This window comes from Symphalangus syndactylus, chromosome 12 (assembly GCF_028878055.3).
Source record: "Symphalangus syndactylus isolate Jambi chromosome 12, NHGRI_mSymSyn1-v2.1_pri, whole genome shotgun sequence".
Lineage (NCBI taxonomy): Eukaryota > Metazoa > Chordata > Mammalia > Primates > Hylobatidae > Symphalangus > Symphalangus syndactylus.
Window position 1 is genome coordinate 68,298,432 of NC_072441.2, and position 60,948 is coordinate 68,359,379.

Sequence of the window (60,948 nt, forward strand, 5' to 3'; positions counted from 1 at the left end):
CCATTTATTAAATAGGGAGTCCTTTCCCCATTGCTTGTTTTTGTCAGGTTTGTCAAAGATCAGAGGGTTGTACATGTGTGGTGTTATTTCTGAGGCCTCTATTCTGTTCCATTGGTCTATCTCTCTGTTTTGGTACTAGCACCATGCTGTTTTGGTTACTGTAGGTAGCCTTGTAGTATAGTTTGAAGTCAGGTAGCATGATGCCTCCAGCTTTTTGCTTAGGATTGTCTTGGCTATATGGGCTCTTTTTTTGGTTCCATATGAAATTTAAAGTAGCTCTTTCTAATTCTGTGAAGAAAGTCAATGGTAGCTTGATGGGGACAGCATTAAATTTACAAATTACTTTGGGCAGTATGGCCATTTTCACAATATTGATTCTTCCTATCCATGAGCATGAATGTTTTTACATTTGTTTGTGTTCTCTCTTATTTCCTTGAGCAGTGGTTTATACTTCTCCTTGAAAAGGTTCTTCACATCCCTTGTAAGTTGTATTCCTAGGTATTTTATTCTCTTTGTAGTAACTGTGAATGGGAGTTCACTCATGGTTTGGCTCTCAGTTTGTCTGTTTTTGGTGTATAGGAATGCTTGTGATTTTTGCACATTGATTTTGTATCTTAAGACTTTGCTGAAGTTGCTTGTCAGCTTAAGGAGATTTTGGGCTGAGACAATGGGGTTTTCTAAATATACAATCATGTCATCTGCAAACAGAGACAATTTGACTTCCTCTCTTCCTATTTGAATACCCTTTATTTCTTTCTCTTGCCTAATTGCCCTGGCCAGAACTTCCAATACCATGTTGAATAGGAGTAGTGAGAGAGGACATCCTTGTCTTGTGCCAGTTTTCAAAGGGAATGCTTCCAGCTTTTCCCATTCAGTATGATATTGGCTGTGGGTTTGTTATAAATAGCTCTTATTATTTTGAGATATGTTCCATCAATACCTAGTTTGTTGAGAGTTTTTAGCATAAAGGGGTGTTGAATTTTATCAAAGGCCTTTCCTGCATCTACTGAGATAATCATGTGTTTTTTGTCATTGGTTCTGTTTATGTGATGGATTATGTTTATTGATTTGCATATGTTGAACCAGCCTTGCATTCCAGGGATAAAGCCAACTTGATCATGGTGGATACACTTTTTGATGTGCTGCTGGATTTGGTTTGCCAGTAATTTATTGAGGATTTTCGCATTGCTGTTCATCAGGGATATTGGCCTGAAATTTTCTTTTTTTGTTGTGTTTCTGCCACGTTTTGGTATCAGGATGATGCCGACCTCATAAAATGAGTTAGGGAGGAGTCCCTCTTTTTCTATTGTTTGGAATAGTTTCAGAAGGAATGGTACCAGCTCCTCTTTGTACCTCTGGAAGAATTTGGCTGTGAGTACGTCTAGTCCCAGGCTTTTTTTGGTTGGTAGGCTATTAATTACTGCCTAAATTTCAGAACTTGTTATTGACCTATTCGGGGATTCAAATTCTTCCTCGTTTAGTCTTGGGAGGGTGTATGTGTCAAGGAATTTGCCCATTTCTTCTAGATTTTCTAGTTTATTTGTGTAGAGGTGTTTATAGTATTCTCTGATGGTAGTTTGTATTTCTGTGGGATCAGCGATGATATCCTCTATCATTTATTATTGTGTCCAGTTGATTCTTCTCTAATTTCTTCCTTATTAGTCTGGCTAGTGGTCTATTTTGTTAATCTTTTCAAAAAAAACAGCTCTTGGTTTAATTGGTTTTTGAAGGGTTTTTCATGTCTCTATCTCCTTCAGTTCTGCTCTGATCATAGTTATTTCTTGCCTTCTGCTAGCTTTTGAATTTCTTTGCTTGCTTCTCTAGTTCCTTCAACTGTGATGTTAGGGTATCAATTTTAGATCTTTCCTGCTTTCTCCTGTGGGCATTTAGTGCTATAAATTTTCCTCTAAACACTGCTTTAGCTGTGTCCCAGAGATTCTGGTATCTTTTGTCTTTGTTCTCATCGGTTTCAAATAACTTATTTATTTCTGCCTTAATTTCATTATTTACCCAGTAGTCATTCAGGAGCAGGTTGTTCAGTTTTTAGTGAGTTTCTTAATCCATTCTAATTTGATTGTACTGTGGTCTGAGAAACTGTTATGATTTCCATTCTTTTGCATTTGCTGAGGAGTGTTTTACTTCCAATTATGTGGTCAATTTTAGAGTAAGTGTGATGTGGTGCTGAGAAGAATGTATATTCTGTTGATTTGGGGTGGAGAGTTCTAGAGATATCTATTAGGTCTGCTTGGTCCAGAGCTGAGTTCAAGTCCTGAATATCCTTGTTAATTTTCTGTCTCATTGATTTGTCTAATATTGACAGTAGGGTGTTAAAGTCTCCCACTATTATTGTGTGGGAGTCTAAGTCTCTTTGTAGGTCTCTAAGAACTTGCTTTATGAATCTGGGTGCCCCTGTATTGGGTGCATATATATTTACGATAGTTAGCTCTTCTTGTTGCATTGATCCCTTTATCATTATGTAATACCCTTCTTTGTCTTTTTTGATCTTTGTTGGTTTAAAGTCTGTTTTATCAGAGACTAGGATTGCAATCCTGCTTTTTTTTGCTTTGCATTTGCTTGGTAAATATTCCTCCATCCCTTTATTTTGAGCCTATGTGTGTCTTTGCACATGAGATTGGTCTCCTGAATACAGCACACCAAAGGGTCTTGACTCTATCCAATTTGCCAGTCTGTGTCTTTTAATTGGAGCATTTAGCCCATTTACATTTAAGGTTAATATTGCTATGTGTGAATTTGATCCTGTTATTATGATGCTAGCTGGCTATTTTGCCCATTAGTTGATGCACTTTCTTCATAGTGTCAATGGTCTTTACAATTTGGTATGTTTTTGCAGTGGCTGGGTACTGGTTTTTCCTTTCCATATTTAGTGGTTCCTTCAGAAACTCTTGTAAGGTAGGCCTGTTGGTGACAAAATATCTCAGCATTTGCTTATCTGTAGAGGATTTTATTTCTCCTTAGCTTACGAAGCTTAGTTTGGCTGGATATGAAATTCTGGTTTGAAAATTCTTTTCTTTGTGTTGAATATTGGCCCCCACTCTCTTCTGGCTTGTAGCGGTTCTGCAGAGAGATCCACTGTTAATCTGATGGGCTTTCCTTTGTGGGTAACCCAACCTTTCTCTCTGGCTGCCCTTAACATTTTTTTCCTTCATTCCAACCTTGGTGAATCTGATGATTATGTGTCTTGGGATTGCTCTTCTTGAGGAGTATCTTTGTGGTGTTCCCTGTGTTTCCTGAATTTGAATGCTGGCCTGTCTTGCTAAGTTGGGGAAGTTCTCCTGGCTAATATCCTGAAAAGTGTTTTCCAACTTGGTTCCATTCTCCCCATCACTTTCAGGTACACCAATCAAACATAGGTTTGGTCTTTTCATATAGTCCCATATTTCTTGGAGGCTTTGTTCATTCCCTTTCATTCTTTTTCTCCAATCTTGTTTTCACACTTTATTTCATTAAGTGGATCTTCAATCTCTGATATCCTTTCTTCTGCTTGACTGATTTGGCTATTGATACTTATGTATGCTTCACGAACTTCTCATGCTGTGTTTTTCAGCTCCATCAGGTCATTTATGTTCTTCTCTAAACTGATTATTCTAGTTAGCAATTCCTCTAACCTTTTTTCAAGGTTCTTAGCTTCCTCTTATTGGGTTCCTTCAACATGCTCTTTTAGCTTGGAAGAGTTTGTTATTACCCACCTTCTGAAGCCTACTTCTGTCAATTTGTCAGACTCATTCTCCATTCCAGTTTTGTTCCCTTGATGGTGAGGAATTGTGATTCTTTGAAGAAGAGGTGCTCTGGTTTTTGGAATTTTCAGCCTTTTTTTGCTGGTTTTTCCTCATCTTTGTGGATTTATCTACCTTTGGTCTTTGATGTTGGTGACCTTGGGATAAGGTTTTTGTGTGGACATCTTTTTTGTTGATATTGATGCTATTCCTTTCTGTTTGTTAGTTTTCCTTTTAATAGTCAGGCCCCTCTGCTGCAGGTCTGCTGGAGTTTGCTGGGGGTCCACTCCAGACTGTGTTTGCTTGCGTATCACCAGCAGAGGCTGCACAACAACACAAACTGCTGCCTGTTCCTTCCTCTGGAAGCTTTGTCCCAGAGGGGCACCCGCCAGATGCCAGTCAGAGCTCTCCTGTATGAAGTGTCTGTCGACCACTGCTGGGGGGTGTATCCCAGTCAGGAGGCACAGGGGTCAGGGACCCACTTCAGGAGCCAGTCTGTCCCTTAGCAGAGCTCGAGTGCTGTGCTGGGAGATCTGCTGCTCTCTTCAGAGCTGGCAGGCAAGAACATTGAAGTCTGCTGAAGCTGCACCCACAGCCGCCCCTTTCCCCAGGTGCTCTATCCCAGGGAGATGGGAGTTTTATCTATAAGCCCCTGACTGGATCTGCTGCCTTTCTTTGAGACATGCCCTGCCCAGAGTGGAGGAATCTAGAGAGAAAGTCTGGCTACAGCAGTTTTGTGGAGCTGCAGTGGGCTCTGCTTGGTTCAAACTTCCCAGTGGTTTTCTTTACACTGTCAGGGGAAAATCATCTACTCAAGCCTCAGTAATAGCGGATGCCCCTCCCCTCAACAAGCTCCAGCATCCCAGGTCGACTTCAGACTGCTGTGCTGGCAGTGAGAATTTCAAGCCAGTGGATCTTAGCTTGTTGGGCTCCATGGGGGTGGAATCCCCTGAGCTAGACCACTGGGCTTCCTGGCTTCAGCCCCCATTCCAGGGGAGTGAACAGTTCCATCTCAGTGGCATTCCAGGAGCCACTGAGGTATGAAAAAAACCTTCTGCAGCATCTCGGTGTCTGCCCAAATGGCCGCCCAGTTTTGTGCTTGAAACCCAGGGCTCTGGTGGCATACGCACCCGAGGGACTTTCCTGGTCTGTGGGTTGTGAAGACCATGGGAAAAGCATAGTATCTGGGCTGGAATGTACTGCTCCTCACAGCACAGTCCCTCATGGTTTCCCTTGGCTAGGGGAGGGAGTTCCCCGATCCCTTGCGCTTCCCAGGTGAGGTGACGCCCCACCCTACTTCAGCTCGCCCTCTGTGGGCTGCACCCACCGTCTAACCAGTCCCAATGAGATAAGCTGGGTACCTCAGTTGGAAATGCAGAGATCACCTGCCTTCTGCGTTGATCTTGCTGGGAGCTGCATACCGGAGCTGTTCCTATTCAGCCATCTTGCCCAGGTCCCCTGCATGTTTTTTTTTTTTTTTTTTAATTGAGATGGAGTCTCGTTTTGCCCAGGCTGGAGTGCAGTGGCATGATATTGGCTCACTGCAATGTCTGCCTCCTAGGTTCAAGCAATTCTCCTGCCTCAGCCTCCTGAGTAGGTGGGATTACAGGTGCCCACCACCACACCTGGCTAATTTTTTTATTTTTAGTAGAGACGGGATTTCGCCATGTTGGCCAGGCTGGTCTTGAACTCATGACCCCAAGTGATCTGCCCATCTCAGCCTCCCAAAGTGTTGGGATTACAAGCGTGAGCCACCAAGCCCGGCCTCTAAATGGCATTTAAAGGTGAATTTATTATTTTAAAATAGGCTTTTTGCAACTACTCCTCTTTCCCACAAAACATCATCTGGTAAAGTGGCTAGAAATAAGAACCTAAGTGAATTAGAATTACTTTCTGAAAACTCATTGAAGATCTCTGTGTTAATTGGAGCTATTCAGGTACATGACTAGAATTAGAAATCCCTGGCCTGTTTGAACTTTGAAAGTTCTACATTTTAGAGATGAGAGAGAGATGTTTTTATAATGTTCTACATTTCTGCACCTGGGTGCTGATTTGGGTGAATAGACCATTGGCTTTACCTATAGGAATCTGGCTGCCTGAGTCAGCAACATCTGCTCTCTGGAGCCTACTGGGAGGCTGGGGGTTGGGGGGCAGATGGTCTAGGCCACTGAGTGGGGCAGTAGAGCCCGGGGGCTGGGAGTGGTGAAAATCAGCCACATTGAACATATGGGTGTCTTCTCAAGGAAGTGTGACATATGCAAGAGAAAATGGAGGCTAGAAGGGATGAGGAAGAGGTGATCAGGGGAGTGAGGGGTTCTTGGGGCCAAGGTTCCCTGATTAAGGCTAGTCAGGATGGGCCTGCATTTCCCCACCCCAAATGCCTGCAATACTCCTGTAGACAACTCAGGAAATTCAGCACTTCATTATACACTGCTTCCACTGGAAAATCCTGCCACGTAAGCAGCTTTGGGTCCTAGCTAGATTGGAGATGATCAGTAAGGAACCCTAATGCTACCAACACAAGACAACTAAGAAAAGTGCAAATATTCATGAAAATCCTTGCCAACTGTTTTGTAATCCTCACCACAACCCTGCAAGGTGGACAGCAGCATCCTCACCACTTTTCAGACAGGCAAACAAAGGCTCAGAAAGGAAACAGTACCTGGTTGGAATCAGCACTGAAGCTTCAGCTACCTGCCTGAAGAGATGTGCTCATCTAGCAGTTTCTAGGAGACTAGGCTAGCGGCGGTGCCTGCTCTAATAAGGGAGGAGGCGGGGAGAGGCTTGCTGTGGTGGCTTGTAGGGTGTGTGTGTGTGTGTGTGTGTGTGTCTATTTGTGGGGTCATTTCCAGGGCTACATGTGAGTTTAAGGGTGTGTATATGGGTTGACATACGGTGTATACGCATATTTGTCAGTCAGTTCTTGGAAAGTGTGCATATGAGTATGTGTTGAGTGGGGTTGGGGGATTAGTCCCTGTGCCGTGTGAATATGGATGGGGGCGCTCAGGAGGGCAAATGGGCTCGGATTTTGTGCATGATTTTGTATGTGTGTGTGTGTGTGTGTGTGTGTGAGCTTGAGATTCCAAGTATGTGGGGGAGGGAGGGGGCGGTGTCGGAGATCAATCGCTGGGCCATGTGTTTTTAGTGTGTCTGCCCAGAAGAGAGTGGGTTACCGGGCTGTGCACGTCTGTGTAGTGTGAGTGTGTGTGTGTGGGAGATGTCATTCCCTGGTCCGTGTGCAAGAGTGTGACCGCGCACGCCTTCGTGTGTGTCCCGGGTGTGTGGGGTCGGGGTGGTGACGAGGTGAGGGGGACGCCGGCCAGGCCCCGCCCTCCGCTGCAGGTGGGCCGGGCCCGCGGCGGGGCCGGCAGCGCTCGCTGCTCTTGGCTCGCGGCCGCGCCGGGCTCGCAGGGCTGGGCTCGGGCTGCGGGGCGGCGCCGGGACAGGAAGCGGAAAGCAGCAGTGCAGCGGCGGCGGCGGCGGGGCTCTGCCTCTCCAGGAGCCCGGGCGCAGGCCGCAGAGCCGGGGCCGCTGTGAGCCGAGACCGCGGGCCGCGGAGCCCGGGCGGCCGGCGCGGAGGTGAGTCCCGCGAGAGGCCGAGCGCTGCGCGGCGGCGGCTCCCGGGGCAGACCTTTGGCTGGGAGACGCCACCACCTCGGACCCCGCGTGCCCCTGCGCCCTCCTCCCGCACTCGCCCAGCCGGACTTTGACCCCGGGTCGCCGGCTCCCGCCTCGGGCCGGGAGCTCCCACCCCTCCGCCGGAGCGCTCCGGGTCGTGCTTCCTCTGACTCCACTCTTCTTCCCATGCGTTGCGCCCCTCCTGGCCCTGCCGTGCGATCTCCGCCGCACCCCACTCCTTGGGGTCCCGGGGTTCCCTGCTCACACCTCGGACGCCCCTTTCTGCCCGGGCTGGCCTTTGGAGTGCGCCCCTTCGGTGCGCGTGCCGGGGCGGCGGGCAGGCTGGCAGGGAGTGGCCGAGCGTTGGAGGCACAGTGCGGCTGCAGCAGCCGTGCAGGGCGGGAGCCGGGCGCGCACCGGGGTTCCCACCCCTGGCGGGACTCGACCCGGGCACCGCCTGGCCTTTCGCCAGGAACCGGGACAGAGCTGGTCTGTGTGCACACCTCGCTCACAAAAAATTGAGCCCGCCCTGGAGGCCTGGGGGGCGAGTCCGGTTGCGCCTCGGAGAGCGCAACAGGCAGGTAGGAGTTTACTTTCAAAAACGCCGAGGTGGAGCAGAGGCGCCCGGCGGGTCTCTGCCTAAGGTGTCCCTGCTGGAGGAAATCTCACCGCGCCGGGGCAGCCTTCGCCACCGGCAGGACCTCATTTCCTTCTGCAGTCTTTGAACTGCCCCAAGCATCGCGCCTAGAGAAGTGTGAAGCTTTATAAAAATTTAAACGCGTCCGTGGTGGCGGCAGGAGTGGGACGGAGCCGCGGCCTGGCTGCTGGGTGATGAGCAGATGAGACTTGGAGCCGAGAAATCTGTTGCTCAGTTTTCACTTCTCCAAACCAGGTCTAATGCCCACGCTGCGAAGGTGTTGTGAGCTCCCTTAGATTCTCGTTAGGAAGTGTTAGAGCGCCTTATGATGATGATTGTGTAGATGGCCCGTGCATTTTGTTAAAACTCTTGACCTGGCTTTGGTTAAAAATGAATGTATTCTTAGACACTTAGTCCAAAAGCTAACAGACTGTAAAAGAATCTGGCATTTTCACTGACATGTTTATAAATTTTACGGAGTTGCTGAAAAATATTATAACTTGTATCACCAGTCAACAATGCTAATTAGCATTCTCCCTTCAGTGGGTGGGTTGAGTACACAGCTCCCAGGCTCTGCAAGTGAGATGGCAGAAATTGAATACAGGGAGAGGTAATTAGCCATTTTCTGTAACCACTAATTATAGAGTTTTTAGGGTTGAATTAAATCAATGTGATATAGTTGGGGCTTTGATTTGTGGGAGGAAGCTGTTTCTTTTTCCAGTTCAAAGAAATAACACGCTTCACCTATCCATGAACATTAAACATTCCCAAACGTTGATGTCTCAATATAATTAGTGAAAACACTCAGTGTGGAATTTCACTATTAACAATGTTGGCACTGAGGCTTGCTTGCAACTTAATTTGTAAGTAAAATGGGAGAAGAATTTTGAGAGTGATATATTTGTAAGGACTGCTTGCCAAGCAGTACATTTTTATTGTCTTATGTATTAAGCAACAGGACAAAACCATAAAGGAAATTTAAAGTTTCTTTACTAAGCAACAATTCCATGTCACCTTTTGTTTGAAGGATAAATGTGTTGAATGAAGAAGGCATCCTCCCCTTCATCATCCCCTTAACACACATATATACACACACCATGCTTGCTACCCTAGGCCTTATCAGCTATTTTGGTGGGAGGGGCCCTTGTCACATTGTGTTTTAATTGGAGGTCTCCACACTGGGGCTGTGAGCTCATTAGGAATTAGAACTATTTTAGATCCGTTTCTTTTCTCCTGAATGCCCCACGATGCTTGGGACACTGAACCTGTGAGTAGAAGTTGAAATTGCAAAATTCTTAGTGGGGTTATATGTGGTTTGGGACAATTTATGATTGTTGCTTATACTCCTCTATATAAACAAACAATTCTAGTAATTGCTACAGTGCTGTCAATTTTCTGTAGCTAAGAGCACAGGTTCTGGAGTTAGACTCTCAACGTTCACGCCCTGGCTCATGTGTCAGTCTGGTTTCCCTAACTAACATGATATTAATGTCTTATTCTTCTTAAACGCTTGTTATGAGGATTAAGTGAGATATTACATGTAAGTGACTTAAAACAGCATCTAACACATAGTAAACACATGACAACTAGAAACTGTTAGACTATTACCATCATCTCTGTAAAATCAGCTAGCTGGTTAGGGTCTCGCTGTATAGGGCATGTGATTTGGGCATCATGCTATTCTATTTTCCTTAAGATGGAAAAGATTAGGTGGGCTCGTGATTGGACCATGTTTCTGTTAGCAGTATTGGTTTGATGTTAGCAGTATTGAAGTTTGATGCAAGGATACATGTGTGTTCTGTTGCCTCTAGCAGTGTCCTTCTGAATCCCACTTACCGGACAACAGTGATTAGACTCTGTACCATCAGATTTACAGAGGAGGTAGTACTCATGAGATCTATTTTTCTGTAGTTTAAATATCTGGCAGGGGACAAGGGAGTCACTTGGAAACAAATATACATCACATAACTCCAGACATGTTAACAATTCACACCTCTTCAGAAATCTGTACCCAGCTGCTGGAGGTGTTTCAGGGGTAATTAATGACTGGAGCTGAGAGAAGTTATTCTGGCAAGGTGAGTTGAAATCATTGGCGAAACAAGTAAAACGAAGTTGACATTTTCTTTCCTTGTAAATAATGACCCAGAATCATTCATTTATAAGCTGTTGTAATAAAAGAATCATTGGGTTTGTCACAAATGCCATAAGCCCAGCAGATCCTCACATCAGTGACCTGCATGATGTTTGATGGTTTATAGACCACAAGTTCAAAATGTTTTATAGATCTGCCCTGCATCTCTGCCCGCTCCTTTCCAGCCCCATGCCCCTTCAAATAAACCCACTAAAACACACACGGTTTTCTCTGGTCTCTCTGACATTTGCTTCCAACCTGGGGATGGTAAATAGAGGCCTGTAAGAAACAGAATAGAAATCACTTGTTACCTAGCTATAGTTAATAGTAGTAGTTAAAGGTGGTAGCAGAGACCAGAAAAATGTGTATAAGTTAAGTGAAAATGATACAGAAGTTATATGCCATACAACCCCTTCAGTTCTTCCTAACTGAAGGAATTTTACTCTAGTGAATGCTAGTAGTAGTTGACAGCTGTGAGTGCCTGCCATGTGCTAGGCACTGTTCTAATAATTTTTATGAATTATCTCATTTAATACCCACCACAGATCTATAATATAAGTAAAATAAAATCTGTTGTTACAGTTAGGGAAACTGAGGCAGAGAGCAGTTAAGTAACTTGCTCTGAGGTCACACAGCTAAGTACTAGAGCCAGGATTTGAATGCTCTTAACCCACAATCTGGGCTCATTGCTACTCTCTAGAAGAATAGTTGACTCTAAACAAAATTATTTCAATTGTCACTTTCCCCTTGAGTGCCATTTAATTAAAAATGGGTACCCCTAAGAAGAATGTTAGCTTCAAGACATAATATAAATAATAATTAATAGCATAATCTCTGCAGAATTCTATGTAAAAATCAAATATTCAAAATAATGTACACAGCACGTATAAGCATGGTTGTACCAGACACCACTTTTCCTTGGAAATGGATCTACTTACTGCATAGGAAGCAAAATCTCTGTTTAAATTCAGTGCATGTCTCTGTACCCCTTACATAGTAACTTTCCAAACCAGAGCTCCCTTAATTACTTAATAGCTCTAGGCAGAGCTGTTGATGTTTTTATAATTTCCTTTTTGCGAAGGTTAGCTTATGTTTACCACTGTCATTATCATAACATTATTTCCTTCATACGATTTGCTAAACACTGTTTTCATTTTAAGTAGTAGGATTTTTATATGAGTGAACATGACTTTAGGAGAGAATTCTGTTTGAGGCTGCTTATCTTCATTTTGCTTTTGATAAAGGGTGGTAAAGGAGGTTCTTTCTGACGTTTTTGCCTAGGAAGTCCAGAATTTAAGACACTGCCACTTAGAAGCACCCTGTGCACCTATCTCCCAGTGTTGACCTTGCCTGCATGCGATGTGGTTCAATGAGCCTGGCCCTGTCCTAATATTTGCCTCCAGCCCCTACCCAAGCAGTGCCAAGCAGTGCACTCTTAAGGAGTGGGTGACCAGTGAGGCAAGATGCTCTTGGGCAGTGGCTGAAAGAGGCTGCTGCTGATTTTTACTCAGTGTGTCTGGCATATGAACTCTGCCCCTGAGTGGGACTGCCATTCGAGCCAGTAGTATAGCTTTTTTTTTTTTTTTTGATAGTTCTGGTATCACGCCTCTGTCTAATATCTGCATCTTTTTTTTTCCACCTCTAAAACTAAGGATTTAAAATAGATAATTTCTAAAGTTGCTTCCACAATGAATCTATGGCCTCATGTCCTAAGATCTGCCACAAAACCCTTCATTCAGCAGACATTTATAGGGTACTCATAATGTCCTAGGAGCTGGGAAGACAGACAGTCATGAAAGTGCCTCTGCCCTCATGGAGCTTACAGCCTGTAAAGGAACTAGACAATAAGTGATCACACAAACAAATGTATCACTGGAAGTTGGATAGAAAGGAAGAGTACAGGGTACTAGAGAAGAGCCTGATTGAGACTGAAGGATCAGGAAAGGCCTTTTGAAAGGAGCAGTATTTAAATTAAGGAGTGATGAGTAGGAATTTGGCAAAACAGGGCATGTAAAGGGTGAGTACCAACAGATATACTGGGCTCTGCCAAAGCCCTAGGACTCTTCCTTAAAGGAGCTGGGGCTAGAGAAGGAGGAGGGAGCTAGAGCGCTGGGCAGGACATTGCATACCAAATGAAAGATTTTTGTATTTTATTTAAAGTGCAGTGGGACACCACGGAAAGGTTTTAAACAAGGAAGTGACGTCTGCATTGTAATTTAAAAGGTCACTCTGGCTGCTGCCCAGCCTGGGCCAAACACAGTATGAGTCATGTCATGTATGACAGACAGTTCCAGGTTCTAGGAGCCATATTCCCACCTTTATATGACAGTCTCATTCATGCTGGTGTGACAGCCTATCAGTTTATTAGCCTGGGAACCTGATTCCTTTTCATTGCTTTATTATCTTTTCTGATAAGGGATCCCTTCTGACCTTATCATGAGTTTTGTTAATTTCTTGTGTATGCAAGGGAACTATCTCAGAGATATATCATTGCAGTGATAAGCTTCAGGATATCCTTTTCTATTAAGTTTGTTGAAGTTCTTACCTTGGCTCAGACTCTTTTAAAATGAGTTCACTTTGGATTTTATTAGTTTGCCTCTTACTGCATCCTCTTAGTCCTCACTCAGATCTTGGATAGGATAAGAATTGGTAACTATTAGAAACGGTATGACTTAGAAGGTCATACCTGTGTGTAGGCTGGTGAGGACACCTGGAGGCTTTGTAGTGGTCTAGCCCTGTGTAGGTGGAGCCTGGAGGAAGTGGGTGGCTGTGAATCAGTAGAGTGAGGGGAGGATCAGAGAGGGTGTTGAAGGTGGCATAGGGTTGGATCCATAGGATGAGGGTATTGCTTTAGCTGAGGAATTGGGAAGAACAGGACAGGATACTGGAGAGCACCTAAGAGAGGGATGATGGTATTCCCAAGGGGAGCAAGAGGAATCTCAGTAGGAAATGTGCACTTGGGATTTAGTCTTTCACTAAGTATTTGTTGGGTACCTGTTATGTTCAAAATATCCTGGGTGGAGGTAAGACGTAGTTGCTGTGTTCAAGGAGCTTCTGCCGTAGGAAATCTGTGGATGGAGAAGAATGTGAAGAGTTTTGAATGTCAAGGGATAACGTGATGAGGGGAGAGGAGAGGGAGTGTTAGAGGAGAAGTAGTAACATAAGCGGCATCAAATTGGAGGCTAGCCAGCTGCAGAGAAACTCTGCTAGGGCAGGCAGCGTGCCTTTGTCATTGCTGTGCCCTAGCATTGCTTAACATGGTCCTGTAGGTGCCACTTAATATGGAGGTGGATGGACTAATAAATGAAATAAAAAGCACTAGGCGGGGAGGACAAGGATGTTACTTGGCTCACAGCAATCCTTGGCCTTGTTTCAGTGGAGTGTTGTGGATGGAGATTTGGACTGAAAGTGGAGAAGGAGGGAGTGACAGCATGTATAGACCACTCCTTTGGTAAGTACAGGAAGGAACCGTGGGAGGGAAACCGGACTAGGGTGGTTGGTAGAGTTAGATAAAGCCTTTCCCTGGAGGGCGGTTGGGACCCATGGTTTCCTTTGAGGGACAGGCCTGGAGTTGTCTTAATTAATGGCCACAAGTTTTCATTGAGGACAAGGAATGAAGTCCTCTGGCAGAGGGGGAAGGGAATAAAACTTGGGTTACCATGTGCCAGAGACTTTACCTTTGCAGTTTTGTTTAATCCTCGCAAGAACCCTGGGAAGAGAGAATATTACATGACCTCATTTTATGGGGCGGGGTTGGACAAGCTCAGGGAGGCAAACATCTGCCCCCTGATGTCACAGCTAGGAAGCACCAAGCTGGATCTGCCCAGATCTGTGGGGCCTGGGCCACCTGCCTCTGAGACACTCCAGCAGCATTTAGCAAAAAGTAGCTGGAAGTTGGGATGGAATGGGGAATCCAGAGTTATGGGTTGCAAGGCAGAAAGAGTGTAGGAGTTGTGAAGGGTTAATTATGAATCTAGAAGAGAGAGGGAAATCGGTGTTCTGGGCCAGGGAACTGGACAGTAGAATCTGCAGATCAGCAGAGGCTGGGTGAGGGGCTTTCAGGGACGATCTCAGTTCACTCAGGGCTGGAGATCTTCGAAGCACATCCTAATGTTGACGTCTGCCTGTTATGAAGCAGGTGAGAAAACAGCAATGCCCAGGGCAGAAAGGAAGTGAGACTGAGGTGCTGAAAGCTGATTGGAATTGCTAGTGAAAATGGTGGAGACAGTAGGCAGAAAAAAAGATGACTCAGCCCTTGAAGTCTTCTAGGAAAGTAGGGTAAGTCTAGGAGCAAAACTTAGCATTTAAAAAAGGCCTGCTGTGTTTTCACATTTAATCTTTACAGCTACCTCCCCCGACAAACCCCCACCATAATAGGCTGCCTTGCTTCCTTTTTATGGATTGGGAAGTTTCTGAGGCTCCGAGGAGAAACTGCTTTGCCCAGGTGTACAGCTAGTTAGTAGGCAGCGGACTGAGATGCGAGCTCCATTCTGTCTGATTGCAGGTGAGCCTTGTGGCAGGAAGGCCAGCACAGAGACTCTGTCTGCTCTGCTTCTTTCCAAGCATTTCTCTCGTTAGAAAGACAGAGGAACAAGCATTTCGGAACCCGCAGAGGGAGTACTGATAGACACTGACTTTCGTTTACCTAGCACATCTGGAGCTCGCCCTGGGTGCCTTCATAGTTGTTAGCTCATTTGGTCTTCACAGCAACCCTGATATTTGCATTTTACAGTTACATGTTGAAAGAGGCTTACTAATTTTGACTGGGGCCTGATAGCTAATAAGTGAGTAAAACCCGAGATTGGAACCCACCTCTGGAAACTGTATCTGCTTATATTTTCAGATCTACCTGTGAGGTCAGTGGCTGGTTGGTTTACCCTGTTTAACAGATGAGGAAACTGAGGCATAAGAAGGCAAGTGGCTTATCCCAGGTTGTACTAAACAGTGGCTGGGCTCAGACTAGAACTCAGGTTTCCCCAGGGCTAGCCTTGGGCTCTTGATGGCAGAGGAGAAATGAAATGGTAAGTCAGGACATCAGGGACAAAGGAGGCTGGCCCTGGGTGGCAGACCTTGGAAGTCAACGTACCTGACTCCCAGGAAGAATGAATGGTAAGGATAAATACACCCTAATTGGGATTAGAGGCTGTGGGGGCTGTGTTGGTGGTGTATGGCGATTTGTGCTGACCTGATTCCCTCCAGACTTATGTGTTGTTGCTGGGGTCAGGGAAACTTGGCCTCCTCCCAGGAGGGTTAGGGTATGGCATTTACAGCTCTTTTGTTTTTTCTTCACACTTATCTCACTGGCTGTGTTTGCAGTTTCAGCTTCCAGCGGCTGGAAGAAGGAACCCTGTTGAGCTGAGACTAGCTCTGGGGTGAGGGGTGCAGAAAGAGACAGAACTTGTGGATCTCGGTTTTCTAGAAGTAAAAACTTTAGCATGTGGGAGCTCAGGAATGTACTTGGAAATGTTTCCAATTTATTTTTATTGCAAAGCAATGTCTAATGAAAATGTGGGAAAAGACCCAGGAGCCTGCAAATAATAAATTGCCTGCTTTCATTTTCTGTGTCTCCTTTTAAAAATCTTTGTCCTTACATAAGCAATTTTATACAATTGTAATTGTAATGGTGGTTCACTGTGTATCAACAATACTGTATCTTGCTTTTAAAATTTATCATTATAAGAGTTTCTGTTCTTCATAATGATCATTTTAAACATATGTGATACTTTTTTGGTGGATGAACCATGTTTTCCTTACCTATTCCTATATTCTGGGGGCATTCAGATTGTTTCTAGCATTTTATTATTTATAGACAATGAGACAACAATAATTTTTCTTTAAAAAAGAAATCAGTTCCCTAAGATAAATTCCCCGAAATTTGGATCCTAGATCGAAAAGATTGAAGATCTTTTTTTTTTTTAATTGACCAAATCCCTTAAAAGCAACTTCGCTGGGTATTGTTTTTTTAACCAGCAAACTGGCAGTGGGGGGCTGGGCATTGTGTGGAGGATCGTAGATGTGGAAAGCCACCTCCTAAAGCCAGTGAGCAGGGGTCAGGTCGTCCTGAGGACGTGGACAAGTGCCTCCCATTTTCCTGCTGCTGTGATAGGGGTTCAGCTTGCTCAGCGCCTATCCTGTCTCCCTCCCAGACACCTGGGAAAGCTGGTTGCTGCATGGGTGGAGCATTTAGAGTTCAGTTGCTTTACCCTTGCTCCCTTGTTCCATGATAGAGACCCCAGAGAGGAGGTGTGGCTTTGTCATTTATCTTTCAGCCCTATTAAGGTTGGCTCTGAAGATTAATGTCTTGTTTTTTTCCCTCTTTCCCAGAATTTGTTCCTGTTGAAGAGTGGCTCCTCTTCTAATTTCCAGACTCCTTGAGGTTTTAGGAGTCTGGTAGGTGAAATTCTCTACCTCTAAGGAGAAACAGTACCTGCTCCTTCCTCAAGGGCAAGCCCTCCATTGCTATGGATACCGAATCCACTTATTCTGGGTATTCTTACTATTCAAGTCATTCGAAAAAATCTCACAGACAAGGGTATGTAAGTTGTTCATTATTCCACTTTTCCTTTTGGGGAAACCTACAGGTTGGTGGGGTTCTGTACACTCAACTTTTCAGGGACTGGGCGCTGGACGTTTGGTCCGTTGGTGCATGAGAAGCTGAGCTTTAAGAGCATTTAACATTCTTGGGAGTAACTACGCCACCAGTTTACATTTTATAGCCACCATTAGAGTTGATGACTTTAATTGCTCACAATTGGTTTTAAATTAAAGTTTCTTCCTGCAGTGAAAATGTTTTTCATTTCTAGGTATTTCTTTTTTGTTTGTTTGTTTTGAGAGAGTCTCGCTCTGTTGCCCAGGCTGGAATGCAGTGGCGCCATCTCGGCTCACTGCAAGCTCCGCCTCACGGGTTCACGCCACTCTCCTGCCTCAGCCTCCCAAGTAGCTGAGACTACAGGTGCCCACCACCACGCCTGGCTAATTTTTGTATTTTTAGTAGAGACGGGGTTTCACCTTGTTAGCCAGGATGGTCTCGATCTCCTGACCTTGTGATCCGCCCACCTCGGTTTCTAGGTATTTCTTATAGGTATCAGCTCTCCTAAAAGCTTTATGAAGAATGTAAATGGAAGATTTAAAAAGTGTTCATTGCTTGTTGCTTTTCACCTGAAGTTGTTGACTCATTGTCCATTATGCCTTTGTCACGAGGCTTATTTAGTGAACTGGTAGGATTGCCCTGGCACCTTATTCTCTTTGACTAATCTTCAGGTGAACAAGTTTGGGTTTTGAAAACACTGTCCTGGGTGATATGGGTCAAACTTCCCCTTCTCTGCAAAATTACCAGGTGTGCACTGGTATTCTTAGGGCCTGCTGTGTTACTGACCTGTAGAATGTTGGCTAAGTAGAAGAGCAAATGAATGAATAAAGAAATCAGTGAACAGATAGGTGGTACTGTACCAGTTAGAATTGTACTTGGTGAAATTGCAGTGCTGCCGTTTACTTAGCCTCATCATCTGTGAAATGGGTACAGCAGTCCTCTCCTACAGGGCTGTTGAGAGGATTAAATGAGATTATGCATGTGAAGCATGTAACACAGTACAGGTTGGAGGTCACTCACCAGTGGCTAAAGTAATGCTGTAATGGCCTTAGCATTTCAGCACTATGTTCCGAGGTACCAACTGGCCCCAGCCCAAATGCCCAGCCCTGCACTGGCTTGGGAATAGTGATTGTAGTGGTTTTTCCCTGACTGCGCTCTTCCCCATACAAGCAGCCGAATGCAGAGTGAGATTTTGTTCTGTAAAACAGCAGTGAGCTACATATATCTAATTATTTACAATCCCATCTGGATTACTCACGTAGAAAGAGGTTTGGGAGGGTATTCTCCAAGCTGCCAGGAGTGGTCATCCATAGGGGGAGGCTCGGCAGAAGCTGGAGAATGATGGGAATTTTCATTTATCTTTTTGTGCTTGTTCAGTTTTTTTACAAGTGTATATTTTGTAATTTTTAGAAATGAATGGAATAGAGTATAAGGATAGGTTCTCAAAGATATTTGATGACATGAGAAAATGTTCATGAGACCATGTTAAAAGAAAGAGGATTCAAAATGTTGTATGCTATGGTAGTTACATATACATATGGTGAGTATTCACATAGTGACTATGCCTGTCTCTGAGTATAGGACTATGGTCATATTTTCTTTTTAACTTTAATTGTTTTCTAAATTTGTATGTGTTGCTCTTATAAAAATTTGGGGAAAACATGTCAGTGAGCTTGTGCTGGAGTCCAGGTAAGGCTTTCAAATAAGGATGAGAAACAGAAGGAGCTCGGGGCAGGTGCTGCTGGACGGGGCCTGTGGTGACATGGCAGAGCCCAGCTCCTGAGACAGTCAGAAACCCTCTGGCCATAAGAATTGAATCACACATTTCAGCTGGTGGGTAAACTTACCACATTGAGTTATAAAATACCAGAAACAGCTGTTTTAAAATACCAATTTTTTTTTTTTTTTAGCCCTACCAATTCCCTTGTCAATACCAGGCTTCCCTCATCCACACCACAATGACAGAAGTAGGAATTTGGGATTCCCTGGGTGCTTGGGGATGAATAAAGGAGGTTGGCTTGCAGTATCCTTTGTGGGAACCATCTCTGGCCTCTTTTGTCTACACTCGAGTTCTGACTTTCACGCTTCGGGGCCCATTGCTACGCTCTGCTATTTCCTTAGGCCTCTTGGGGCTTCCAGAAATTGATATTCCAATACCCTCATAGTAACTTTAAGAGACTGTAACTTCCAATTAAAACAACACGCAGAATTTTTAATGCATTCTTGGACCCATATAGAAAGTATTTGGCAAATGTTAATACAAGCTGAGTCTTTTAATCAATTATTCAAAAAATGTTCCTGGATGTGTACTCTGAGAAAAAAGCTCTGAGTGAAGAGATGAGCCTTAGAGATTTATAGGTGCACTCCGTGGGTTCTTTAAAAAACACCACTACCACCTACAGGTGGTGGATTCTCCAACTGACGGCAGCATAGGGCACAGCAACTGTGGGGCGAGGGGCACCATCCCTAGAGAGCATGGGCTGTGGTGTACTTTGCTGGGGCCTAAAGAATGTTAAGCAGTAGGGTTGCCCTCCACAGGCATGAGAGCAGGCCCCAGGCCCAGCCAAGGGTGTTTTGTCCGAGGAATGTTCCTGTGAAGGCTGCCCTGCTCAGAGGTTTGTTGGGAACTTGAATGGAAGGGTAGGAGGCGGGTTGGGGTTGGAGGGGGACCATGCTCTTTGGTAATTTTAGTCAGACTCCAACTCGGAGGAATAATGAAATGCACCAAACTTGATATGCCTGATGACACCGTGATCATATTAGAAGACTGGCCAGGTTCCAAGCAGATGACAAGTGACTCTTTTCTAACAAAGAGGTCAGTGGCCTGGTTTTGCGATGCCTGAAGTCTCCAGAGGGTGTCCAGTTAACTTGCTGGGAGAATGGTGTGGACTCTTGCTGACCCCGCCTAACTTCTGTCATTGTGGTGTGGATGAGGGAAGCCTGGTATTGACAAGGGAATTGGTAGGGCTAAAAAAAAAAAAAAACAAAACGAACAAACAAACAAACAAACAAAAAACTGGTATTTTAAAACAGCTGTTTCTGGTATTTCATAACTAAATCTGCTAAGTTTACCCACCAGCTGAAATGTGTGATTCAATTCTTATGGCCAGAGGGTTTCTGACTGTCTCAGGAGCTGGGCTCTGCCATGTCACCACAGGCCCTGTCCAGCAGCACCTGCCCCAAGCTCCTACTGTTTCTCATCCTTATTTGAAGTTGGATTTGGAGCACAAGTTCCCTGATTTAAACACAGCAGCTGCCAGTTATGTTAACTGCTTTGGGGGGTGTCTGCTAGGCCCCTCCCTCATAGCCATTATCTCCTATTCTCACAGCAGTCCTAGAATGGTGGGAGGTCATAGCCCCATTTTCCAGGTGATGAGATCGAGGCACAGAGGGCAGTGTTATTTGCCTAAAATTACAAAGTTAGCAGGTGCCCTCAGCAGATTTTGGGCCCACCTTGTTTCTTTAGAAGAGAAATGCTACTTTGGGAAAGGGAAATGAAGGGTGACTCGTGATTAATGTGCTAAAATGCACAAAAAGAGGGCCGCCGGGGCAGTGGAGGAATTGGTGCTTTTGTTCCAAGGCTGCTTCAGAGTCTGTGTGCCCTGCGCCCAGCCCTCCTACCCAACCATAGCCAAGAGGAAGCAGCCAGCTGGGCCCCAGCAGCCAGCAGAGAGAAAGGACAGGTCGTGGGTTGTGAGAGAGAAGGAAAGGGAGGAGTAACCGGTGGGGCCAGCTTTCCCCAAATAGAAATAGGCAAACAACAGAAACAGGACTAAATAATCTTCCCAGGAAATGCTGACTGTAAGTGTTAACAGTGAGAATTACAGGGGTTCTAGCTGGAAGGAGGAGGGTGACAGCAACCCCCAAGGGCTTAACTCTAGAACCACCTAAACAGACGCATTTGCTCACACACGTGCGGTGCCGACACATGCCCGGGCTGCCTGCATGCTACCACTTGCTCTTCCTGCCCCTCACACAACACGCACAGATATAGTTATCTTTACTCATACAGGCAGATGTTGCGTGGAGACAGATTCAGAGATAAAGATATGAAGAAAAACTCTCGTAGCTGACACAGCCGCCCAGCAAAGGCACAGAGGTGATCCAGACCACTGGGGCAGAGTTGGAAAAACACACATGTGTACATGTATTTGTAACACCTCTCCCTGTGGCTTGGCAGTCTGTTTACTCTCCTGGTCTCCCATTTCCATACGCTTAGAAGCCGTGAATGGATTGTCTTCATCATTGGGGAACCCTCTCCCAGACAGCACTTGGCAGCCATAGGTTTTCCCTGGAGTTGTGGCATCTGGAACTACAGGGATGAGCATTTGAGTACATATTACAGTGAGGTGGCCACACTGTGACCTGCAGTTCTGCAGACTGGAAGGCACTGAATGCCAGGATTTTTGTAGAGTGTCACTGTGAAGTCCTGGCTTGGCTCAGAGACCTTCTTAGAGCAGTAATTCAGGACCAGTGGATTTCTGATGAAGTTTTTCTAATTTTCTAATGATTGTTTTCTAATAAAAGCCATATGGCAGGTCCTGCTCCCTTGGTAGCATGACCAGTACCTGGCGCAGTGCTAGTGCTGAGCTGACAAGAAGTGCCTCACCTTCACCTCTCACTTGACAGTGGGTGGATGGCTCTTGGCTCAGGGTATCCCTCAGTCATGACTGCACACTGTCCTGAGCTTTTCTCCCAACTTCATCCACTTCATACTATTTTAATAAAGCGGTGCTGTGTATTATAACATTGTGCAGCTGAGCATTATACTCATGGCTCCCATTATCAAGCCCCTGCTATATACAGGGCATTTCACAAGGAAGCAAACTTCCAAGCAGTCACTCAGCAGCCTCCTCCTAGGAGCATTTGGGGAAGAGAATCTTGGGGCAAGTTTCCTTTACCACCTGCAATCACCTGGGATGCTGGGGAAAATTTTGATTTCTGTTGTCTCCCTTCCAGAAAATTATTTGAGAGTGGGGCCAACAAATCTGCACTTGAGTCCATACCTAGGGTAGTTTTTCTGTACAGTTTTTTAAGTTTAAGAAGTTTTTAAAGTTTAAGACACACTGGTTAGGGTTTTGGGCTCTGGAGGATGAGAAACCTTGCTTAGGTTATCAGATAACAGGTTCTTCTCTGGTTTCCCTCCGATGTTATCAGGGGAATTGTTAGTTGTTTCACATTTGGGTGCTCCTGGGCCTTTTAAGAGCCAGGCAGGGAGGGCTGGTGATGGCAACCCTGGCTGGCAACAGAGGCTGTTTCCACCCCTGGGTGGCTCCCCACCTGCTTTCTGCCCTGATAGGGTTCAGGCTCCGGGAATTGGCACTCAGTGAAAGAATTTTGATTTCCAGTGGAATTTGCGCTGTCACAAGATTTGACCCATGGGACTAGTGAATAGATAGATGGGTTAGGTGAGCATGTGACTTGGCTGGTGGCCGAGAGAGTGATAAATGTGAGAGTAGTTGGGGAAAATGGAAATGGATTAAGATAGAAGAGGGGCATTGTCCATCTGGCCGATGGCAGGGCTGGTGGAGCAGCAGTTCTAGACTTATTCTGAGGTTAGTTCAGAAACTGACCAAACAACGTGGGAAGTCTCTCCCAAATTGTTTATAGTTTCTCACAGTGGGTGCCTTTTGAAGTGATTGTATTTGACAGCCCAGAGTGTTGGGCACACAGCTTTGTGCTATCTAAGGTCATGGTCCAATTGTGACTCCTAGCAATAGCTTCAAGGCATATTTCATAGCTTTAATAGTTTTCAGGTATAAGGGTGTGAGAATGAGCTTTAAGAATATTTATGCCATGAAATCTTCCAATTGCTCTTCAACATGGTGCACCATAGTGGGTGTGAATAGAAGTGGTGGCAACAGACCTGAATTCAGGTCTGCCACTGACTATAATACTACTTTGAGAAGTAACTTGAACTCTGTGAGCCTCAATTTCCTTGTCTGTAGAATGAAGACAATGATACTGCCTTCACAGGATTATTATTAGGATTGAATGAAATATTATAGTGAAGCATTCAGCAAAGTATTCTATAAATTGGGGTAGGATGTGAGGTAATTGGCATTGTTACATGCCTCTCTGGGTAAACAACCAAATTATCTGCTTATTTGGCTGTTTCCCTAGCTGCCTTGTTTAAACAAAACACCCGAGTTGACCAGAACACCTCTGTTTTTGGAATCTAACTTGGCAGTTGTATTAGTCTCTTCTTGCATTGCCATAAAGACATACCTGAGACCTTCATAAAGAAATGAGGTTTAACTGGCTCACAGTCCTGTGGGCTTTACAGGAAGCATGGTACTGACATCTGCTTGGCTTCTAGAGAGGCCTCAGGAAGCTTACAGTCATGGCAGAAGGTGAAGTGGGAGCAGGCACATCACATGGTGAATGTGGAAGCAAGAGAGACAGTTAGGAGAGGAGGCGCCACACATTTTTAAACAACCAGATCTCCCAAGAACTCACTCACTATCGTGAAGATAGCACCAAGCTATGAGGGGTCTGTCCCCATGATCCAGACACCTCTCACCAGGCCCTACCTCCAGCATTGGGGGTTACAGTTGAGCACGAGATTTGGATAGGGACAACCATCTGAACTGTATCAGCAATAGATTGTAATTATAAGTTATGCTCTAGGAATAGAATTGTTGTCACTGAAAGATTCCCTTGGCCATGGGAGCCTCCTGGCTCTGAAGGAATCAGTCAATGCTTGTCCCAGGGAGATAATGATAAGGTTGAAGTTTGACAAGAAATCTACGTTTTCTTAAGCTAAGTAGTAGGTTAACAGAAGATATGTTGTGTGTTAATAGTTCCATTTACATCTCTTTCTCCAAGGTATACACACTCCGCGTCACTAAGTCAAGACACCATTCTTTGACATTGGCTAATAGTAATAGCAATCACAGCCACTGTGCATTAGCACTTACTCCACATCCTTGTACTGAGCACTACTTACATTATGTGGTTGTCATTGTCACCATTTCATACATAAAGAAACCAAGGTTTTCAGAGATTGAATAACTTGTGCAAGATCACACATCTGGTAGGGCAGAACCAAGATCTGTTTGTCTCCAAAATCTGCTTCTGTCCTGCCTGGGAGACCTTGGGAATGACGGCGAGTGGTTGTAGGAAGGAGGGCTGATGTCAAGGTGGCTGTGGGGGCAGGAGGCTGAGGGAACTCACTGACGCTTGAGGGGCTCCTTAGGTGGGGCTTCTGGGTTTCCTGTTGGCAGCTGGAGGGGGAGTGCCAGTTCCCATAAGTGGTTATTGCTCAGGTTGTGACCTGGGCTTGGCCAGTGATTGGTTCATTTTGAAATTTCATGAGTGACCCCCAGGCAGGGTTCTTACAATCACGCTGGAAGACCACCCAGGAAGTTCCTGTGGGGTAAAATGATGCAGCAGCCTGCTTTCCTCAGGAGGCCTGAGACCCTCCCCATGTATACACACACACACACACACACACACGCAAACAAACACACACCCTCCACCCCTCTTGGTGTCTTTGGCCTTTTGTCCTAGCTTGTTTGTTTCTATGGGTGTCTTCAAGTTCAGCTAGAACCTATGGGAATGACTTAGTTTTGAACCTGTAAGAATGAGAAGTAAACAATTCTTTGTACTGACTTTGAATTTCCTTTCTTCTGTTGTCCAAAGGTGAAGGGTGACAATGTGTCCCAGATTTTTTTGGACACACCAAACCTTAGATACTCTACAGTGTTGTCCCAATTTTAAAAGCCCTAGAAAATTGGTTAAGGCAAATTATAACCAAATCTAATCACTAATCATTACAATAAAGTGTAACTAGCTACAGAAATCCTAAAATTACAATTTTAGGCTTTGAGAAAATATCACTGTTGATAGAGGAAGAGTGACAGTCTTTGTTTTGGGTCTTGGGATGGCAGAAAGAAAATATTAAGTAGGGAGTAAAGATCAGTGTACCTCTTGAAGTGTGGTGAAGATGGGTGGGTTTTGATGCTGTGTGTGTGTGTGTGTGTTTGTGTGTGTGTGTGTGTGTGTGTGTGTAGAATTTGCCTAAATCAAAATGATACTTACATTTTGATAAATCCAGAGAGTTAATTAACTCTCTATGGCATAAATGTGCTAGCTCATTGTTGTTTTTCAGGGAGAGAACTAGAGAGAGACACAAGTCACCCCGGAATAAAGACGGCAGAGGGTCAGAAAAGTCTGTCACCATTCAGCCTCCCACTGGAGAGCCCCTGTTAGGAAATGATTCTACTCGGACAGAGGAAGTTCAGGTAAGGATCAAAGGTGGTCTGTAAGCACACTCCCACTCGACCAAGACTCCTTTCTGTAAATGTTTTCCTTAGGTTCTCTTGGGTTTTTGTCTTTATTTTTCTAGCATGCTAATTAGTTTATCTATGTCCCATGGTCTCTTGTTGGTCTAAGGACAGCCTGTCCTGCCCTTTGGTAGCGTGGAGATTCTTCTGAAGTATGATTGGTTGGCCTGCTTTACATGGTGTGGAAAAGTAGCCAGCAAGGTTGATGACAGGGTAGGGAAGGGAAAAGCTGAAGTCTCCCACAACTCATTTCAAAATGGAAGGGTAGAAGAGGGAGAAGGAAACTCAGAAAACCTACGAAGTTGAAAAAACATAAGGCAGCCCAGACTGACCATTACTACTAGAGCTATGCAGTAATTCAGAGGCTGCACGCTCAGATGCCTGGTAGAGAAACGTAAGTTAACTAAGGAGGCCCAGGGTCGAAAAGAGGGGGTAAAAATATATTAAACAAGCTTTGGGTTAACAGCAATCTGTGCAGTGCCTCAGGGTCAGTGCTGTAGTGTGGTGTGAAGGACCCTATGGCTAACTGGAGAATGCATTTCCTCTGTAAAGGAAACAGCAGCTCTGCAGCTCCAGACACCCTACTGTTGCTCAGGAATGCAGGGATTCAGTGTTTGAGAAAAGCTGCAAATCAGGATTTTATGTGAAATCCTAACTTTATAGTATTTTTGAAATACTGACACTTTATTAATTTTTTTAAACCATTGAGTGGGTTCTTCTCCAGGTTCCAACTGTCTGGCAGCCCACCTGATTTAAATAAACATCTGAGCTATACACAGAAACATGTTTGCATACCCTCTGCACATCCTGAAGTATATATACACATGTCCAGCCTTGCCCCTCATAAGCAAAGCGATGTATGATACACAGCTGTAAAGACAGATATAGGACTATCGATAAGCATACATCTGTATATACCTGTGCATACACACAGGTAAGCATTTATAATCAAATAGGTGGACTGAAACTGGAATTCCTCAGAGTACACAAGGTGTTCTCGGGACACAAAACTGCAATTGTGGGTTGAACGTGGGATTCACTGAGCAATGAGCAAATGCCTTTAGTGCTGCCTGCCTTGGCTGTGGGATGGCTGATGGTCGGATGGGGCCAATCCTAGGATTGGATCACCCTGGAGTACTTGAAGGGGTCAGTTTCCTCCTGGATGTGGGTTCAGAGGTGCCGGTGGCCTACAGCAAAGGCTCTTCTTTCTTTGCATCTCCTCTGCACCTCGTAGCTGAGAACACTTTGGGAAGCTCTTGGTGTTGCCCCAGGATGATCTGATGTTAAAAGCATTGAGATGGGTGTTTGGAGGCTGTATTTTTTAGTAGCTCCGTTACCTTGAGCAGTCACAGCCTTTGTAGGCCTCAATTTCTTTATTGAAAATCTAGGGGTTTTGATGAAAGCATCTTAGGTGCTTTTTCTTCTAAGAACCTGAAGCTTAACAGGATCCTTTGTATATCTACATTTTTTAGGCATGCATGTGCACCCCAGGAAATTCTCTCATGCCCTTTCTAGTCAATCTCTGCCCCACCCTCACCTCTCCAAGGCAACCACTGTGTTGATTTCTATCACTGTAGATAAATTTTGCCTGTTTTTGAATTTAATATAATTAGAATCATATGGTCCGTCTCCTGCCCCCTCCCACCCACCCCACTTAGCATAATGATTTTGAGATTTATCCATGTTTTGGTATGTTTCAACAGCTTATTCTTTTTACTTTTGCTGAGTAGTATTCCATTGTATCAGTCTACCACAATTTGTTATCCATTCTCCTAATGGATGGACATTTGGGGTTTTTTGTTGTTGTTGTTTGTTTGTTTTTTGAGACAGAGTCTTGCTCTTTCACCCAGGCTGGAGTGCAGTGGCATGGTATCAGCTCACTGCAGCCTCTACCTCTTGGGTTCAAGTGATTCTCCTGCCTCAGCCTCCCGAATACCCGGGATTACAGGCACGCACCACCACACCCAGCTGATTTTTGTATTTTTAGTAGAGATGGGCTTTCACCATGTTGGCCAGGCTGGTCTCGAACTCCTGACCTCAGGTGATTTGCCTGCCTTGGCCTCCCAAAGTGCTAGGATTACAGGCGTGAGCCAGCACGCCTGGCTGGATGTGTATTTTTATTCATTTTTGGATAAAACCTGAGAGTGGAATTGTTGGGCCATATAGCTAAGTGTATATTTAAATTTATATGAAACCACCAGAGTGATTTTCCAGAGGCAGTGTACCATGGTCCACCTCCACCAGCAGTGTTCGAGAGTCCTGGCTGCTTCTGGCCATCGTCTTAAATAGGAATTTCTCTCACTGTATGTGATACTTCTGACTTTCCAAGTTGAAGGATTATTAGTTCATAAGATTGAGACCTTCACCACCACCACTTCTTACCATAGCCCATACATTTCAAAAATCATGTTTTTTTGGTCATTACTAGATTTGGGGTTATTTGATTATGAGCGATCTCTGTCTTGCTGATTTAGCTACTAACTTAAACTAGCTTTTTCTAAGTTGGTGTCCTAATTTCACCCACTTTGCCACTGCATCTGTTTTTTTTTTTCCGAGTGAAAGGATACATATAAATTTCAGAGGCAAAAACTTCTTTGGCCCCCTGTGTCTTTTCAGCACCCTGCTCTCTTGTTGCTCCATTATTGTTGTCAGTTTTTTTTAAACAGCAAAATCCTTTAAAATTCTATCAACTGGGTTTTGCTAAGTGAATAGACTAATTGCTTTAACTAGCAACTGCCTAGAAGTTTAAAAAGAGAGGAAGCTAGAAAGCAAAAGATACATTTTAAGAATCCTCGTTGTTTCTATGCCCTTGATGTTTAGTTCCTCATGAAAACATGTTTTAGAAAGAATTTTTAAGCCAATCTGGCCATACACGGATTCTTGGATTTGCTTAGCTTGGTCCATGAGAAATATTGTTAAAGAGTGCTTGACACTGATACCTGTTAAGTGGATCTTGTGAACATCATAAGGAGATTTTTTTGTTTTTGTTTTTGAGACAGAGTCTTGCTCTGTAACCCAGGCTGGAGTACAGTGGCGAGATCTTAGCTCACTGCAACCTCCGACTCCCGGGTTCAAGCAATTCTCCTGCCTCAGCCTCCTGAGTAACTGAGATTACAGGCATGCGCCACCACGCCTAGCTAATTTTTGTATTTTTAGTAGAGACGGGGTTTCATCATGTTGGCCAGGATGTTCTCGATCTCCTGACCTCGTGATCCGTCCGCCTCGGCCTTCTAAAGTGCTGGGTTTACAGGTGTGAGCCACCGCGCCCAGCTCATAAAGAGATTTTAAAATGTGGGTCCTAGCTGCAGGTAAGCTTGGGTTTGTATAGTGGTGTAAGTTCCCTTGCTATGCCCTTTGCTCTTCTGGGCTGCTGGAGGGTGTAGTAATACTCCCACCTCCAGGAGTTGGACTTCTTAAGCCTTTCTAACCCAGCGTGAATTGGAAAGAAGATGCAGGAGATTTATCTCTATAGATGAGCTCTCACAAGATTAGTCTAATACCTGGATTGCGCATTGCAGGGCAAACAGCTCCAGGCCCTCAGAGCCGCTCAAGGCTTTTCAACACAGGGGATGATAATCAATGTTATGTCAATGAATCAGCCAAACAGACAGAAAGATCACATTATGTTTTCTCTGTTTGAAAAGGTAAATACCTCATACATTTTGAAAATTTCAGTGAAAATTGTTTGAGTTAAAAAGTTCTAATATTTAAAGAATTAAGCTTTCATTTTCTGGAAGCCTTTGTGAATAGGGCTGGGTAGATGCAGCGGGCCCTACATGTTCACTGCTCTTTGTAGCTTTTACAAATGACCTGCGTCATGTCATCCTCACTGTCTTCTCCCCACCAGGATGACAACTGGGGAGAGACCACCACGGCCATCACAGGCACCTCGGAGCACAGCATATCCCAAGAGGACATTGCCAGGATCAGCAAGGACATGGAGGACAGCGTGGGGTTGGATTGCAAACGCTACCTGGGCCTCACTGTTGCCTCCTTTCTTGGACTTCTAGTTTTCCTCACCCCTATTGCTTTCATCCTTTTACCTCCGATCCTGTGGAGGGATGAGCTGGAGCCTTGTGGCACAATTTGTGAGGGGCTCTTTATCTCCGTGGCATTCAAACTCCTCATTCTGCTCATAGGGACCTGGGCACTTTTTTTCCGCAAGCGGAGAGCTGACATGCCACGGGTGTTTGTGTTTCGTGCCCTTTTGTTGGTCCTCATCTTTCTCTTTGTGGTTTCCTATTGGCTTTTTTACGGGGTCCGCATTTTGGACTCTCGGGACCGGAATTACCAGGGCATTGTGCAATATGCAGTCTCCCTCGTGGATGCCCTCCTCTTCATCCATTACCTGGCCATCGTCCTGCTGGAGCTCAGGCAGCTGCAGCCCATGTTCACGCTGCAGGTGGTCCGCTCCACCGATGGCGAGTCCCGCTTCTACAGCCTGGGACACCTGAGGTAAGAGGCAACATCCAGGAGGCAGAAAGGATGGCCGATGTCTTGCTGGGAGACATCTGCTCTGTAGCACGTGAGGGGTGGTGACAGATGCCAAGAGCTAGGACCAGAGTCTGACTCTTTTCTGATTTGGGGATGGGGAGGGTGTCCATGTTCATTGAGTTTCTGGACTTCTAGATGGCACGGGGCAGTTGCTGGCTCTCACCTGGCTTGAGATTTTGCTGGGCCTGTTCTCAAAGTTATTGGCAGCTCCCAAAAATGATGGAGAAAGGAGATGCATAGTGATGGCTGCCTTCTTTGACTCTGAAATTGGCCAGTGGACAATGGATAAAGTGACCAGCAGCTCCATTTCGTCCCAAATGTGACATCTGGTTTACCATGTTGTCCCAGTGGAATCATGAATTGTTCCTTTTTTCCCACTCTCAGAGGCCTGGTTTGGGCAGTAAATTATATGGTCATCCTAGGGACCCTCCAATAAAGAATCAAGTGCAGGTTAGAGACTCCAAATGTGTAAGCCTTGAGTGTTGTGAAAATGTATGCCTGAGAAAGAGTTGGAAGTCAGTTGGGTTGTCATACTTACATCTCTGCATAAAATCTCATTATTTTGTGGTTAAATAAGAGTGATTACCATCATTTTATTTACTTCAAGGTAAGCACTTTATATAGATTGTATATTTAGTCTTCATAGATCCCTGTGACCTAGGTATTATTAATCCCTATGTCACAGATGAAGAAACTAGGGCTTAGGGGATTTAAGTAATTTGCACAAAAACATATGGCTAGCCTCATTTAGGATTCACTCAGATGTCATGAGGCCAGGGCTGAGTGAATGCCCCCATAATGGCATCTCTCACTTTGTGGTTAGTGGCCTATTTTTCCATCTGTTTTCTTCCACAGACATGAACTCCCTGAGGCCAGGGGCCACCCTTATACCTCATTACATCCTCAGTGCCTGGCATGGAGCATGGCTCGCTCTGAGACGGTCTCTGGGTGAATGCAGAGCCTGGGACATCTGACTTCAAAGCCTTTACCCTCTCCCAGGCTCTCTGTCTCCTTAGACAGTATATGCTGATGTGTGTAGCCTGCTTGGGGCAGGGTAGGCACTTAGTTCATTGCAGCTATTACTGCTGTGATCGTGTAGCTGGCAGAGCAGCCAAAATCAGCAAGGGCACACCTTAGTGGGTATCAGAACAATCGGCTTTGTCATAGATTTGGCTGGGCTCCAGGAAGGTGGCTCAGCCTGTATTTGGAGTCAGGCCATGCTGCCAAACCATCTTCATGTTGGTGTGTACCCTCCTCCATTCCTCTGGCTTGGCTTGTGCTATGAGGACGGGATAATCTAGTGTTCAAGGTTGCTGCCACCCTAACTGATCCTTGGTGGAAACTGGTGTCCAAGTCACATGTCTGTGCACCAAAAATCTGGGGTTTTGAGTCCTTCACAGATGCCTGTAGGGCTCTGAAGACAAGTAGGTCACCGCTTTGCTGCGCATTCATCTCAGAAGGCTTTCTTTCCCCATGTTTTGCATCAGGGAATGACCAGCAGATTTGTGTTAAACATCTGCTGTGTGCAGAGCCCTGGACACACCAGGCTGGCTGCCTTCAGAACTCTATCTCAGCACCTGTGGCGCTCACAGTCACTTGGAAAGAGACCAGTGCACCGCTGTCTGGTGGACAGGTGCAGAAACAGGCCTGGGGGTATAGGTAATAGGAACACAGGAGGACAGAGAATTTCAGATTGTGGCAGCAATAAAGCCGAGCAGGAGACAGTCTGTCTCAGAACAGGTTTTGCTGCAGTTAAAGTGGTAGAGAAAAATCCGGCTGTGGTCACAGTGGAGATGAGTGATATTTGTAACTCTGTGTATGTAAGTAGCCAAGACACTGGCCAGGAGTGAGGTCTATGGTGGTTTTGTTTTTTGGCCCTTAGCCCTAGTTGGTGTGAATTCCACCTGTGTAGGTGAGAAAGGGCAGGGTGTCTTCTCACCTTAGGTCATGCAGGGTGGTGGGACTGACTTACCCTCATGGGCTCCCACATCGCTTCTCCCTGTACGACTGGTTGAGCTGCACACTGCATCTGAGTGGGGGTGGAGAGGGGACAAACCAAATAGCCCGAGGAAAGTATGCCTGTGGCATGTTCAGAAAACGTAATTAGCAGCAGCCCTCGCCTCTCACCACACAGCTCTGCTGGTCAGGGCAGAGCTGGATGGGAGAAGCCAGACTGATTGTGCTGCCTGGCTCCCAGGCTTGCTGCAAACCTTTCAGTCTGCTCTCACCATGACCAACAGCTGTCCAGGCTTTCAAAAACTCAAGTCAGTCACCCCAGCTCCCCAGGGAGACCTGAAAGGTGGCAAGTGCCCATCTGCCCTGGGGAGAGCGTTTTGAGGTGGTCCCCAGCCTCATCCTTTTGGCTTCTCTTTAGGGCCATTGGTGTTCCTCCTCTCCCTGCCTTTAATAAGGCCCCCTTTGTCCCTCTCGTGGAGAGCCTGGGTTAGGAGGTGGAAAGAATGGCTGGGGAAAAAGGGATGTCTTTACTGACAAATGGAGCCCTCAGGGAGAGCCAGATGCCCAAGTGACAGCCAGTCTGCCAGACTGCCTCCTGGCATTGTGTGGGCCTGGTCACCCGCCGATCCTTGGGCTAAATCTGGTCTGAACCCAGCAGTGGCTGGAAGAGTTACTAGGCCAGAAATACAACTTCTAAGGCCTTTTGTAAAGTGTAGAAACAGACAGGAGGGAAGAGGGTGCGGGAATAGACAAAGCAAGCCTCGGAAATCAGAATAGCAGGTCTCCATCAGACCCAGCAGAATCACAGGCTGTCGACTCTCCCTTTATGTAAAGCCTTCACCGTGGCAGCAACCTATTGGGCTTAGGTGCCAAGCGATGGTGAGTTCTTTTTTATGTTTTCAAAGACGATTTTATCGAATTGACTGAGCTATTTTTGAGAGTTGTCAAAAGAATGTCTACTCTTTAGTTTCTTAAAGAAAATAGGCTTCTCGTTAGTTCATAAAAGGCACTTGCTGTGGCCCTGCTTGTTGGCAGGAATGAAGTTTTGGGCTTATTTGAAAACTTTCAAAAATGTAAAAAGTTGTTGCAGAAAGTAAGATACTGTAAATAGATTGAGCTACTTCCTAACCTCTGCCCAGTGCCCTAGGAGTTATGAAAAGCTTTATATAGGTTTGGACTCATTTACCCCTCCTTGCTGCCCTGTCAGAGGTCAGAGCAGGTGGGGTAGAGGTGTCCCCTCTTACAGTTGAGGTCCCCAAGCCCCAGGGTAAGGTACCTGCTCAAGGTCACAGGGAATCAGCACCTTCCTGTGCATCACACCGCTTACCCCACTGCACTCTGTACAGCGTCCTGGTGTCTCACACAGTCGCTTTGTCATTTTCCATACACACCTTGCTCATCACTTTTCTTGGCCCCGTTCTCACAATAAGTTGCTAACTTTTCCAGGATGTTACCAGAGACTAATGACTGTTGATATGACTTTATTTGAGGAGAAACCCAGAAGAATAGAAGAGCCTAAAAATTGGCATTCAATTATCTTAATCATTTTTCAGTTTTGATACCTCTAAAGGAAAATAGTGTGAATACTGGTGCACAGGCACTAGTGTAATTGACTAGTTGAGTGTGAAATGGTAGAACAACAGAGACAGATAAAGAAAACCTTAACAATAAACAATTACATAGTCTTTCTGGGAGCCAGGTACCTTCTAATCTTTTAATGTCCAACTCAGTTTTCACAACAATCATGTGAGGTAGGTTCTGGTAGCCTCCTTTTCAGATGAGCAAACCGAGGCGTGGGAGAGTTAGGTAAGTCTAAGGCCCCACACTTTGTAATTGTGGGAACAAGGATTTGAGCCCAGGCTCTCTGGTTCCAGAATGATCTTACCCATTTCACCATACTACCTCTGAATAGATAGGTTCGTGTTCACCTCACTGCTTTAGGAACACATGAGCAAACCCAGAAGCATTTTTTGAGTGTTTCCCATGTGCCAGCCTGGGTGCCAGATATTTTTGTATACATTATCGTATTTCACTTAACGCAGTGCTTAGGGCTGGAACAGTAAGAATGTGGAGGATTGTCAAGATGGCTTGCACTCTGAGGTCCATTCCTTAGCTCCACTGGTTATTTTATTCACTCAGTTGACAAAGCCTGGTCCTTAAAGTCATAGCGGTAGGTTTGAGCCTTTGGTCAGACCTTTTTAACTTCCTATACTTCACATGTCTCAAAGAAAATACATTTTATCTATTGTTGTGTAACAACTACCAAGCACTTAGTAGCTTAAAACAACCAATTCAGTATTTCTCACAATTCTGCAGCATGGATTGGGCTCAGCCAGGAGGTTCTTTAGCTGATCCTGCCCATGGTCCTGTGTGATTACACTCACATGGTGAGTCAGCCGAGGCTGACTTTCTTTTCCTGTGTATTCTCTCCTCCTTCTTTTCCTGTATATTCTCTCCTTCTCGTGGCCCCTCCTTGTTCTTTCCTCATTGGGGTTGCTAGACTTCTTAAATGGCAGCTCAGGGCTCCCAGGAGCACAAAAGCAGAAGCTCCCAGGCCTTTTAAGGTCTGGGCCTGGAACTGTCCCAGTAGTATTTCTATTGCATTCTCTTGGTGAAAGCAAGCCACAGCCCTATCCCACATTTAAGGAGAGAGGACGACACAAGACAGAGGCTACTAGGATGTTAAGTTCAATGTCGCAAACTCCCACAATCACCTCAGGCTCTCTTTCTCAGAGTCCGTTTATTCTTATTTTACATATAGTTCTAACAAATTTAATTATTGATTTCTATACCTTAAAAAGCCCAGAACTAACATGTTTTGAGGGGAAAAAGTGCAGCTTTAAGGAGGTATATGAACATCAATGAAAAATGATAGCTGATAGTCATCAACAAGGAGGGAGACAGAGAAACCACAAAAGCAGGTATGACTCAGCACTCTGGGAAACTTTCCACAGTGACCCATTCTGTAGGATATTTATATTGCTGAAGCTCCATTGTACCTAATTCAGCCAGCAGGTTGTAACTGTTTGGGTTTTTAAGCTTCAGGGTCAAAGTTTTGGGGTCAAAAAATACTTCATTCATTAAGACAGAGAGAGAGTAGCTTATAAATCGACACTGACCGTAGACCTTGATTTTGTGTCTGCACCCAAATCTCATCTTGAATTGTAGCTCCCATAATTCCCACGTGTTGTGGGAGGGACCCAGTGGGAGTTCGCTGAATCACGGGGGCGATTTACCCCATACGGTTCCTGTGGTAGTGAGTAAGTCTCACGAGATCTGATGGTTTTATAAGAGGAAACCTTATAAAAGGTGGCTCTCATTTTCTTTCTTCTCTGTAAGATGTGCCATAAGATGTGCCTTTTGCCTTCTGCCATGATTGTGAGGCCTCCCCAGCCACATGGAACTGTGAGTCCATTAAACCTCTTTTTTCTATGTAAATTATCCAGTCTTGGGTATGTCTTTATCAGCAGCATAAAAATGGACTAATACAGATCTTGTAATCAAAGATGTGGTAACTAATCACAGAACCACCTGTGCTTTAGAAGAAATGATCTTTGGATTGCTTTTCAAGCAATGGAAGTTTATGATTGTCACATTGTCAATTGTGATTATATTCAAAGAAGTGTTATGGACTGAATGTTTGTGGTCCCCCCAAATTCGTATGTGGAAGCCCTAACCTCCAGTGTGGCATATTTGGAGATGGAGCCTCTAAGGAAGTAATTGAGGTTAAATGTAGTCATAGTGTGGGGCCCTGATCTTACAAGAACAGATACCAGAGAGCTTGCTCTGTCTCTGCACACACCCTTAGAAAAGGCTGTGTGAGGCCACAGAAAGAAGGTGGCCATCTGTAAGCCCAGAAGAGAGCCCTCAACAGGAACCAGGTTGGCTGGAGCCTTGATCTCGGACCCCCAACCTCCAGAACTGTAAGAAAATAAATTTCTGTTGTTTAAACTACCTAGTCTGTAGCATTTTGATACAGCAGCCTGAGCTGAGACAGGAATATTACATACACTGGAGACTTTTGACCCCGAAGACTTTTGACCTGTTGAAATAGAGCTCATCTTGTCCTCTCTCCAGCTCATGCATGCATCCTCCCAGCTTGCACGGGGGCCTTGCTTCTCTGGATTGCACTTTGATTTTCTAGCTTTAAGTGACAAAGGGAGAGTCTTCTAGGGAGGTTAAAATTGCTGCAGTAATTCCAGGATATTTCCAGCTCCTTTTGAAATCTTATGTTTGTGATTCTGGGTCAAGTGATTACATTACTGGCAGGCATGTCTCTCATGCTGGGCCACGCCCTCCGTCCCATGTTCACGATGAGCACCAACGGTCTCTGAGAGCCCAGAGCCAGTGGCTGCAATGTTGGGAAAATCCTTAAATGTTACTACGATTGTGGGTTCATATACCATCTCATTTTTAGAAATGTATGTTTTTGTACTCCTGTAATTACTTTTTAATAAAGATATTTTGCCAGTCCTCAGCTCTACTTCATAGTAAAGCAAAGGACAAGAACAAGTAAGGGCTAAAACATAGAGCGTGGAGGGTTTTGCTCAGGCCATGCTTTGCTGTGGGAGAATTTTGAAGGCGGGAGTGGAGCTGCCGTTTGTGGTTTGGTGCTGTGGTGCCTGTTGAAAGTGGCTTTAATGAGAGTGTAAGGTGCTGCACACCGAAGCCCTGTGTTTATTCAGCTGCCTCCTGCCAGCGGCTACAGCTGGGATGGCTTCCCTCGCACGGCGTCTGCCCACAGCCTTGCGCCGAGGCCCAGAGGACTCACAGGAAAAGGAGCTGGCAAAGGTGAAGCTGGTTTTCATGGTGTCCTGAGGGCCCCTGGCCCCTGGGAGATGGGTCACACTCCCTGAATGCTGTGCTGTTGGTTTCCCTGGAGGATTCTTGCCGCAGGCCAGGTCACGTATTCTCCACACTCACCACGAGTGTCTGGGTGTGACTTGACACGGTGTGAAAGTGGTGGGGCGCGAGCACTCAGGAGGGCGAACAGCCTGCGGCCTCCTTTCCCTGGCTGCCAAGCCGCCACTCAGCTGTGCTCCAGCCCAGGTTTGGGGGAGCCGGGATCCACTTGGGCAGGCTGGGAGCCTCAGACTCCAGACTTCATGGTTTGCTCCTTCCTGCTTACTCACGAGGAAGGCGAGGCAGTCCAGCATCCTGGGTGGAGTGGAGGTGTTTCGAGTCCATATCTAAATCTTTTTCTTAGAGCACCCTAAGCAGGCTGCTGTCTTTGATCCCCATGCCTCTGCTGTTTATCTTGGTGTGATTCATCACTGTAATTTAAGATGTGGAGAGAGCAGAGTTCCCATCCCAGGCAGGGGAGGTGCAGTGCAGGTTGGACCGTGCAAGGAAATGGCAGCGTGGTGAGGTTTGTGCCGCGGCCTACAAGCAGGGCTGCATGCTCCCCAGGCAGACTGTGGCAGAGCCAAGCCCCTCACTTGTAGGGAAGCGTGTCTCCTAGGTGCCCCAGTAGGGGAGGTCTGCCAGCATCGCTGTGCTGTGGGGAAGGCAGCCAGAGGGCTTCAGCCATAACTGGCTCAGCTCCTCAGGAGGAGACCAGCAGTGTGTCTCTGCACTCAGAACTGCCACTGGGTCATGGTGTTAAGCCCAGGAGGGGTGCACATGTTGACAACCTTGTATTGCTTAGTTGCTGAGACCAGAAGAACCAGGTAATTGCATGAGCTGTTAGCTACTTCTGGTTCTCACAAACTCCTCCCAGTGTTGATAGAGAATGGTGTCCTCTGGGCATGCTCTGGGTATAGTTTTATTTGTATTATTAGGGACTCATGGAGAAGTGCTCTGGGTGTCCCCCACACTGCACTTTGGAGATCATTCTGTGATTCCCAAGTCCTGCTGATTCCACTTCCTTGGCGCTCTGGGATTAGATACCCTAGGCTGCCGATCTGCTTGTTCATCTTTCAGTGGGGATACCCTGCAGAGCTTGAATTTCAACCCAAAAGCCAGGTACGCCTTCCAGCCTTCAGATACTGGTTCAAAGAATTAGTCTGCTGAAGCTTTTGTGTAGCTGAGGCACCAGCAGGCCCGAGGCACGAGTGAATCCAGGTGGCCCGAGGAAGAGCCTTCCCGTGGGCCTCAGCAGCCACGCAGAACCTCTGATCTGTTTCCCTTTGCGGGATAGTCAGTCTCCTGTGTCTCAAGACCTCAAGCAGAAACCTGTGGCCCTCCTCCTCTATCTTGAAAGTCCAACCAAGCCCAGGCCTTTGTTGTGCAGTTTAAACCAGACCTGTCAGTAAACATGAGCTAATTCCAGTTTTTGCTCCTCTTTGTCCTTCTCAAGTTCCAAGGTGATCATTGCCTGTTATCTATGGGACTTGTGTAAGCTAACTTCCCAAATGCAGCTGTGAGACAAACATTTTAATTAAAAGGCAGAAGGGCCAGGAGATATAAACACTCATGTGCCTGGTTGTCAGTGAAGGCGGTGGCGTTCAGCGTCCAGGGGCTAATTATATTCTCTTCTCTGGGAGTCACACAAATGTTGCCACAAATGGTCCTGACTGTCAAACCGAAGTCATTTATCTCCAAGTGTAGGGAGCAGTGAAGCCCACACGTCCAGGTAGATTTAGCTCTTATGGACTCTTCTGGGAAGTAGCAGGTGGGTAAAACTGAAAGCATCAGCTATTGCACCCTAGCTGGAGGTTTTCACAGAAAGCTGAATCAACTTGTATTGGGGGTTCTGCATTTTAGAGTTTTCTCAAAGACCTAGGTTTGGGCCCTAAAATGCAGCCACCAGAGCAGGCACACCTTAAAAAGTAGGTAATGAGTGGCCTTAGTGCCTGGGCAGCTGTCAGTACTGGCCTCCTTTGGTTGTCCCTGTCCACTGACACTCCTTCCTCCCATTCTCTCACGTTTGTATTCATCTGCAGCCTCCGTTACCATTGACCAGCCTTGCCGCTTACCTGCCTCCACCCTTCCTTCCCTAAGTTCAAGTACATTAATTTCCTAAGGCGGAAGTAACAGAGTATAGCACAAACTGGATGGCTTAAAAGTTCTCCTTCTCAGAAAGTACAAAATCTAGGTGTTGGCACAGCGGTGCTCCCCGCAAAGGCTCTAGGGAAGAATCCTTCCTTACCTCTTCCTAGTTTCTGGTGGCTGCTGGCAACCCTTCGTGTTCCTTTGTTTACGGCTGTGTCACTCCAGTTTCTGCCCCCATCATTACACGACCTCCTCTGTGTGGGTCTCTGTATGTCCTCTTTTTTTTTTTTTTGAGACAGAGTCTTACTCTTTCGCCCGGGCTGGAGTGCCTTAGTGTGATCTCAGCTCACTGCAACCTCTGCCTCCCAGGTTCAAGCAATTCTCCTGCCTCAGCCTCCCTAGTAGCTGGGATTACAGGTGCACGCCACCACACCCAGCTGCTTTTTGTGTTTTTAGTAGAGACGGGGTTTCACTTTATTGGTCAGGCTGGTCTTGAACTCCTGACCTCAAATGATCTGGCCGTGTCAGCCTCCCAAAGTGCTGGGATTACAGGCATGAGCCAAAGAGGCCTGGCCACCTCTTTTCTTATACAGATACCAGAATGACTCTACCTTAACTAAACATAACATCTGCAAAGACCCTGTGTCCAAATAAGGTCACATTCTGAAGTTCTGGGTAGATGCAAATTTTGGGAGACACTATTTGCCACTATGGGTTTCTCCAAGTTGTGCTGTCCTGTGACGGAACACTGACCCTGTTGCTCTATTGTGGATGTTTGGGAGGATTAACACCAGCCTGTTTCTGCTCACATGCTTTCTCTGCCTGGAATTTGCTTTACAGCCTGTTGTCCCTGGTGTGACCATCATTCATCTTGTAAGACTTAACAGCCCAGCTTTGCCCCCACTGTGGATCCCTGGCGGAAACACTGTCCCTCTTCTCCTGGTGTACATGTTCTGTCACGGTCTCTGGATCACTTGACTGTACTTATTGTTTGAGTGGTGCTCACCACTGATTGGAGCATAAGCCCCTTGAAGGCTTCATTTACATCCGAGTCTCAGTGCTGGGGACTTAGCAGTTGCTCATAATTTATAACTGTTTTTGATGGAGTTGGAGAGGCTAGTTAAGATTTTTCTGAATGTAGCATCCTTAGCTGGCTTTCAGGATAGTGACTGCATGCCCTAAAAGGAGATCTTTGCAGATTTTACTGTATGATGAGAAAACTTTTTAGTGCTTTTTCTGTCAGCACGTACCTAGGTAATGAGAAGAATGACCTGGCATGTATTTGGGGAATTAGTATACAAGAAGTACTTTGACATTTTCCACGTGTGAAGAAAGCTGTTTTTGTTGACCTAGCTGAAGGGATCAAATTCATATTTGAAAAGATGTGGCTAAAACTTGAAAAGGACTTGTCCATGGGGGATGTCTTCATCCCTTCTCCCTGCTCAGGGAGAAGTTGCAGGCCATAAAGTGTGAGGGCATCAGCCTGGATGAGTTCTAAAGCTCAATGTTAATTTCGGATTTTAATAACATGTAAGAGTACAAGTTTGATTGCAGAAGCCACAATCAAGTTCAAGGGAGGGTGAATGAATGGGAAATAGAAGGGACCGTGTGTACGTCTGTGTGTATGTGTGCATGTGTGCACACATTTTTTTAGGCTTTGGTTCCTTTAGCTGTAAAATAAGGGAGTTAAAATGGAGGTGATTTATGATCACGATTGTTTCCTTCAAGTATCTAAACGGCTTTCACAAGAAAGGGGGACTTGGGTTCAGAACAAAGCATTGGGTGAACTAGTGGTAGAACTGAAAGGTCATTTCAGTGTGAAAGTGAACTTTCTTTTCAAGCAAAGGCTGGATGTCATCTGGGAGCTTGTAAAAAGAATTGTTAATATGGATGCCAGGCGCAATGGCTCACGCCTATAATCTCAGCACTTTGGTAGGCTGAAATGGGTGGATCCCTTAAGGCCAGAAGTTTGAGCCAGCCTGAGCAACATGGTGAAACCCCATCTCTACTAAAATACAAAAAATTAGCCAGGCATGGTGGCATGTGCCTGTAGTCCCAGCTACTCTGGAGGCTGAGGCACGAGAATTGCTTGAACCTGGGAAGCAGAGGTTGCAGTTAGCTGAGATTGCACCACTGCACTGCATCCTGGACGACAAAGGAGACTGTCTCAAAAATAAAAATAAAAATTGGCCGGGTTTGGTGACTCACACCTGTAATCCCAGCACTTTGGGAGGCTGAGGCAGGTGGATCATCTGAGGTCAGGAGTGCAAGACCAGCCTGGCCAACATGGTGAAACCCCATCTCCACTAAAAATCAGCCAGGCATGGTGGCGTGCACCTGTAATCCCAGCTACTTGGGATTTGAGGCAGGAGAATTGCTTGGACCTGGGAGGCTGAGGTTGCAGTGAGCTGAGATACGCCACTGCACTCCAGCTTGGGCGACAGAGCGAGACTCCATCTCTAAATAAATAAAATAATTTAAAAAACTAATTGGTATATGGATTGGGGGAGATTGGACTGATGGACTCTTGATTTCTCTGATTCTTGAATCTCTGCTTGGGTGAACACTAAGATTCCTTCCATTTCTAAAATTTTGAGGTTCAGTATAAATGGAAGTGGGGTCATGCTTTTGTGCCTAGGTGCTGTGTGTATATTCTAGCCACCAACCAACCCCATCCCCACTGCGAAATGTTCAGACTTATTATTAGTAATGTGATAATTTTTTGTGTTTGTACAATGCATTATAGTTTATAAATGCCTTCACTCTCATTATTTCATTTGCTCTTCTCAACAACCACATGCAGTAGTTGGTGTTATCTCTTTATCAAAGGCCAAAAAAAAGGCCAAGAAAGGAGAAATGACTTCTACAGGATTACAAGGTAGGTAGCGGGAATCTAGACCTTCTGAAATCTAGTACTCCTACAATGGATGCCTCCCTATAGGTAGGTTTGATTTTCAGGAGGCTGAGAGTTGGCAGGAAGTACTGCATAAAAACAAAGAGTAGCATAACTTTGTGGCCCCAGTCCCTAAGGAAAACTGTGCAGAGTGGACCCATCTTGGCTCATTTCCCATGGGAGTACCCTCATGGTGGGCCTCTGGGGGAGGTTGGTACAGGCGCACATGGGATCAAGTTGGCCGCTTCAACATATGTGGCCATATAAGCTCATGTAGCATTTATGAGTTACTTACTTTGAACACTTTAAAATGTGTTATTTCATCTTCAGCACAGACCTAAACCAGGCAGGCTACTCCTCTTTAGGAAGCAGGAAAGTGGTGGGTGAACTCCCAAGTCTCCAGTATTTTTCCTGGTCTAAATACTGGTCTAAATAGCTTTGAAGTCTCAGAATGTCATAGAACTTGGAATTGTCCCAATGGATATTTAAGCTCACGAGACTTAACCTGCCTTAGGGCGATGCCCACCTCAGCCAGCACCCGGTATACTTGGGTCTCGCAGGCTGCTGCTGGAGGTTCCGAGTAGCTGCCTGTACCAGGCCTGCCCCAGTCAATTCATTAGCCTTTCAGTAAGACATTTTATGCCACTGAGTATTTTGGAGCCCAATTATTGTGGTAATCAGGGTTTTCTGTGCTCCTCTTCCCATCCTGCAGATGAAGAGTATGAGGTTTGGAGAAGTGACTAATTCGTTCAAGGTGGATGAGTGAGTGAGAGAGCCTGGAGTCATGTTGTCTGGGGCCAGAGTCTGCACCAGTTGCACTGTGCATGCCTCCTCCCGCAGCCTCTGTGCAGATTCAGGCATGCACAGAGCATGGGGCGGCAGTGGATGGTCTAGGTATGCAGGGCATTAATTTGGTTTGTATTTTTTTCTTCAGAATTTATCTTTAAAAAATATGTCTTTCAGATTTTTGTGCATTAACATTTGAACTATGTTTTGAGGTGCTTCTTTCCAGGTCTGTTTAAGAAATGTGGCCCAAGGGCGAGCCCCTCTTCTCTGTTGCCATGGCAGTCATATAACAGTTGTCAACAACACTGGAAGTGCTTTCGTGGTTGATTAGACACAAAAGACTACAGCATTTCTCATTCCACCCTCTTTGTCCTGAAGAGAAAATAGGCCAGTAGGCAATGTGGTCAGCAGTGGGTTTTAAATTAAAATGTAGCCGTCAGATTCCCTTAGACCTTTGTGTAGACCCATTGCTGGCCCATCCTTCCCAGGAGTTCAAGTTTGGACCAGCCTAGACTCAAGCCTATTGAGGAGCTTTTTAAGCATAGGTCTCAAGCGAATTTCTGTCACAACTAGGCATACCTTCATGTGCTGCTTTCCACAAATCTGTGTGGTCTGGGAGAGGGTATTTCTTTCCCTGGGTTGTGACTAGGCAGGTATGTTGGCATGTGGCACCAGTTGAGCACAGAGTCCTCTATCTTGGGAAAATGCTCCTTGTCATAGGTTTCTGAGGGGGTGAGTCCACAGTCTATACTTCAGGCTCCCCCTGACGGCAATACAGGGGTCCTGTTCAGTCAGGCTACCACCTTTTCTCTCTGAATGTAATGGTGATAACAGAGGGGGCAAGTTTCTAACCAACTTGATTTTTCTTGCCTCCCACATTTCCCCAAGATTGTCTGGTCTAGAGATTGGGGTTTGTAGAGGATTTGCTTTTGTTCATCTCTGGGGCCCTTTTTGCCTCTGAAATTCCATGATTTTATGAAATACATATTCAGAACTGATCTTAGGCCTATGGGAATTCTAAGATTGCATGAACAGAGTAGTTAAGCCTGCAAGTATTATATACCCATGGAGGAACCAAAGGACATGTCCCCTGTGTGTCAGGGATTTGCATAGGCAAGCTTGTTGAAGGGGCAAGACCAGCTTCCTTGACTCCCTCGAAGATATCACAAGTCATGTGTCATCACTGCTGATGCTGCAGGTTTAAGGACAGATCAGCGGGGACTGGAGGATTCGAAAAGGCTTCCTGAAAGAAGCCAGTTGTGTGTTGGTTTTGTGGTTCCTTCCATATTTGGAGGGTGGAGAGGAATCAAGGCAAGAGGAATGCTAGCCACTGACAGTAGTGGATGGAACGGCTGCTCCCTGCATCCTGGCCTCCTGGGGCTATGACTGAGGCCATGGCATAGTAATTAGGAATGACTGATAGCAGTAGTGAGGGAAAATGTAGAAAAAATGTAAACAAAACAGCCTCACCTATTCACACTTGCTGCAGCTTGGGACAGAGTGGGGATAGATGGCCTCCACCTCCTGATGGAACCCAGTGTCTTCACTGCATTATGTACGTGGCACAGCTCAGTGTTAAGATGCGTAATCATCATCTGGAGTAATCAAGAAGACTTAAGTCATATATCACATAGCTTACTCTCTTCAAAACGATGAAGAAAGGCCAGGCACAGTGGCTCACACCTGTAGTCCCAGAACTTTGGGAGGCCAAGATGGGTGGATCACTTGAGCTCAGGAGTTCAAGACCAGCCTGGGCAACATGGTGAGACCCCGTCCTTACTAAAAATACAAAATTTAGCTGGGCATGGTGGCACGTGCTGTATTCCCAGCCATTTGGGAGACTGAGGCAGGGGAATCTCTTGAACCTGGAGGTGGAGGTTGCAGTGAGCCGAGATTGCGCCACTGCACTCCAGCCTGGGTGACAGTGGGAGACTGTCTCAAAAAAAAAAAAAAAAAAGAAGAAAGGCATATTGGATTTTATCCCAAAATGTCACAACGATTTTATTTAAGTTGTGCACTTGAGTTTTGTGTTTAGTTACTTGGAAATTCTCAATCGCTAATACTGCCAGGTATGCTGGGCATCAGACCATCCTCTGTAGGTGAGAGCATGCACACTCTTGGAGGCGTTTATCAACTTCGCCGTGAGATCTCTTCAGCCTCAGCATTGGCTTCTCAGCCTGTGTGGCTGGCCAGGCCCACGGCAGGCTCTGAGTCATCCTGTCACTTCTCTGAGAGGGCAGAGCCAGAGGGAGTGCGGGACGCCTATACTTTCCCCTTGTTTGGTATTTTTGAGCAAAGACTCTCACTCCTTGGGAGGACTGTGAGAGCCATGCCTGTGACACCCAGGGCTGGCATCCCACGGTACCCGCCCCCACTCTGGGCACTTCCTGGGACGCCAGGACTTTACTCTGAGGGTGCTGTCAGGTGGGCTATGATAGACTTGGCTCATTTGGAGAGCTGGCCCATTTGGAGAGCATCTGCTGAGGCCCCATGCTGGAAGGCGGTGGGCCGGGAGCCCTGCTGGAGACAGAAGCCACTGCTCTGGGCAGCGCATCACACTCACAGGGTGGAGGGTGAGAGACACAGCCAGGAGGCTCCAACCCAGCCATCCCTTCACAGGCCCCAGCTGAATTAATGGGATTCCCTTGACCCCTCCTTGCAGGCTTGCTGAACAGAAAAGCAAAACCCAGCAACCACAAGACAGTTTTGAGTTGAAAATGGTTCTGAGAACTGATGATTGCCCTTTAATTTTTAAATTTAGATCAGGGTAATACTTTTCTGTTGGAATCCAGGGGCCTAGAGATGTTTATCAGTGGAGGACGGGGGATGAAGTGGGTTTGAACCCCAGCGGATCTGTGTGTATAAACTGAGTCTTACAGCCATGTGGAGGGACTCCTTGCCCCACAAAGCCCAGGCACTCCGGAAAAGGCATGCACAGGGGTGGGAGCTGAGCCAGGCACACCAGGGAGTGTGTGTGTGTGTGTGTGTGTGTGTGTGATCAGGGAGAGGGTTGCGATGAATCTCTGGAGGGGGCAGGAATAAAGAAGCACTTGCCCCTCTCTGGAGAATGCCATGGACAGGGGGCAAGGACGGTGTTGGAGCCACATTGACTTGGAGATTGCCGGGTGAGACCTTCAGGGCAAGCAGACTGGACTTTTGCAGGAAGAGCTCTCATGACACACAAACCTCCACGGAAGGCCACCCCCTCAGGAAGGCTGCACCCTGTCCCAGGCAGCCAGAAGCTCTTCTCCGTGGTTACTCAGCCCTACGTGTTCCAGCATGAGAACATACTCACTGTTGTGGGGTTCATGCATGTACCGGCTAAGGAGAGGAGCTCCTTCTGTCTGTCTTGATATTCCCAGGGCTTAGCAGACACAGCCACTCAAATATGGAATGACGAGTGAGCAACTGAGTAATTGAATGATCAGAATTTTCGAAATGCAGATTTGCTGTTAGGAGTCTTAGGTTTACTTCCATTATGCAAAGTTGGTCTCACCAGATTTCCCCTGATGGTGTTCCCCAGACTCACATGACTGTACATTATCTAGGACAATATTAAGTACCAACTTAATGCAGGCACTGTTGGGGATATAACTCAGAAAGTTTTGCCATGATTCTGCTCTTAAGCAGGTTAGCTGACTGACTTCCAGATTCAACTCTGTTAAAGTCTTGAAGCAGAGCTCCAAGGGGAGCCAAATGGGTGGGTAGACAGAATTGCCAGTGGATGGTTTAGGAGCTCCCTTGTCTTGGTGTGAAGTGAAGATCCCTGAGCCACCCTGAGAGTGTTGGAACACAGTGTGGTCATCCAGGAATCAAAGGGAGCCCCATCCTGGTGCTCTGGCTACTGCAAATAATCCTTGTAAGCCGATCTGCTTAGCAGAGTACTAGAAAGGAAAATCTAAAGGGCAAGATAAAAATATATCTGTGGTATTTAACACGGTGGTGGTTGGAGATGTCAGCACGTACGCTGTTACACAGAGGCCACATGTTACCGGGAAGCCCCACTTGGAGGTTTGTAAATCATATCAGAGTTCCAGCTCTCCTGTTTATTAAATGCATACTGTTGTGCAGGTCATAGATTTTTGAGCCTCAGTTTTCTTACCTCGAATGATTGTGAGGGTTAAATGAGAATCAGGTATGTGCAAACCCTTGCTGTATCATTGCAAGATGTTCTTCAAAGTGGCAAGTGTCCTGCACCATAGACCAAGGGCATATTCTTTTGCTGTCTATACTCATTTCCAATTATAACTACCCTCCCACATCTTCTCTCCCACTTGTTGATGGTACCTGTTCTTTGTTCCCCTGCTGCTCTCTGAGGACAAAGCAGGGGATAGGTTGGAGACCTAGAATATCGGAACATGGATGGTTACCTTCATACCCCTCTGCCGAAGGCCAGAGATAGCAGTCCAAGGGGCAGGGGGCCCCAGAAAGATCAAGTGGTCTCAGCGGAGGCTCTCTTTTTTTGAGACTGAGTTTCACTCTTGTTGCCTGGGCTGGAGTGCAATAGTGCAATCTCGGCTCACTGCAACTTCCGCCTCCTGGGTTCAAGTGATTCTCCTGTCTCAGCCTCGCGAGTAGCTGGGATTACAGGTGCATGTCACCACACCCCGGTAATTTTTGTATTTTTAGTAGAGACAGGGTTTCATTATATTGGTTAGGCTGGTCTCAAACTCCTGACCTCAGGTGATCCGCCCACCTCAGCCTCCCAAAGTGCTGGGATTGCAGGCGTGAGCCTGTAATTACAGAGCGAGAGCCTGGCCAAGGCCCTCTTAAGTACGCTCTGCCCTGCATGGCTGCAGTTGTTCTGGTCTGTATAAAACCTAAGTTCCAGGATTCCTTATACCCAGGGATACCAAGGCCTAGGGGACAAAACCCTGAATGAGGACCTGAGAAACCTGCATCTATACTTTGTTCTTTCACTCATTAGCTCTGCAACCATTAGTAAGTCTCCTGCCCTTTTGGGGGCGTCCTCAGTTTCTTCTTTTGTAAACCAAGGAAAAATAGAAAAAGTTCTTGTGTGCCTAAAGCTAAATGTAAGTTATGAGTTACAACTTCTTCCTCTTTCAACAAAGGGCTAGATGGGATGTGGCTAATCACAGGTCCAGGAGAGGGCACAGAAGCCACTTGGCCATGGGGCTTAGTTTCAGCTTTAAGTTCTCATCCTGGAGACCAGAGGTGTGGTGGAACCCAGTGGACTTCTGTATGAGATTATCTTTGATGTTGTGTTCCTTTACCTGACTCCAAAAGAGGATTTTTCATTTAGGACCTGCTTATTCAGTGAAAAAGCTTTGCATTAATTTTGTTCTTTTTTTCTCAGTATCCAGCGAGCAGCATTGGTGGTCCTAGAAAATTACTACAAAGATTTCACCATCTATAACCCAAACCTCCTAACAGCCTCCAAATTCCGAGCAGCCAAGCACATGGCCGGGCTGAAAGTCTACAATGTAGATGGTATGTGCCTTGAAAGGGTGTCTGTAGTGCTCATAGAGGCACAGTTGGGTGACTATTTAAGCTTCATGGTACGTTTGGTTCTACTTCCTCTCTGGGCCTACCTTTATGGTACATTCTTGTTTCAGAACAATTTCTCTTTTTTATGTAGGCAGACACATTTTTAGAGGAATGTTGATTTACCATCTACCTGTGTGGGAAGCCTGTTCATTTTGGGATTTTATGATTGAAAACAGCAGTGGTGTGTGTTTCCTGCCTTCTGCCAGGATCACCTTATATTGGAAGCTATTAGGAAAGGGTTGCTTTTCAAAATTTGTGCACATTACCCACAAACTCAGAAAGCTACCTAAATCATTAAGACTAGAAATCTCAGTAGTTCAGGCATCTGGTGAGATACCTACGGGCACTTCTTACTTGTGGCTAGGAGCCGGAATTGAGTGGGTGGCAGGAGGCTGGAGGCCAGGCTGGCCAAGCTATGTTTCAGGGTATCAGATGGTTAAGTGCAAGAAACAGGATGCGGTGTCATTTCTTACTGGGTACGTTGGGTGAGGGCAAGAACTTTGCAAACCCTAGGAGAGGATTATATTGTCAACAAGTCGAGTGATTTATATACAGTGTCAGTTTTTGGTGGCAATATCCTCCCAGTTATTTGTTTGTGTATTTTTTGGCTATATGAGGTGTGAGCTCCCTCACGAAGCCTGAAGGATTGATAAATTTCACCTGTGATCTGAAAACTTAGGAAAGATTCCCAATAGTGAAACCAAGTCACCAGCCAAGTAGATCATCCATAAGAAAGCCTGAAATCTGCCTATGTTTCTGAAAAGTTAAGGTGGTCAGTGGTCAGGGGACAGGACAGGACTTCTGAGTCTGTATTCATTAATGGGTCATGTTGCACACCCTCAAGCATTGGCATTTCCTATAAAAGTTGTGGCTGCCATGACATTCCAGCATAGCTTGCTTTCCCTTGTAGACTCAGTGTCTCATGTCCTTTGACTTTCATTTTTGTCTGTCTGTCCTTGTTCTCCCCATCCCTCTCATTCTGTCTCATTGTCTTGTTGCTGAAATTTAATGTCCCAGCTGCCCTATGGCCAAACTGAAACTTTATGTAACAGATGGTAACATCTTCAGCACTCTCTATGTGTTGTTGTTGGCCAACATTTTAATTGTCAAGCATTCTTCATCCCCTTCTGAGTTCTTTTTCCATTTCCACTGACCAGATTGGGGTTTAGGGAGATTCCTCTGCTCCCTTGCCTTGGACATAGTGAATGTGGAGCTGGGGCACAGTTCACCCTCCTGGGAAGTGACCTTTAGGATTTATGTGTGTGTGTTTCATAGGGGGTGGGTAGACAACATTGACAGATTGGATACTAGTTTTCTGTTCTGTTTCCCAGCCTCGTGGTATTAACACTATTCTTTCACTGTCCTTTCCCCAAAGGCCCCAGTAACAATGCCACTGGCCAGTCCCGGGCCATGATTGCTGCAGCTGCTCGGCGCAGGGACTCAAGCCACAACGAGTTGTATTATGAAGAGGCCGAACATGAACGGCGAGTAAAGAAGCGGAAAGCAAGGTATACTGCCCTCCTGATGCCAGTACCCTCTTACAGACTTTTAAATTTTTATTTTATGTAAGACAGAATCTCACTCTGTTGCTCAGGCTGGAGTGCAGTGGCAAGATCTTGGCTCACTGTCACCTCTGCTTCCCAGGTTCCAGTGATTCTCATACCTCAGCCTCCCATATAGCTGGGATCACAGGCGCCCACCACCACGCCTGGCTAATATTTGGTATTTTTAGTAGAGGCGGGGTTTTGCTATGTTGGCCAGACTGGTCTCAAACTCCTGACCTCAAGTGATGTGCCTGCCTCAGCCTCCCAAAGTACCATGATTACAGGCATGAGCCACCGTGCCCGGCCTCTTGTAGACTTTTAATCTTTCCTTTTTTACCACTAGAATGAGGTTTCTGTTTAAAAATATGACCTGCTGGGACACCTTTGGAGTGCACCTTGCTCCAGTGTTTCTCAAACTGAAGCCTGTATGAGCATCACTGGGAGGGCTGTTCAAATACAGGCTGCAGGTTCTGGGCCCTGCCTGCAAAGGCCCTACTCAGTAGGTGTGGAGTTGGGCCCCAGAAATGGCATTTCTGACAGATTCCTGGGTGATGCCGATGCTCCTGGCCCCTAGCCCACACTTGAGTGGGCCTGTTCTGCACCCCTGGACCCTTGCTGGTGTTCACCATCAGGTCATATTCACTGAAGGGGACAGAGGTGCGTTCCATCATGTGTGCTGTGCCTCTTCCTGTTTCCCAGGGGCTGCTGGTGTGGGTGGCCGGACCAGGGGGCATGCAGCTCTGCTTCTTTGTAGGGCTGCTTCTGCACCACCAGCCACCTCCCTCTGTACAGAGAGCCTTTTATAGCCAGTTGGAGGGTCCTTAGAACTCTTTTCATCTAACCATTGCAGAGATGAAAAAAGGACTAGTGCATTTCCCAAGCTCATTGGTGGCAGAATTCAGAACAGAGTTCATCTCCCAGTCCTGGGGCTCCTTCCCCCCGACCCCTGGGGCCCCTGTTCCACATGTTATTTTTGCTGTTGCCTTTCTTTCTCCCTTCCTCCCTCTCCACTCTCTGGGGGACAGCTAAGGATGCAAGCAGCGTGATCAGGCCTTGGGTATGTTGGCAGGTTGGGCCGCAGCAGGGTAGACAAGCGTCATTCTGTTCTCACACCCTGTGGCAGGCACCGTCCTGATTACTTAGTGTTGCATCACCTTCTAGGCTGGTGGTTGCAGTGGAAGAGGCCTTCATCCACATTCAGCGTCTCCAGGCTGAGGAGCAGCAGAAAGCCCCAGGGGAGGTGATGGACCCTAGGGAGGCCGCCCAGGCCATTTTCCCCTCCATGGCCAGGGCTCTCCAGAAGTACTTGCGCACCACCCGGCAGCAGAACTACCACAGCATGGAGAGCATCCTGCAGCACCTGGCCTTCTGCATCACCAACGGCATGACCCCCAAGGTGCGCCGCTCGGGCGGGCTCTGCCACCGTCATCCTGGCTTGTCACTGAGCCAGTTGAATTTTAGCCTGTTACTAGAAGTGATAAAATCAAAAGGCATCTCTAAAACTCAAGTAATAAGAATTAGTGATTCTCACTTATTTTATGTTATGTTAGTACAATTGTTTTTTTAAATGTGCCTTTTGAAGGCCTCTGGATTCTAACAGAGGAGAGAATTTCACTTGGAGACAGTATGGAATAGTGATTGGAGACAGTATGGAATAGTGATTAGGGGTGCATTGTGGACTCTGGAGCTGAACTGATTCATTCTAACCTGGCTCCTCCACCAACTAGATGCATAACCTTGGGGAGATGGCAATAGCTCTGTGCCTCAGTTTCCTAACCTGTTAATTGGTTAGGATAATACTAATAACTATCTCATTTGTATGTTTTGGGAACTGAAAGAGTTAATTCATGTGAAGTGCTTAAAACAGTACCTGTCATATGAGGATGGACTAAATAGCTCTTATTATTATTGGTAAAAAAATAGAATGGCGTGAACCCAGAAGGCAGAGCTTGCAGTGAGCCGAGATCGCACCACTGCACTCCAGCCTGGGCGACAGAGCGAGACTCCGTCCAAAAAAAAAAAATGCCGTCAGGCATTTTGGGTGTTACAGAATTAGTTTTACTGAGTGGTCTTTTAGATTATGATATTTAGGACACTTTAAGGAGTGTTACAAGAAACAGCCGTGTATCTAATAGAGAGTTGTGGCCAAGGAGGCAAACTAGAGTAAAGATATAGCAACTGACTTCTCTACAGAGAAGTGGGTTCAAATCCTGACTCCACCACTTAATTGTTTTGTGACCGTGCACAAATCACTCTACCCTCTATTAGATACATGGCGGTTTCTTGTGATATCCCTAAAAGTGTGCTAAATACTGTAATCTAAAAGACCATGCGGTAAAACTGACTCTGTAACACCCAAAATGCCTGACAAAGCCATAGCATTATTTTTACCAATAATAATAATAGCAATTTAGTCTGGCCTCTTCATATGACAGGTACTGTTTTAAGCACATCACATGAATTAACTCTTTCAGTTCCTCTGCACTTGTTTGCTGTTGTATCAATGAGGATAATAATAATATCTCTCTGACAGGGTTGTTGTGTAAGAATTGCATTAAATATGGCAACAAGGCATGTAAATCGCATGGTAGAGAGTAGATGAGCTTGGCATGTGGTACACGTGTAACATCTGGTAGCTGTTTTCTATAAGGACCTCTGTTTATATGTTGCACTATATGTGTATCCTGCTGGTTACATTGTCAACCAATAACTACCCTTAGGAAAGCAATTTAGAAATAGTAAGAAACCAAAAAGTTTTCTGTATTGATTCACTAATCTCTCTCCTAGGAAAACTATTTAGTACAATCATATATACACATGAATATACACAAAGGTGGTGTTTTGCAAAACAATCTGTAATACCTCCACAATGGAAATAACTTAAAACATAACAGTGGTTTATAAATTATGGTGTATCACCTGTTGAATCATGAAAGAATCTGTTAGAATAGTAAGTTGCAAGAAATAGAATGCAGAAACGTGAATACTGTGGTTGCAGATGAGGAACATATGTCTGCAGGTATAAAATGATGGCTTCTATCATGTAGAACCAAAACAGTTGTTTTTCTTTTTACAAGATTTTAGTTTCCTGATTGCTTTTTGTTTCATTTAAAAATTTTATACTTTTCTGAATTAAAAATAATAGCTGTTTTTGGTATAGAAATCCAAACATTAAAGTATCATGCGGAAAATGAAATTTTCAGCCCCTGCCCCAAAACAGTTTTTACTGATAAGGAGTTAGTATATATTCTTTCAAATATATGTAGATGTTTTTTAAGCTGAAATGGGAAAACAAAACAGAAATGGGGTCATTGCTCTCTCTTTCTCTCTCTCTCTCTCTGTGTGTGAGTGTGTGTGTGTGTGTGTGTGTGTGTAAACCACGGGCGCACACCACCATGCCTGGCAATTTTTGTACTTTTTGTATTTTTTTGGTAGAGACAGGGTTTCACCATGTTGCTCAGGCTGGTCTCGAACTCCTGAGCTCAAGCAATCTACCTGCCTCAGCCTCGCAAAGTGCTAGTATTACAGGCCACCGCCCCGGCCTATATTTATCATTCATTAGATAGATAGATAGATAGATAGATAGATAGACTATATATATCATTCATAGATAGAGATTTACATACTACATCTCTCTATATAATGTATATTGTCTTTCTCTCTATATATGTAGAGAGATATAGATATATAAAACTTTGCTTTTTTTTCTTAAAGCTATCCCTTGGCTGTCTTTCCAAGTCAATACATACAGAACTTACTCATACAGATATAACTACAGATATAACTCATTTCTGGTAATAGCTACGTCTTATTCTACCAAATACCATGATTTATTCAACTGATAGTCTGTCGATGCACATTTGGATTAAGAGTTTTCATTAGTGAAAGCCAGGGGCTGGTTGTATTTGTTAATCAGATTTTATTGGCACACAGCCATGCCCTGTTATTTATGTATCACCTATGGCTGCTTTCACTCTGCACCGACAGAGCTGAGTAGTTGTGACAGAATATGGCTTGAAGGCTGGGCGCGGTGGCTCACGCCTGTAATACCAGCACTTTGGGAGGCCAAGGTGGGCGGATCAGGAGGTCAGGAGATTGAGACCATCCTGGCTAACACAGTGAAACCCCTTCTCTACTAAAAATACAAAAAATTAGCCGGGCGAGGTGGCGGGCGCCTGTAGTCCCAGCTACTTGGGAGGCTGAGGCAGGAGAATGGCGTGAACCCCAGGGGGCAGAGCCTGCAGTGAGCCAAGATCGCGCCACTGCACTCCAGCCTGGGAGACAGCGAGACTCTGTCTCAAAAAAAAAAAGAATATGGCTTGAAACGCTGAAAATATTTACATCTGTGGAAAAGTTTGCCAACCCCTGGTTTAAACAGCATTGTGGTGAATACTTTTTTACATATGTATTTGTACAAGTATTTCTGAAGCCTAAGTTTCAAGTAGAGGAAAAGCCAGGTCAGAGTTGTAGATCCTACCAAATTGCCCTCCTAGGGGGTGTACTTTTGCATGCTTTACCTCTAACATCTGAGATTTTTTATTTCCCACATACTCGGGAGCATTGGATGTTATTTTTTAAAATCATTGCCCATCTAACAGGAGGAAGTTAGTTTTTAATTCTAACAGGAGGAAGTTAGTTTTTAATTCTTCTAATTTATATTTCTTCTTTTTTTTTTTTCTTTCAGACGGAGTCTCACTCTCTCACCCAGGCTGGAGTGCAGTGGCGCGATCTTGGCTCACTGCAAACTCCGCCTCCTGGGTTTAAACCATTCTCCTGCCTCAGCCTCCCGAGTAACTGGGACTACACGTGCCCGCCACCACGCCCAGCTAATTTTTTTTGTATTTTTAGTAGAGACGGGGTTTCACCATCTTAGCCAGGATGGTCTCAATTTCCTGACCTCGTGATCTGCCTGCTTCAGCCTCCCAAAGTGCTGGGATTACAGGCATGAGCCACTGCACCCAGCCTATATTTCTTTAGTTAATAATGTGATAGAAAAATTTTTATATGTTAACTTTCCAATAATATTTATTCTCCTATAAAATTATTGTTTTAGTTTCATTTCTCTAATTGTTGAGTTATTTTCTTTTTCTTATGATTCATAAGAGCTGTATTTATATTAGAAGTGTGACAGTATGCAAGGCCTTACTTTTCTGCCTTACAATAGATGCTCCACAGATGAAAAAATATATACCTGGCAGTAGCAGCAGGGTGTGAATAAAAGAGGATACCAGGCCGGGCGCAGTGGCTCACACCTGTAATCCCAGCACTTTGAGAGGCCGAGGCAGGTCAATCACTTGAGGTCAGGAGTTCAAGACCAGCTTGGCCCCCATGGTGAAACTCCGTCTGTACCAAAAATACAAAAAAAAAATTAGCCAGGCATGGTGGCGCATGCCTGTAATCCCAGCTACTCAGGAGGCTGAGGCAGGAGAACTGCTTGAAACGGGAGGCAGAGGTTGCAGTGAGCTGAGATCGTGCCATTGCACTCCAGCCTGGGTAACAAGAGCGAAACTCTATCTCAAAAAAAAAAAAAAAAAAAAAAAAGGATACTAGTTAAAAACTGTTCGCCAGGTGCGGTGGCTCACGCCTGTAATCTCAACACTTTGGAAGGCCAGGCAGGCAGATCACTAATGGCCAGGAGTTCAAGACCAGCCTGGCCAACATGGTGAAACCCCATCTCTACTAAAAATACAAAAATTAGCCGGGTGTGGTGACACATGCCTGTAATCCCAGCTACTTAGGAGGCTGAGGCAAGAGAATCACTTGAACCCGGGAGGCGGAGCTTGCAGTGAGCTGAGATTCTGCCATGGCACTCCAGCCTGGGAAACAGAGTGAGACTCCGTCTCAACAAAACCAAATCTGTTCTTGACTCTGTCTGGGACCTGATTGACATATCCCAGTATGTTTCTTTCTGTATTACTGGCTCATTTCATTCTTCCTTCCCCTCATGGCTAAATCAGTGTATTTCTTTGATTTAATTCGCATGCTGTCAAACTCCTAGTATGTGCTAGGCACATTGGAAATTCAAATTAAAAAAACAAAACATACTTCCTGCCCTTCAAGAGAGTGAAATGTAGTGTGGAGAGCAGACACGCAAGTCAGCAATCACTTTGAAAGTAAAGGGTCACACGAGAGTCAGTGATTACAGGAGCCTGGAGAAGGACATGTTAATCTGCCTGAGAGGTTCAAGAGAGGAGGCTTAAGAAGATTTGAAGGGCAGGGAAGAATGAGCTGAATGACAGTGTTTAGCTGGAGGAACAGCATGTGTATCAGAACTCCATCGAGCCAGGTGCCACTGGAGCAGAGAACTCAGGAGAGGGAAGGGGACATCAGGTCTGGGCTTCCCTTGGACTGGCCATGTGCACACTTAGCCCAACGTGGAATAACCATTGCTTGCTTACCATGCTAGGCATTGCTATGAGTGCTTTTTGAGAGCTAACACTTTCATCCTCACGGCAGCCCTGTGACTTAGGTAGTGTCACTGCGTCCACTAATAGAGAGTGTAAATGACTTGTGCAGAATCACTGCTAGTAAATGGTAGAGCATGCGTTCTTGTTCATGCAAGTATATTCAGCTCGTATTTCCTGACTGCTCCTTTGGGCCCGACACAGCCCTGGCCCTGAGAAACTTTTGGTTCAGGAGGAGGAAGACATGGAGAAACACATCCAGTAGGACCATACCCTAGGAATGGAGTGATGCAGCCATGACGGCTTCCATCCAGACACTGACACCAGCCACCCCATTTTCCCTTCCCTCTGTGGGTAACACTATTCTTGCCCTTGGTGGATAGTAGGTAAAGGGGAGTGAGGAAGTCCAAGAAGTCTTCCCTCCCCAGTAAGGACTCAGTTGTGAGGGTCTGATGGGAATTGAGTGTGATGAGCTGGGCTCTGGTCTAAGCTGGTTTATTTGGAAAAAGTTCTTCATAGATGTGAGAGTGGATAGCCGCCTGGCAGGACTGCCCTTAAAATGGGCTGTTTCTTCCCTAATGGCCTTGCTCCTCTGCTTCCAGGCCTTCCTAGAACGGTACCTCAGCGCGGGCCCCACCCTGCAATATGACAAGGACCGCTGGCTCTCTACACAGTGGAGGCTTGTCAGTGACGAGGCTGTGACTAATGGATTACGGGATGGAATTGTGTTCGTCCTTAAGTGCTTGGACTTCAGCCTCGTAGTCAATGTGAAGAAAATTCCATTCATCATACTCTCTGAAGAGTTCATAGACCCCAAATCTCACAAATTTGTCCTTCGCTTACAGTCTGAGACATCAGTTTAAAAGTTCTATATTTGTGGCTTTATTAAAAAAAAAGAAAAATATATACAGAGATATATATCTATGCCAGAGGGGTGTCTTTTTAAAAAATTCTTCTTCATTGCTGACTGAAACTGGCAGATGATTGACCAGTATCCTTTGACCATCTGCACTTTATTTGGAAGGAAGCAGGGGCTGTCCACCCTGAAAAAGAGTGACTGATGACATCTGATTTTTGTCGATGGGACTTCTCAAGAAGCCATTCCCTGGAGCTTCTGTTACAGCTGTAAACCAAAGTGGAGCTGGTGCTTCTTGGGAGCCTCGCCTTACAACTAGTTCCTGCCTTTCGTCCAGTACCAAGTCCCCTGTTGCTTCTGGTCAGCCTACTTGTAGACTTCCAGGGGACACATCTTTATTCTGTTTCAGGAAACCAGTCACGACACGTCCACATATGTATTTGTGTATGTTAATGTCCAGTATCACATCACCCACGAAAGTCGTGGGCAGTTCAGGAGATACCTACCTTCGTCTTTGTTCTTTGTTGCCTTAGGTTCTTCAGAGAAAGATCACAACAAAAAATGTGCACTGTCGTTTACAGCTATTAAGTGATTTGGTTTTGTTTTTTTCCCAAAGAGAAAACCTACCTGCCCTGTTTCTGATCCCACCCCTGTACTGGCTTGAAGCAGGTAGCCCTTCCCCAGCCCTGCAGCTGCCCACCTGGCCTCCATGCCATCCTGCCCCACCTGGCTGGCAGACCTGGTTCTCCATGTATGCCCTCCGGCTCTTTGTGAAGCCTCAAGTCAGTCCCAGCATAGGGAAGTGTGGGGTGCCCAGCAGGTAAAGCACAGGGAGAGAGGGCAGCAGGAATGCCCCCTTTAGGCTGCAGCAGGAGCCCCACACTGCCCAGTTTTCCTCCCCACTGTTCTACACCAACCAGGGGAGACTAACACTGTGACTCTGGGATTGGCAGGTGCAACTTGGAGCCACTTAATTTCCTGGGGATGTAAGTTCTTCCCAAGTTTATAGCCAGCTGCCCTGCCAAGGGACACCAAACCATGCCAACCACGCTGGCAACTGCTGCTGTCCAGTCCCTGTGTTTTCTGACCACTGTCACTGTGCAACTCATCGCCTCTGCCACTTAGGACCAGGAAACAGGGTGGTTTTGCTCCCACTCTTCGTTGCTGATAAAGTGGGGTGAAGGAAAATGGACACTCTGCAGAGTTTGGGGAAGGGAGAGTAGGGAGCCCATCTTCTTGTCCAGAAAGATTCATCCGCAGTCTGTCTGTTAAACACAGCTGATTTCAGTGGGCTTTCCCCTGGCCCTGGGGGAGCAGACACTGACTGGGTTGTGGGCAGAGGAGCCATCCTGGCGGAGCCCTGCTGCAGGGAGCTCCTTCCGGAGCCCCATCCAGACCTCTTGCACTGGGCTGCCTTTGCCTCCATTTGCCTTCCCGTATCTGCAACAAATCTTTTAAAAGTGTTCACTCTTGCTTTTTCCAGTATTTTGGGTAATCAGCCACCTTGCTGTAGTACAGGATGACATTGTCGAATGCTCTTTGTATGTGTGCACAGCCCCTTACTCCCTTACTGCTTCATGCAATCCGCAAGTGATACAGTGTTTTCTGTCATTGTAAAAATCAAAATTCGCTTTGGGTCTTTGTAATACACCGTACCTGAAAAAGTAAACAACATTCTTCAATTACCAGGCTTCAGCTTGAAAAGACATGCTGGAGAAGAAGGAAGGGGGAACCCATAGGTGTGGCGTGGAGCCAAGATGTACTATTCAACTATGTGGTTCTGTTTATAAAAAGCACATACCATGGAACCATGGTGCTTTTGTTCTTAGTTTTTGCTGTTAGATCCCTTCAAACTGGAAGTTCCTTACAATATCTTTCTCAGGAAATATTTTGGGAGATGGGGTAAGAGATGGCAAGTGTGAGATGGGCTGTGTCAGAGGTTGCTACGTCATGGATACAGTGCAGTTCCAAGTGCCATAAGTGTATATACATATAGTTAATAATGACACTGTTCATCACCATTCTAAAATACTGTTCTTCCAACCCTATCTTAAATGACCAGTCCAGAAGGGGTTAAGCTGGATTCATTTGCTCTGGCATGTGCATTCCCAGCAGGGTGAAGAAAGGTTTAAATTAAAGAATTTATTTTCTCTCTCCCCCTTCCTCTTTCTCCAAGTCTTTGCATAGGAGAATGTCAGACATTCAGAAATAACTGTTTCTGTTTTAAATCGAGTATTGGTTTTTGATATTGACTTTGTATTGAGTTATTTTTGAAAGAATAACAAAATAAAATGCAGGATCTTTGTAAAGCCTTTGCACTTTCAACCTCTTTATAGCTTGAGTTACTGTTGCAGTGGGAACAATGTAAATGACATTTAAAAGATTTAAGGTTTCAGAAAGCTGCATCCCACAATTGAACACAATGCATTTTTATTTCAATTCTTGGAACTGGTAGGCTATTCTTTTTAAAAGGAGGTAAACTTTGCCCTAAGGCTGGTAGAACATACGTTCACATTATAGTAGACAGGATTTCATTTGCCTTAAATGTTTAGATTTTTTATAATTTTCAGCCTACATTATTAAAATTAGAGCATTGAGTGTTAAAGAACTTAATGAGAAGTCTGTGTCTGAGATGGCTCTCTTCCCTGGTGATGTTTTAACTGGTAGCTAATTTGTTCTTAAATGTGTACTTTTGAAGATAGGACAATTTTTATAGTCCATGAACTGAATGTTAAAAAGTTCTGTGTGCATTCTCAGAGAGGATTTTAAAGCTATATAGTTCATCCGTCCTTTGCATTATCAAAATGTTAAATCAAATGTATAATACTTTGGCTAAAATTCATAAAGTAAGCCCTAGAGAAAATACTTGACCATCAAATTTTTGCCCAACTATCATCACCTCCCTTCCCCCACCCCCGCCTCTGTTCTTGCCTTTTGACATCTACATAGAAGACAAGTTCTTTATAGCAAATGGTAAGAGGCAGGTGACCTGGTGTGTTTGCCATGTAGTTCATTGCCTGGGGCTTGGGACTCCTTTTTTAATGGAGAGACTGGCTGTGCGGGTGTGTGTTGGATAGGGATAAAGTGCTCACCCCTCCCCTCTCTACAGTAGTTGGTGGTAGATTTCTCTCTCATTGTGCCTCTCATAATCACTTTCAAGTGCATGCATTTACCTAAGGGCTGTAGCTCTGTGGGATGCTACCAGTGTATTGGACTGACAGAAATTGATTACCTTGCCACTCCAACCTATGTACTGAGTGAGTGTTCCAGCCACTCAGTGAAACCAACAAAAGTGAGTCCTTGGTTTACCTTCCAATCTGGGTCCTGCTGTGTAAGTATCCCTAAGTGGGGATGCATATTTGTTTGTGCGTTTTTATTTCCATATATGTGAGCATTTCTCTGAGTGTGTGACCAGACGGATAGCACGTTTATATGTCAGACATCTTAACATCCGTGTTGTCTGTAGCAGGTGCATAGCTCAGCAGATACGTGTGAATGTGTATATAGCTGAGTGTGTGAGGGTGTCTGTGTTTCTGCAGTCCCCTGTGTTTGAGAGATTACTTAAAAACCCTGTGTTTTGGGAGGTTGCTCTAAACCAGTGACTTTTCCGTCCCCTGCTTTATTCCTTTCCCTCACTGACACTGGCTTCTCCCCCTAGAGTAAATGGCTTTAGCACAGCACTGTCTTCTGGGGAGCCTGCTGTCCTGCAGGCAAGTCCATTAAACTCTTCCTTGCTTTAGGACTCTGAAAACAGCAAGAAACAAACAAAGAAAGGTCAAGCTCTAAGAAAATTACTGCACAAACTTCACTACCCTGGAAGCCTTACTAGATATTTCTTAAGGTAACTTAAAAATTGGGCTTTATTTTTAAAAAGTGATAGGTTACTTAAAGTAGCACGGAAATGTTAGCATATTTATTTAAATAGTCCTGCAGCAGAGACCCTGCGATTGTAAAGTGATTTAAGTGTTTCTGGGTAGTGTTTGTGATTTATGGATTTGTTACCAAAAAAACAACAAAAAAATCACTACTGTGAATTTACTACTATGTAACCTTGTGGTCATATTTCATTATAAATAAAATAAGAATTGCTCTTCTGCCCACCGTTCTTGATTGGTATTCAGTGCAGTAGCGAAATGAGATAGTTTAGACACTCTGGAGATAACTGCATTGAGCTTTAACCAAGTGTATACTCAGAAAATTCAGTTTTGGATCACATTTTGACAAAACATGTTTTGGTCAAAGAAAGGAAAGGCTACTAACACATTTATCAGGTATTGTATGTCACAGTCCATGTTCCACCCAGCCTTGTTATCCCCGCATTCTTTCAAGATATGAGTCATCTTGGTTTTTCAGGTGAAAAAAGGAAGGTCAGAGAGGAAGGGGCTTGTCCAAGGTCTCATGGCTGGTTAACAGAATTTCAAACTAGATGTTTGATTCTAACCCCTCAGTCCACTGTACCTTGAAGTATGGTCTAAATGATTTGGCGCTTCTGGATGTTGAGGAAGGACCTAGAGACACATCCTTGAACTAGAACCTGGGGTGAGAGTTCACTGGGAGGCAGGATCTCTTCTTTCACT

At 45.5% G+C, this 60,948-nt stretch overlaps 1 protein-coding gene across 4 annotated transcripts; it reads left to right on the top strand.

The window, feature by feature from the left end:
* Positions 1-7,178: 7,178 nt before the first annotated feature.
* VANGL1 (VANGL planar cell polarity protein 1) lies at positions 7,179-60,461 on the top strand. Of its 4 annotated transcripts, none has more exons than XM_063624643.1 (8): positions 7,179-7,313; positions 16,445-16,652; positions 24,823-24,955; positions 28,845-29,452; positions 47,377-47,510; positions 48,943-49,075; positions 50,273-50,507; positions 56,118-60,461. In XM_063624643.1, exons 2-8 carry the CDS (start codon positions 16,582-16,584, stop codon positions 56,376-56,378), a joined length of 1,575 nt encoding a protein of 524 aa, XP_063480713.1. In that variant the 5' UTR covers positions 7,179-7,313; positions 16,445-16,581; the 3' UTR covers positions 56,379-60,461. The 4 variants fall into 4 exon arrangements, with proteins under 4 accessions (XP_063480713.1, XP_063480716.1, XP_063480715.1 ...); XM_063624646.1 differs by having other exon boundaries at positions 7,186-7,313; positions 16,445-16,656; XM_063624645.1 differs by having other exon boundaries at positions 7,186-7,313; positions 24,823-24,949.
* Positions 60,462-60,948: the final 487 nt, after the last annotated feature.

What these genes read in the sequence shown, in the direction of transcription:
- VANGL1 (XM_063624643.1), top strand. Translation starts at nt 16,582, where the DNA reads ATGGATACCGAATCCACTTATTCTGGGTATTCTTACTATTCAAGTCAT. An exon ending in CTCGGACAGAGGAAGTTCAG is followed by an intron (nt 24,956 to 28,844) that starts GTAAGGATCAAA and finishes TCTCCCCACCAG; the next exon opens with GATGACAACTGGGGAGAGAC. An exon ending in CCAACGGCATGACCCCCAAG is followed by an intron (nt 50,508 to 56,117) that starts GTGCGCCGCTCG and finishes CTCTGCTTCCAG; the next exon opens with GCCTTCCTAGAACGGTACCT.